Source organism: Macrosteles quadrilineatus, unplaced genomic scaffold (genome assembly GCF_028750875.1).
Source record: "Macrosteles quadrilineatus isolate MER2022 unplaced genomic scaffold, UCM_ALF_1.0 Scaffold_98__1_contigs__length_373956, whole genome shotgun sequence".
In the NCBI taxonomy this organism is placed as follows: Eukaryota; Metazoa; Arthropoda; class Insecta; order Hemiptera; family Cicadellidae; genus Macrosteles; species Macrosteles quadrilineatus.
Window position 1 is genome coordinate 266,229 of NW_026542691.1, and position 72,089 is coordinate 338,317.

Sequence of the window (72,089 nt, forward strand, 5' to 3'; positions counted from 1 at the left end):
GTATAATTTTTGTTTTCAGCTATCAATCGTTAGCTGACGAATTTATTCCTAATGCCATCTCGGTTATTGCAATTTTGTGAGTGTTTACATTTGTTACAATCAGTTTAACAATGTTAAATACTTTGTTTGAATTTTTATTGGTTTTAAAATTAAATGCCTCATAAAATGCAAAAATCTGTATTGCTGAGGAGGCGCAAGCATGATCTAGAGCCTTCATTTTGAATTATTCATCACATGGTTTATGCATCATATCGCTCATGTCAATGTTTATATTTCGTGCTCAATATTGGTGATTCCTCAACATTAATTCACACTAGGCTGAATATATTGTGGCTTCAAAAATCTGAAATAGTCTATACATTGTTCATCGTGACATTCTTTACCTTACTCTTAAGACTAGGACATCACTTAACACCAACATTGGTAAAATCGTTGCTAACGATGAACGATGACTTGCTATCTGGAACAGCTTACTAATCTGTTGAAAATTATATTCGAAAGGACGAAAAAAGGTCGACTATTTTTTACTTTACTTTATTGGCAACTGATTTTTCATTAATTTTATACATTTCAGCTATTGATTTTCATTTGCTGTTCAATAGTGTACGAAAAATATGATTTTTATGATGAGATTACAATGTAAATTTTGTGGATTCACTACTTAGTTTTATTTTACACATTCTTTAACATAGTTTCGTCATTTTCTGTGTATTGTACCTTATAATTATTACAAAATGAAAATTTTAAATTCACCCCAAGGAGATCAATTTATAATTTTGATTTACGATGTTAAACCAATGGTTTCATAATGTATTTAAAATTAAAATTTTTTGTAATCTTAATAGATTTTTTTTATTTATCAGTTAATATTTAACATTTCAATAAAAAACCACTTTCCCTCTAGTATTGCAAATCAGGCAAAAAACAATATTGTTTCAATATAATCGGAGTAAGCGTTATATCTCGAGGGAGGTTTCATCAACGTATCAGGCTATTATAACACGGTAAAATGTTATTGGATTACATTGCTTATTAATAAATTGTTTACATTATGTGGATCAAACGTCAATATCTACTGCTCTCTCTGTATTTAGAATTGTAAAAGGTTTTATTGTCTCTCCTAAATAACATTGTGTTTTTGATTATTTTGATTTGGTATTTTTGTGTAAGAATATATTCAAGCATAATATAAATTCAGTGATAGTATACGGGAAATTTTTTTTCAACAAAAACTTATTATTCTTAGTTTGTTTAAAAATATGAGGGAGTGTGCTGGTATAATGGTAGAGCACGGGACTTTAGTCGCGGAGGTCCCGGGTTCGAATCCCGCTAATACTGTAATCTTATAGGCCTAGCCTGAAGTAAAGAGGCTAGAGCATAGTTGAAATAAGTTGAATATGTGTAAAGACATAATTTAGTCCTTAGTAGGAACACATTGCCTCTGATTAAGGCAAAACAAATCTATACCATCAAAATATACATAAATGGTCAATATTTTTGAATCTTTTTTTCATTTGTATAATACATGTATAAAGACAACTCATGATTTAAAATTTGAATTTTTGGAAACCACCACCATAGTTTTTCATGAAATATTATTGTCAGAAGTGGAAAATTATATTTTACAAGTCGTCAATTTTTGGTTGAGAATCGACTGAAGTGTGAAATTGTTGGTGTGGGTGTCAAAGAACAAGCCACAAGTTCTCAGGATTTTATTTCTTTCGGTCCTTTGTCTATTGAATGTCGCATGTTGTGCTATTCAAAATGTATTTTAAGATTTTGACTTCTTTTCAAATGATAAAATAATGACTTTTTCAGGTATGTGAAGACATAGTGGAGAAAAATAGTAAGTTAAGATTTTATACAGCCCTAGTGACTTGATATATATCATAAGACCTTTGTATATATTTTCTGTTTTCTTGATAGGCAAATAATCAAATATGATCGATAGTTTTGTAAGGTTAACAGTCTGTGTAAGTAATATTGTTAACATTCAAATAGAAAATTATATTTTCTTTCTATCGTTTGTTAATATCCAAAATATGCTATTATTCAATTTACTATCCCTAACTCTTGGGAACCGTATTAAAATGTTTCACAGATTAAAATAAATGATGATAGCATTAAATACACAAAACTTCAGTAATTAATTGTTTCCCAACAGTGTGAGGGTAACCAAACAAAAACGGTTTGAATTAAATCTCTCTCAAATATCAACCCAAGGGAATGTTTGTTAACATTCTGTTACCATATTGACGTTAAATACTGTTGGATTATTATATATAAAAAATAATATTATGAATAAAATATTTTAAAGACATATTAGTGCGAACTAATGCATTTCAGATTTGTATGTATAATTTACCTTAGATGATTGGACTAAATTCAAGTGTGATACAGTGTGCTTTAAATAGTGGAAATAAAAAGTGTTAATTACAAAGGTGTATTTCGGTTTCAATTTTTAAATTAGTTCGTTGATATTCTACTAAATCCGTTACCAACGAACTATTTATGGATATTTTACTTTCTAATGGACAAACGCTGGAGTAAAGTTCAATGTTTCACAAAAACAAACTAGATAAGTCTGAAGTAGTATTCTGGACTTTAATGCTTGCATTAAACTTGTTATGCAAAGATAGTTCATAAAAAAAACATTAAATATACCAAATTGAAAGGTTTTTGGCTTATATACTGCACTTAGCAAAATTCGTATGAGAGATCTTTACTCAATCTACATATTTTGTTTTCGACCAACATATAACCCAATGGCCTACTTTCAGTTGAAATTCTTCAAAAGTATCACAAATATATTTAATTTTTTTTTTACAAATTATTTTATAACTATGAGGAAAGATATTTTTGATATTTTCGTATATTCAATACTTACCACAACATTCAATAAATATACACAACTAATAACACAGATTATCAAGGAATCGATTTAGACCGTTGCCATTATCCTGTCATATTACCACCATTCTTATAGTCTATTATATTATAGTTATATAGTCATTGTTATAGTCTATTCGGGATTTTTCTTATAAGTTGAACCGGTTTTTAATGTTCTGGATAGGTACATTAATTTTTGTAATAAAAAAACCTTTTATTTCAATAATTAATTTTATCTGTCACAATCAAGACCTAGTATAATTTCAGAAGCCATGTTTAAGCTAATTATTTTAAAGGGAATTTAAACTACTTCACACTAGCTATAAAACTAGTAGGCCTATTGTGCACAACAAGTTTCACCCCGTATTTAAAATCGTAATGGGTTGTGCTAAAATAAAACTTTAAGTATCAATGTAATAAGTGGTGTCGGGTAACAGCTGACATGACGTCATCAACACCAGCTGTAACAACCAATCTACGTCACTCTCACTGCCACTTATCTGTTAACAAGTCTCAAGGGAAGACGACAAAAATGTGATCCTCGTTTGTCGGTTTAATCCTCAGTGAATTTACCTAACCTAACTTTTTAGTTATGACATTCACAATATTCCTTTCCCTTTGCATTACTGTACATCCAACTTGGTAAAGATGTTACACTCTTAGATCAAAATGCTCTATCGATCTAACGTATATTAGCTGTATTTCGGGTGTTAGAGCGCTCGCCTAAAAATCAGGTCAGTCAGTTTATTCCTTTGGGAAAGAAGATCCGTTTTTGATGGTTAAAAATGAAGCCTTGATTTCTTTAATTAGAAGGCTTTTAATTAGTAGTGCTGGCTATAAAAATAACTAGCATATATCCTAGACTGTGACAGATGATCCTAAAGAGATAGACTAACATTTTACCACATTCAATACTTATTCTACAATCATCTTCATCCATTCGCACCCCGTAGTGAATGATTTTTATCAATGTAACAAGAAAGCTAAAAGTATTGAAAATTTGTTCGTTGCAATGTCAATATTTTCTAAATTTTACCAAGACCTTTGGATTTCTTTTTACAGTTTGCACTGTAGAAATGCAACAGGCATGATAAAAATACAGTCAAAGTATTGTAGCAGAATTGCATTGTACGTGTTGCACAAACCATCTGTTTTGCATCAGATAGTTCCCATGAATTTTACTTAGTGACAAACTAAAACAAACTGTATCTTTCTATATATAAGTAGTCATTTAAAGTATCCATATGGAATATACGTAATTACTAGTTGGTACCTATCATAGCTCAAGAAAAATATGATTTCTTTATTCAAAATGGGTATCAGGTTTGGGCTGGTGTCACCTTAGTTCCACGTCAGCGAGTTAGTGATGGATGATGGTTAAGTCAAGAAGTTAAAAGCTCAAGCAAGCACTTAGCCTTATTGGGTTTCTGAGTTATAAAAATAAAATCTTTTACCGACAAGTTAATTCTAACTGGACAAATTAACCTATGACACTTAAAAATATGAAATGTTTCCCCTATAATTAATAAGATAAAGAGAAATAGTGTTCATAAATATATTTCAATCCCATGATTTACATAATATTGTTGGTTTTAACTTTAAAAAATCAATGTAGTGCTGTTGATTCAATTTATAATGGACGGTAATTAAATTCTTGGACATAACATGTAAGTAATTAGTTGCACGTTAAAAACTCGTAATTCATTATTGTATCATTGTATTTTTACAAAATATTTATTTAGCGTTAATTTTACTATTTTTATAAGGAGTTCTTAGTGAGCAATGTTAAAACAATTTCTGTGTGGATATACAATTAAATTGTAAAACTCCTATCGAACCGAAGAATTTAGTTCATCCTCTAACGGAAAAAAACATTTTAGAAAATGTATTCTCATAAGATTTGGCAAGGTCAACTAATAAACTGTCCTTCAAAAATCTCGTATAAATAAATCATTTTGTACGTTTATTCTAACACTTCTATGGAACTACATTAACACCACCTAAGGTTCTACTCTAACTCAAGGTGTTTCTGTGTAAAGACGTGAGGTGTTAAGGTGTTGTGTTGTTGTGGTGATAAGGTGTGTGCACATAAGGTGTTTCTTTCTCTAAATTAGTCGTAGACCATATTGTTCTTTGCATTTGTGTAGCAAGGTAATCTTTTACATCAATTACGTGGACAATTTAGATAACTATTAATTTGACTTTCCTTTGTAAAAATAAATCATCTGCGACCTAAAATTTATACAAAATATGTATTTTCTCTAGGCTTCCTGCAGAGCGTTGTCTGCATATCGTGACCGGAAGTACTATGGCGTGTGTAAACATGTCAGTGCGTCACTGACTTCCTGTTTGAATAATTGAGTGGCTACATCAGAGATTAAATTTCATGTTCACTCACAACATCCTATTTAAATTAGTGTATTTTTTTGTTTAATTCCGATAAAAATAAAAGATAAAGAATGCAAAGGCGGGGTTAGTTATGTGGTAGCTTTGTCACTTGTCAAAATCAGTAGTTTCATAAGCCAGTATTATTAACCATACAATAAATTATTAACAGTTGTATTAGGTTTGAAACCATTAAAATGATACAGATTTTTCGTAAGTGATTGTCGGATGAGCACAAAACTCACTCTGACAATACATATAATTAATTAGTTGTATTATGTATTATGGTTTCCTTTTGTTTTTGGTTCAGTATTTCTGTTGACATTCGTAAGAAGTGAATCATGCTCTTTTCCTGATTTTTATATTCTTAGTCAATATGTTATTACTATGTTTAATAAACCTGAAAGATGTATGTAATTTTAACTTCAAGCTTATCATTTTTTATTCTCAAAAAATAAATTATCAGGCAAAAGAAGAGGTTATGATAATTTAATATTTATAACGGTAAGAATGCAATGTTTAATTTTGTAAATCTTTTTCTATTGTTTGTAGTATTTAGCAGCTATTTAAGTTATTATCAACTATGGTAATTGTAATTTTATTTTAGCCTCTTGGTATGGAGGCTTATAATCCATGCTTTTTTATTGAAATTGGTTATTATTAACTATGTCAATAGTATACCCTATCAATTCTTCATGAGTTTAGAGTGAAATTGAGTTTATAAAAATTATATGAAAAAAGACGTAGTTCACTCAAACGATATATATTTCCTAAGTTTTAGAGGTTCTTAGGACTAAAACAAAACATCATGACTAGTCAAGATTGCAGTTTATTTAATATCATTTACCATTTTGTTGTATGTTAAATCATAATACAAAAATTACCGTATGATAAAATAGTTTCTTATAGTGCTCATATTTCAAATGCAATTTGAACACACATGATGTCATGTGCGCTATGTATTATGTTAGTATGCATGAGACCAACCTCGGCTTGGAGAGCCCGTGTATTGCTTTAGAATCGTGGTAATTACATATTATTCACTCTATATTTGGAACATAAAACCAACAGCTTACCTATAAACTAGAAAAAAGGTAGTTTAAACTATATGAGCTACTGAGCCTCAACACATTATAAATACATTAAAAATACGCTTTTATTTTGTTTTAGAATGTTTATAGGTGTGCCAGTATATAAAATATATTCATATAAAAAGCAAAATCACAAAATAAAAATAATACCCATGGTTAATCTCTTATTCGTAGAGAATTTAATTTATCAGCAGAGATTCCTAGAATTCGATGTAAGAGGGCTTGATATTAATTAATAATTTTCCAGTGAATAAGTAAACAAAACTATGTTTTATAACAAAAGATTCCAATTTTGAGTATTGTCCGCTCATCAAAACATTAACTGTTTTTAAGCAGTAAAACGTGTATCTCTAACCTGGTAACATGATTGGCTATCATCCAATAAAGTATTTCACTGATTTTGAGAATGGTTTTGGCATTTCAAACCAATTTGAATATTGACAACCCCTCTTAAGTTCACTTTTCAGAACTAAAGCTTTGCCAAAAACAATATTTAAAGTTGTGTATTATCACGTAATATTTTTACTATACACCCAATCTATGATCTAACTTCTGAGTTATTCAAAGAGGAAGTCTCTGACGCGTCGACATGTTTGAACACGCCATGTTTCTTCCGGTCGTTATGTCAGTTATTGGTCAAATATACGTCTTTTAATAAAAAAACCCATACAAGTAAAAATAAGTTAAAAGCAAATATTGAGATAAGTTTTTTATTAACAAGTTGAAATTTAATCTTATTATTTATTTTATGTGATTTATCAATCTTATTAAAGTTGAAAGCTAAGTACCCAATTTATACAATGGATTTTGTAAAGAGATGAAACAAGACACTGACAGCCAGCGGTGGTTCATTAGATGAAAAGAAACAACAAAATAGTCATCATTATTTGAATTTATTTAGTAAATTACAGACTTGTATCACATAATTTAGTCCGTTTTCTTAGTTCCATCTTTCAAGTAAAGCTAATAGCTTATGTTTACTAATAAACTTCGCACATATTACTTAAAATGTTTGGAAAAGATTTGTTACAAATATTTATCAAATTAATAAAACAAGGGTTATGTACTTCATTCAGTGCTTTAAATATTAATATTATCTAGTACTGAATGCTAGTACTCAATGGTAGTAATGAATGCTAGTACTCAATATTAATGCCTCATACTACGTAACCTCTATAACACCTACGTTGTGCAAAGCTGGTCTTGAACAAGTTTATGATTTATTCATCGCATGGTTTATGCATCATAGACTCATGTCAATGTTTATATTTCGTGCGTAATATTGGTGATTCTTAAACATTAAAGCATATTGCACTGAATATGTTTTGTTCTCGCAAAGTCTATACTTAAAATGGTCACAGGATACTGTTTCGTAAATATTCATTACCGAATGTTTATGTTTCGTAAACATTCATATACGTAAATTTTACAACTGAGTTTATTTTCAAATTGTAAAAGTAATTCTCTATGTTTCAAACGTCAATAATTATGTTTGAAGATTATTTTTATATACAATTATTATTATATACAATGAAGAGTACTAGCATTGAGTACTAGCATTAAGTGCTAGAATTGAGTACTTGCATTGAGTACTTACATTGAGAACATGCATTGAGTACCTGCATTGGGTACTAGCATTGAGTACTAGCATTGAGTACTTGCATTGAGTACTTGCATTGAGTACCTGCATTAAGTAAATGCATTGAGTACTTGTATTAAGTACTACCATTGAGTACTAGCATTCATTACTACCATTGAGTACTAGCATTCAGTACTAGAATTGGGTACTAGCATTGAGTACTTGCATAGAGTACTTGCATAGAGTATCTGCATTGAGTATCTGCATTAAGTACTAGCATTGAGTACTTGCATTAAGTACTTGCATTAAGTACTTGCATTGAGTACCTGCATTGAGTATCTGCATTGTGTACTTGTATTGAGTACTTGCATTGAGTTCTTGCATTGAGTATCTGAATTGAGAAACTGCATTGAGTATCTGCATTGATTACATGCATTAAGTACTTGCATTGAGTACCTGCATTGAGTACTAGCATTGAGTACTTGAATTGAGTACCTGCATTGAGTACCTGCATTGAGTATCTGCCTTGAGTATCTGCATTGATTACATGCATTGAGAACTTGCATTGAGTACCTGCATTGAGTACTTGCATTGAGTACTTACATTGAGAACATGCATTGAGTACCTGCATTGGGTACTAGCATTGAGTACTAGCATTGAGTACTTGCATTGAGTACCTGCATTGAGTATCTGCATTGAATACTCTCATTGAGTACTTTCATTGAATACTAGCATTGAGTACTAGAATTGAGTACTTGCATTGAGTACTTGCATTGAGTACTTGCATTGAGTACTAGCATTGAGTATCTGAATTGAGTATCTGCATTGAGTACATGCATTGAGTACTTGCATTGAGTATCTGCATTGAGTACTAGCATTGAGTACTAGAATTGAGTACTAGCATTGAGTACTAGAATTGAGTACTTGCATTAACTTCTTGCATTGAGTATCTGCATTGAGTACCTGCATTGAGTATCTGCATGGAGTACATTCATTATGTACTTGCATTGAGTATCTGAATTGAGTACATGCATTAAGTACTTACATTGAGTACCTGCATTGAGTATCTGCATTGAGTACTCTCATTGAGTACCAGAATTGAGTACTTGCATTGAGTATCTGCATTAAGTACTAGCATTGAGTACTAGCATTGAGTACTTGCATTGAGTACTTGCATTGAGTACCTGCATTAAGTAAATGCATTGAGTACTTGTATTAAGTACTACCATTGAGTACTAGCATTCATTACTACCATTGAGTACTAGCATTCAGTACTAGAATTGGGTACTAGCATTGAGTACTTGCATAGAGTACTTGCATAGAGTATCTGCATTGAGTATCTGCATTAAGTACTAGCATTGAGTACTTGCATTAAGTACTTGCATTAAGTACTTGCATTGAGTACCTGCATTGAGTATCTGCATTGTGTACTTGTATTGAGTACTTGCATTGAGTTCTTGCATTGAGTATCTGAATTGAGAAACTGCATTGAGTATCTGCATTGATTACATGCATTAAGTACTTGCATTGAGTACCTGCATTGAGTACTAGCATTGAGTACTTGAATTGAGTACCTGCATTGAGTACCTGCATTGAGTATCTGCCTTGAGTATCTGCATTGATTACATGCATTGAGAACTTGCATTGAGTACCTGCATTGAGTACTTGCATTGAGTACTTACATTGAGAACATGCATTGAGTACCTGCATTGGGTACTAGCATTGAGTACTAGCATTGAGTACTTGCATTGAGTACCTGCATTGAGTATCTGCATTGAATACTCTCATTGAGTACTTTCATTGAATACTAGCATTGAGTACTAGAATTGAGTACTTGCATTGAGTACTTGCATTGAGTACTTGCATTGAGTACTAGCATTGAGTATCTGAATTGAGTATCTGCATTGAGTACATGCATTGAGTACTTGCATTGAGTATCTGCATTGAGTACTAGCATTGAGTACTAGAATTGAGTACTAGCATTGAGTACTAGAATTGAGTACTTGCATTAACTTCTTGCATTGAGTATCTGCATTGAGTATCTGCATTGAGTACCTGCATTGAGTATCTGCATGGAGTACATTCATTATGTACTTGCATTGAGTATCTGAATTGAGTACATGCATTAAGTACTTACATTGAGTACCTGCATTGAGTATCTGCATTGAGTACTCTCATTGAGTACCAGAATTGAGTACTTGCATTGAGTATCTGCATTAAGTACTAGCATTGAGTACTTGCATTAAGTACTTGCATTGAGTACCAGCATTGAGTACTTGCATTGAGTACTCAATGCAATGAGTACCTGCATTGAGTATCTGCATTGAGTAATAGCATTGAGTACTTGCATTGAGTACTAGCATTGAGTATCTGAATTGGGTACCTGCATTTAGTATCTGCATTGATTACATGCATTGAGTACTAGCATTAAGTACTTGCATTGAGTACTTGCATTGAGTACATTCATTGAGTGTCTGCATTGAGTATCTGCATTGAGAACTCTCATTGAGTGTCTGCATTGAGTGTCTGCATTGAGAACTCTCATTGAGTGTCTGCATTGAGTGTCTGCATTGAGTGTCTGCATTGAGTACTCTCATTGAGTAACTGCATTGAGTATCTGCATTGATTACAATGCACTAAATACTCATTGAGTACTTGCATTGAGTACCTGCATTGAATTCTAGCATTGAGTACTGGCAATGAGTACAAGAATTGAGTACTAGCATTGAGTACTAGCATTGAGTACTAGCATTGAGTACTTGCATAGAGTATCTGCATTGAGTATCTGCATTAAGTACTAGCATTGAGTACTTGCACTGAGTACTTGCATTGAGTACTCAATGCACTGAGTACCTGCATTGAGTATCTGCATTGTGTACTTGTATTGAGTACTAGCATTGAGTACTTTCATTGAGTACTTGCATTGAGTACTTGCATTGAGTACTTGCATTGAGTACTAGCATTGAGTACTAGCATTGAGTACTTGCATTGAGTACTAGCATTGAGTACTTGCATTGAGTACTAGCATTGAGTATCTGAATTGAGTACCTGCATTGAGTATCTGCATTGAGTACCTGCATTGAGTACCTGCATTGAGTATCTGCATTGAGTACTCTCATTGAGTACTTCCATTGAATACTAGCATTGAGTACCAGAATTGAGTACTAGCATTGATTATGTATTCTAAAACTCTTTGAGTTGAAATGCACTCTACACCTTTTTTGTGAGGGACTGAGTGTACAAGATGTGAACCTAGAAAATATAGGTGCAACGAGTTGAAGTTCTGAATTTAATTTAGCGTAAGCAAGGCTTGTCTGAAAAGGGTTTTGAGTAATACTTGCATTGAGTACTAGCATTGAGTATCTGCATTGAGTATCTGTATTGAGTACATGCATCGAGTTCTTGCATTGAGTATCTGAATTGAGTAACTGCATTGAGTATCTGCATTGATTACATGCATTGAGTACTTGCATTGAGTACCTGCATTGAGTACTTGCATTGAGTACTTGCATTGATGTAGGATTATTATTATCAGCTGAGTTATAAAGTTATGAATCATCTGCTATTTGGTTTGTTTACATTATGTTTTGTTCTTGTAAATAAATAGTATTGATTTAGTTGACTTAAAATGAGTTTTAATAATTAATTATTCTATATTGGCGACGAGAAAATGCCTAGGAAAACAGACCAGTCACAGTATAAGAGTGTAATTGACTGTAGTAACATGTCCTGCATACAAGATAGAATGAGCAGATTTTCATTTAAAGAGTATAATAGTGAACAATTGTGGGAAGACTACATAGCTCGTTTTGAGTTGACCTGCAGAGTTAAGGGACTGGGCGGTGCTAACACAGAAGAACAAGCGGCTCGGCGAGATCTTCTATTGGCAAATGTCGGAGAGGAGCACCTCAGGGCACTATCGGACCAGATGTATCCAAGGGCCTGGGAGGAGTGCACCTACGACGAAGTCAAGGAGGAAGCCAACCGGTTGTTCAAGCCTACAAGGACCCTTTTTGCGACAAGGTTTGAGTTTGAAAGAGCAATAAGAAAAGTTGGTGAGACATTTATTTTGTTTTATAACAGATTGAAGTCTTTAGCTAGAAGTTGTAAATATGGAGATAGCTTAGATGAACGAGTACGAGATAGGTTTGCAGTAGGAAGCAACTGTCCAGAATTTGAAGTCGAAGTCAGACAAAGATGGCCCGAGGGAGTTAATAACCGAGGTGAGCTTGTTAAGTCAACAGTAGTACTAGAGTTAGCTCAATCTATGGAACGCGCGAGAGAAGAAGTTTCTAAACATTCGTGTAAAAATGAGATTTTTAAAGTAAGTGACAGTAAGGAAAAAAGGAAACCAGAGGTACAGAAATCTACTGGTTTCAATAGGTGCTATAGATGTGGGTTTACACATGACCCAAGTGAAGATAGGTGTCCTGCTGTTTCTGCTGTGTGCAAGAAATGTACAAAGAGAGGCCACTTCGCAAGAATGTGTAAAAGTAAAAATAACTTTTTCAAGAGAACAGATGGTAATTTGAGAAAAGTAGATGGTTCATGTGATCAAACTTACGATGATGAGTGTAATTCTGATATTGATGTTAGCGGAACACAAATTAGGTCAGTCAAGAGTAAGGTTCCGAGAGCTACAATAGATGTAGAATTGAACGGGTATAATGTTAGAATGGAGTTTGATTCCGGGGCTCGGGTAAGTGCTATAAGTTTGTCTCTTTGGGATAAGATCAATTCGAGTGGCGAATCTCTAAAAAAGACGTCTGATGTCATCACTGGCTATGGGAAAAATAAGCTAGAAGTCATGGGCAAGGCTTTTGTGGACGTTACTTTACGTAATCGTACTAAGCGATTGCCAGTTATTGTATTACTAGAAGATGATGTTCCATTATTTGGGTTGCCGTGGAGTGTAGCTTTCAATCTTAATTTGCCTAGGGAAGTAAGGGTTAGGCGTATTGATAATGGAAAGACAAATAGTAAAGAGACCGGCAAGAATGAAGAAAGTTATAGAAAAGAGTTACAAAAAGAAGTTGAGGCATTAACTCAGGAGTTTTCTGAACTCTTTCGTGATGAGCTAGGAACGATATCTGACTCTAATGAAGTTATCCATCTAAAAAGTGAAACAAAACCTGTATCTTACGGGGCAAGACGAGTTCCATTCCCCTTAAGGAAGGCAGTGGAAAGAGAATTACAGCGATTAGTACAGGAAGGAGTTTTGGAAGCAGTGGACCCTTCCGAAACACCGATAGAATGGAGTACCCCAACAGTCAACGTAGACAAGGGTGGAGGTAGAGTCAGAATCTGTGGCGATTTCCGTACAACCTTGAATCCAAACATCGTTCCGGAGAGACACCTCTTGCCAACCTTTGATGACTTGACTTCTAAATTAACTGATGGAAAGATATTTTCAGTCATAGATCTTCGAGACGCGTACTTGCAAATGAAAGTACATCCTGAGTCACAAAAGTATCTTACGATAGCAACTCATGTAGGCTACTTTCGCTACAAAAGGTTGCCTTTTGGGCTTTCCTCAAGTCCAGCAAAATTTCAAAGGTACATGGAAAGTTTACTGAAAGGACTTAATGTCGGAGTTCTACTGGATGATATAATCATTTCTAGTAAGGATAAGACCACCCATATAACAACTCTTAGAGAAGTTTTGAGACGGCTAGAATCAAGTGGAATAAGAGCAAAACTGTCAAAATGTAAGTTCTTTCAGAAATCTGTAAAGTATTTAGGCCATACAATAGATGGGAATGGTATTCATCCCTCCGAAGACAAAGTTGAAACCATAAGACACGCACCAAGGCCAAGAAACGTGAAAGAATTGCGAGCCTTTCTAGGGGCACTAAATTTTTACGAAAGGTACATACCTAATCTGCATGCGATCGCTTCGAACTTGCATAAGCTGACTGGTACGAAGACTAAATGGAAATGGACTGACACTGAACAAACTACGTTCGTGGACCGTACGACTACTGCTGCTCTTGTAAATAGATTAAGGACTTGGTTTTCGAGGTATGGTGTTCCTAAAAAAATTGTATCGGATAATGGCACCCCCTTCACATCTCATGAGTTTAAGAGTTTTTGTAAGGACAATAACATATGTCATGTTACATCTGCGCCGTATCATCCAAAAACCAATGGTTTAGTGGAGAGGATTATCAGAACCTTCAAGAGTCGATATAGTGCTTGCAAACAAGAAGGTCTCAGTTCATCACTTGCACTTTTACAAGTGTTGCTTGCTTATCGAAATACCCCACAAAAGACCACAGGACAACCACCATCAGTCCTTTTCTATGGTAGAAGATTACCAACAGCTTTGGACAGGTGGAGGTATAATAGCAGAGAGAGAATAGAAAATAAAGTGTGGCGACAGAAGTACTATCACGACTTAAAATCCAAACAAAAGGAGTTTTCTGCCAAACAAGAAGTGTGGGTTCAAAATGAAACGAAGAAGGGCTGGAGACCAGGAACAGTACAAGAAAGGACGGGAGAGCTGTCATACTCCGTTTTAGTAGGGGGAGATATAAAGAGAAAACACGCTGACCAGCTGAGAGCAAGAGAAGGTGCAACTGATCCACCTCAATGGAAAATGCAAATGGAACCTGAAACTGATGATGTACATAGTTTCGGAAACTCAGCCTAAATTGGGTGGGGAGAAATGTAGGATTATTATTATCAGCTGAGTTATAAAGTTATGAATCATCTGCTATTTGGTTTGTTTACATTATGTTTTGTTCTTGTAAATAAATAGTATTGATTTAGTTGACTTAAAATGAGTTTTAATAATTAATTATTCTATAATTGAGTACCTGCATTGAGTACTAGCATTTAGTACTAGCATTGAGTACTTGCATTGAGTACCTGCATTGAGTACCTGCATTGAGTATCTGCCTTGAGTATCTGCATTAATTACACGCATTGAGTACTTGCATTGAGTATCTTCATTGATTACATGCATTGAGTACTTGCATTGAGTACCTGCATTGAGTACTAGCATTGAGTACCTGCATTGAGTATCTGCATTGAGAACTCTCATTGAGTACTTGCATTGAGTCCCTGCATTGAGTACCTGCATTGAGTATCTGCATTGAGTACTAGCATTGAGTATCTGCATTGAGTATCTGCATTGAGTACATGCATTGAGTACTTGCATTGAGTACCTGCATTGAGTATCTGCATTGAGTACTAGAATTGAGTACTAGCATTGAGTACTAGAATTGAGTACTTGCATTGAGTACTTGCATTGAGTACTTGCATTAACTTCTTGCATTGAGTATCTGCATTGAGTACCTGCATTGAGTATCTGCATGGAGTACATTCATATAAAGTACTTGCATTGAGTACCTGCATTGAGTACCTGCATTGAGTATCTGCATTGAGTACCTGCATTGAGTACCTGCATTGAGTACCTGCATTGAGTATCTGCATTGAGTACAAGCATTGAGTACTAGCATTGAGTACTTGCATTGAGTACTAGCATTGAGTATCTGCATTGAGTATCTGCATTGAGTACATGCATTGAGTACTTGCATTGAGTACTTGCATTGAGTACTAGCATTGAGTACTTTCATTGAGTACTTTCATTGAGTACATGCATTGAGTACTTGCATTGAATACCTGCATTGAGTACCTGCATTGAGTACTAGCATTGAGTACTTGCATTGAGTTCTAGCATTGAGTATCTGCATTGAGTACTTGCATTGAGTACTTGCATTGAGTACTTGCATTGAGTACTAGCATTGAGTACTTGCATTGAGTACTAGCATTGAGTACTAGCATTGAGTACATGCATTGAGTACTTGCATTAAGTACCTGCATTGAATATCTGCATTGAGTATCTGCATTGAGTACTTGCATTGAGTTCTTGCATTGATTATCTGCATTGAGTTCTTGCATTGAGTGCCTGCATTGAGTATCTGCATTGAGTACTTGCATTGAGTTCTTGCATTGATTATCTGCATTGAGTTCTTGCATTGAGTGCCTGCATTGAATACTAGCATTGAATACTAGAATTGAGTACTCGCATTGAGTACCTGCATTGAGTACCTGCATTGAGTACTAGCATTGAGTACCTGCATTGAGTACCTGCATTGAGTACCTGCATTGAGTACTCGCATTGAGTACATGCATTGAGCACGTGCATTGAGTACTTGCATTGAGTACGTGCATTGAGTACCTTCATTGAGTACGTGCATTGAGTACTAGCATTGAGTACCTGCATTGAGTACCTGCATTGAGTACTTGCATTGAGTACATGAATTGAGTACCTGCATTGAAAACTTACATTAAGTATCTGCATTGAGTACTTGCATTGAGTACTAGCATTGAGTACATGCATTGAGTATCTGCATTGATTATATGCATTGAGTACTTGCATTGAGTACCTGCATTGAGTACTTGCATTGAGTACCTGCTTTGAGTACCTGCATTGACTATCTGAATTGAGTACCTGCATTGAAAACTAACATTGAGTATCTGCATTGAGTATCTGCATTGAGTACATGCATTGAGTACTTGCATTGAGTACCTGCATTGAGTACAAGCATTGAGTACTTGCATTGAGTACTTGCATTGAGTACTAGCATTGAGTATCTGCATTGAGTACTAGCATTGAAAACTAACATTGAGTACTTGCAATGAGTACTTGCATTGAGTACTAGCATTGAGTACTTTCATTGAGTACTTGCATTGAGTACTTGCATTGAGTACTTGCATTGAGTTCTTGCATTGAGTACTAGCATTGAGTACTAGCATTGAGTACTTTCATTGAGTACTTTCATTGAGTACTTGCATTGAGTACTTGCATTGAGTACTTGCATTGAGTACTAGCATTGAGTACTTGCATTGAGTACTTGCATTGAGTACTAGCATTGAGTACTAGCATTGAGTATCTGAATTGAGTACATGCATTGAGTATCTGCATTGAGTACATGCATTGAGTACTTGCATTAAGTACCTGCATTGAGTACTTGCATTGAGTACCTGCTTTGAGTACCTGCATTGACTATCTGAATTGAGTACCTGCATTGAAAACTTACATTAAGTATCTGCATTGAGTACCTGCATTGAAAACTAATATTGAGTACTTGCAATGAGTACTTGCATTGAGTACTAGCATTGAGTACTTTCATTGAGTACTTGCATTGAGTACTTGCATTGAGTACTAGCATTGAGTACTAGCATTGAGTACTTGCATTGAGTATCAATGTTTACAGAAAATCACTGATTTCAACAGTTAGAGTTACATTTACCAATCAATCAAATCACATCCACCACTATAACCACAATCACAACAACATCACCGCCATCATCATCACACGCACACCTAGTTTAGTGTAAGTTAAATAACCACAGATTCTTATTTTAATCCACTTTTGAAGTCACTGCCAATAAAATCCTAGTTACATAAAATTAACAATTAACACAACTGTACATGAACTAAGACTGTGGGTAACCTGTGTGGGTATGGGTGTATGAAGTGGAATCCTACTCGTAGAACTACTCGAATGTATTGAGTACTAGCATTGAGTACTTGCATTGAGTACCTGCATTGAGTATCTGCATTGAGAACTCTCATTGAGTACTTGCATTGAGTACCTGCATTGAGTACCTGCATTGATTATTTGCATTGAGTACTCTCATTGAGTACTTCCATTGAATACTAGCATTGAGTACTAGAATTGAGTACTTGCATTGAGTGCTGGCATTGAGTACTTGCAATCAGTAATAGCATTGAGTATCTGCATTGAGTATCTGCATTGAGTATCTGCATTGAGTACATGCATTGAGTACTTGCATTGAGTACCTGCATTGAGTACTAGAATTGAGTACTAGCATTGAGTACTAGAATTGAGTACTAGCATTGAGTACTAGAATTGAGTACTTGCATTGAGTACTTGCATTAACTTCTTGCATTGAGTATCCACATTGAAGTCGGGTATTTCATGACCCAGTTTTTATCGGTTCACGGGTACTCCCGGGCCTTTTTGCATAGAATGGGGCAGCCCAGACTTGCATTGATTACTTGCATTGAGTACTTGCATTGAGTACTTGCATTGAGTACCTGCATTGTGTATTAGCATTAAGTACTAGCATTGAGTACCTGCATTGAGTATCTGCATGGAGTACATTCATTAAGTACTTGCATTGAGTACTAGCATTGAGTACTTGCATTGAGTTCTAGCATTGAGTACTAGCATTGAGTACTTGCATTGAGTACTAGCATTGAGTATCTGAATTGAGTACATGCATTGAGTATCTGCATTGAGTACATGCATTGAGTACTTGCATTGAATACCTGCATTGAGTACCTGCATTGAGTACCTGCTTTGAGTACCTGCATTGACTATCTGAATTGAGTACCTGCATTGAAAACTAACATTGAGTATCTGCATCGAGCACCTGCATTGAAAACTAACATTGAGTACTTGCAATGAGTACTTGCATTGAGTACTTGCATTAAATACTTGCATTGAGTACCTGCATTGGGTATTAGCATTAAGTACTAGCATTGAATACCTGCATTGAATACATGCATTGAGTACTTGCATTGAGTGCTTGCATTGACTACTTGCATTGAGTACTAGCATTAATTACTTGCATTGAGTACTTGCATTGAGTACTAGCATTGAGTACTAGCATTGAGTACTTGTATTGAGTACTTGCATTGAGTACTAGCATTGAGTATCTGAATTGAGTACATGCATTGAGTATCTGCATTGAGTACATTAGTACATTGAGTGCATTAGGTTAAAAAGCCCAGTTTAATATACCTTAATTATAATTAAGCATTGAGTACTTGCATTGAGTACTAGCATTGAGTACATGCATTGAGTGCCTGCATTGAAAACTAACATTGAGTATCTGCATTGAGTACCTGCATTGAAAACTAACATTGAGTACTTGCAATGAGTACTTGCATTGATTACTTGCATTGAGTACTTGCATTGAGTACTTGCATTGAGTACCTGCATTGTGTATTAGCATTAAGTACTAGCATTGAGTACCTGCATTGAATACATGCATTGAGTACTTGCATTGAGTGCTTGCATTGACTACTTGCATTGAGTACTTGCATTGAAATCTTACATTGAGTACTTGCATGAGTACTAGCATTGAGTACTAGCATTGAATACTAGCATTGAGTACTTGCATTGAGTACTTGCACTGAGTACTAGCATTGAGTACTTGTATTGAGTACTAGCATTGAATACTTGCATTGTGTACTAGCATTGTGTTCTAGCATTGAGTACTAGCATTGACTACTTGCACTGAGTACTAGCATTGAGTACTTGCATTGAGTACTAGCATTGAGTAGCAAACTTAGTTCAATTACACTAGAATTTAAGTCTTAAAATACAAAATTAATAATTCTAGTGCCCTACGTTTAAATTATGATAATCTAGCTCAATAAAGTTAGTCAACATTATATAAATTCTAAAATTGTAATTTAATTTGTAAAAACAAATATTTGGAATAATGACCTTGTAAAATAATTAAGGAAAAGTTATGATTTTCGATTGTATTAAATTAAATAACGTTACCTGACTTTTCAAAAGGTTTTAATAGCTACAGCCAAAATATAATGTAAACCTAGGAGTCCAAAGATACAATATTGAATTATTCTACCACAATTCAATACAGTTGCATTTTGGTTGTATTACCTATGAAAGCTGCATATTCCATTTTTCTAGAGACCTGAGACGACGTATTTAAAGAAGTTTATGTTTTTAGCGATCGATTATTCTGTGTTGGCGTGTTGAGAGCCTCTTTAAAGACTTGTAAAGTGCAGGGTGACACGAAAACCTACACCGGATCCTAGATACTGCCTTCATTCTTAGTTCATCGATAAGGGTTGTGACATTTTACTTGCTTCAGATACATAATATAGTTGGAAGTGAAAGAGTTTTCAACGCAAAAAAACTTAAGTTTTACGTATAAATTGTAAAAAATACGTAATCCAGTTTGTGTTAAAACTATATTAATTTTCTCAGTATATAAGAAATTCTTTATACATATATTTTCCTGCACGGAGTAGGTGTTATAAAATATAATAAATTACCATACTTGTCTTCCTTAATCTCTAAAATGGTTTCACTGATTTTCCCTAGATTAGTTTTACTTAGGCATAGTAACAAAATTTAAATATTGTATTAAGTTATTTTAGCTTTCAAAACTAGAGTTGAGAACTAAGGTACGCCTTTTAATTACCTTCGTAAGCTATTGCATTTTGTATACTTACGTATTTTACCGACCACCCTTAATAATTATAGCCTAACCTAAGCTAACCTAAGGCTGGTTAGGCTAAGTTAGGTTGTTTTTGATTTTGGATATTAGTTGAGTTAGGTTAAGGATGATTTTGTTATTTAAACTAATTAAAAACTTCTTTTGCAAGTAAATTTATCAGTGTGGTAGATAATACGTAAGATCCATATTTTTAATTAAAACCTTTTTTAGGTGGAAAAAAGGAAAAAAACTGATGCAAACCTGTCGACTAAGCGAATTTCCATTTGTCTGAATTGATTTTCAATTAAATATATTTTAATAATATTAGGTTTAACGAGTACCTAGGTTTGCTGCTACAAGGAAACTAATAAAGTGTGTTTTTTAGTAAAATATTGATAGCTTAGTACAAAATAAATAAATTTGCTAAGTTTTGTTAAAATATATCCATAAACAAGCAAACTACAACATTTGACAATATCCTCCTTAAGAATAACATGGGAATTTTAAATTTACAATTTTTTAAATTTTCTCCGTTACTAATAACCGAACAAAAATACTTTTATATACTAAATTATTTGTTTTTTTAAGCTCTTTAAAAAGGTCTAAAGAGAAATTGGGAAACTTTGTGTTTTGAGGAACAAAAGTGAGAAAAACCAATTTTTACCCCATAAAACCCCCCGTAAAGCCCCGTTCCCATGGTCCGATCATGCTGGTTCGCGAACTCATTCAAGTTTATCCCGCTTTACACCTTTAAACCAAATTTCATAAAAATCGGACAAAAATTACTCAAGTTATTGCGTTCACGGACGTATATATATAAAAATTTGAACGATTGGTGTTTTTGGCCTCTGGGGACATCAAAATGAAAAAGTAAATCGGTCCCGGGTCTAGGTCTTACCGTGCCACCTACGGTAATAGCTACTTCCCTATAGGGAAATTCGCTAAAAAATGATACGATCAGTTTTTGTAAATTAAATTAGGTTTCATCTTTAGCTAAACGTCTTAATTTTTACGAATATGTTCAAACAACTTATCCAACTGAGCATCAATACAGTTTGTAGTGGTTAGGATAGGTTACACTCAGTAACATTCTCACTGTTTACACCTCAGTGACGTAACTGTGGTGGAACACTAACGACGACGATTAACACGTGTTTACATCTCAGCCTTGTAATTAATGTTGAAGCCAGTGACTGTGTAATCCCTCCACTGTTTACTTGCCTCGCAAGGTATGTGATTATTCGCATGAAACTGTGTGACTTAATGTGCTTAATATTCTACTTTCATCGACTATGCCTTCAAAACACTCCAAATTTATACTTTAAACTATTAAGACACATTTATGATACGTACGTAACACTACTATCTTCTTATAAAGAAAAAAAAGACTGCGTTAAAATAGATTTTTTAAATTTTTTACCAAACTAAGCCGTTTTCATAAAGTGGACTCAAAACATTCATCACTAGGGCGTAAAAGATACTTTTCTTCCGTGCTTTAAACTGTATTATTCGTAATTTTGCAGCTTAATTTAAGAAATTAAAGTTAAATAAACGTCTCCCAATTACTTCCAACTGGTTTTTAATTTTGATTATTAAAACAAGCGGCAAATGATTAACTCATATTGACTATTACGATTGTGTTAATGTACATTATCCTATAGATATGTCAAACTATTAATAAGAATACAACAATAAGCTACAACAGATTAAAATAATCGATACATTACTTCGATACATGCGATTCCTCATCGAAATTTACAACTGAGTTTAAAACAGGCGAATTGAACAACTTAAACCTAAAAGATAGAAAAGGAGCTACTTTGGACCAGCAACGCATGAATGTATTAAAAATAGCTGTTTTTGCAGTATGACCAAAATTACTTATAACAATAAAAAAGTGTTCACTCTAAAATATTTCATTAATTATTTTCACACTAATTATAGTGTGTGTCTAGTTATTCTTATTCAGCACTTGTATTTAGTAACAATAGTTAAATGTTTTTTGGGATAGTTTCAAAGTTTAATAATGTAAGAAGTAGCAAATCATGAGTATGTTTGTTGAATCGTTTTTAGTTCAGTTTAAACTAGAGCTCACCCCGTGGTCGAAAACTCGACCAAAAGTAAGTATTGTGCAAACTTCTCTATTTTCACCCCACACTGTAAATAAAACATGTGATTGAAATTTCTTCCATTTGTTTTGATTTTTGTTTATATTTTGTTGTTATTTCGTCACCAGCAGAGTAACCCGTATGGCCCATGTTATTTATTTTTTTCATTTAAAATTTGTTTGTGCTTATTTTTGAGCCTATTTTCATTTATGAAGGGATTTGGCACATCTACAGGAAAATATATTTCATTTGGTACCAGCCGTGTGTAGTTTGGTATATTAGTATGGTCAGGCTAGCTGTCATAAGCTTAGCAAAAGTTTTTAGTGTATAAGATAAGCCCAGACAGTACAATAGAAGCAAGCCGTACCTAACAAAGGAAACCACAAAATTGTCTCAGGAACAAAGACACATCATCCCATTACCTAAAAACAATTTCACAAATCGCAATGTTTTGAATTATTTACATTTTAAAACTAATATTTGTTAGATAACAACTATTTTATAGATAAATGTATTCAGCCTTGATATATTTGCTGGATAAGTGACTGTGGGAGTGACACTTATTGGTCGTTACCACTGGTGTTGTTGACGTCTTGTCACTTAGTATCAGATACTGCTCATCATGTTGTGAAGATATTTCGTCCAATTTACGTTCACATTTTTTTTTTATATTTTCATGTTCAAACTCTAGATTTCAAAGCTACCAAATTAAAGTAGTAGGTAAATAAAAAATGACTGAAATTCCAATAAAGATAAAGAATATAATTAAGTCAGAAGTTATTCATGCTTTTTAATATACCAAAACCTCAGAGGAGAGTTAATATTGTTGTAAGCTTAACCTATGTAATCAACCCAAGTAAGTGTTTGGCTTTAACAAAGCTGTTAGATTTGATACTTAGAAACGTAGAAGTAGGATATGTACTCGTTGTTACGAAAATATTTTCGTTCTACTAATTTGAGTGTTAATGAGGGATTTAGAAACGAATGTCTAACATTTTTGATCGAAGATCCTCAAGATAAGTTACAAAAGTAGATACAATTTATGTGTAGGATGAAATATAAACTAAAAAAAAATATTAAAACAAATATATAATTAAAAAAGAAGGTGCAATTTTCTATATCACCTAAACTTAAATTACACTTGATCCAAGACTTTCCTGAGCCAATACTATTTAAATATATTTTTAACAATCCCAACTAAAACTTATTATTATTGTAATTAGCTTAAATAAACTGTAACATATTATACATTTTCATGAATTGTATAGAATCCATGATAGACTAAAAGATAAAAATAGCTTAACTACTTTATTAGGTAAAAAAACCACTACGTACAGATAATTGTATATTTTATAGAGATTGGTATTTATTTATTAGAATGAAATATGGTGAAAGAGTAACCTTATAGTGATGTTGCAGTCCAGAAACCTTTTTACTGAAAACCTTTTTTTGTTTTTGTTCTACTCCAATTTTCTTGTTTTTTTACACGCACTAATCACAGTAGTTTGAATATAGCAATAAAAAAGTGTTCACTCTAAAATATTTCATTAATTATTTTCACACTAATTATAGTGTGTGTCTAGTTATTCTTATTCAGCACTTGTATTTAGTTTATTTCTCATTACTACTCCGATGCGATTTTAGGTAACATTATAACGACTATACCAAATATTATGACAATGACATGCTATTGATACTCTAATTAAAGGTTTATTTACTCTAAAGCTTAAATTGGATGTTATACTGTGGCAGGATTACTTACAAACAATTACACAATGAACTCGGTATAATTAGACCAATTGTAGGTGTCAACGCTAATGATAACGATTATACCAAGTATTGTAACAATGACCTTCTATTGATGCTCTGATGATGGGGTTATTAACTCTAATGCTTACCTTACAGGAGAAGTTATACTGATATAGAGTTACTAACAAATCCAACTATACAATTAACAACGTATAATCAATTGCAGGTAACTATGCAAATGCCAATGATTATATGAATTGTAATAATTGTAACAATGACATTATCTCGATGCCTTGTAACATAATAGTAGCACACTTTATAATGCTACACCAAGACAGGTAAACTAATGGATTTAATATAGTGAGTTCCATTTAGTGTAATAATTGCAAATAATTATGCAAATTTCAATGATTATGTTTAGTGTCATTGATGATGGCTTGGTAATGTACGATTGTGATAACGGATGTGAATCGCTTAGTTGGTAGCGTCACGGACTTCGGGTCTCAGTTACGGATGTAGTAGGTTCGAATCCTGTTACTTGCCACTACTTTTTATCAGTAAAGCCTTTGTTGTGTATCAGCTCACCCTTTGCATTCCATGCACACGTGGCCTATGTGCAAGGTCAAATGCAAAACGACCATCAACCTCTTTTTGTTAAAGAATAAAAAAAACTAAGTTTTTATTTTTAAGTTGTCTAAATCCCGATTCGATGTGCCTCTCACGGGAATACCGTGAATTTAGTCAAAGGAGAAGGTTAAGTTTAAAGCAAGTATGCTTCTGACAATAGAGCTATAAACACTTTGTCAGTGGATGTTTTGTCTCTGAATATCTTTCCAGACTTTTCAGTTGAGCTTTGTTTGTATATTTTTCTTTGTTTCTTTGAATAGAGAATTTAAAAGTTAGTATTTTTTACATTCTGTTTTGTTAGGCAATAGAAAATATGTCATAAAATAATTATTATTTACTATTAGTTTTTTAGGTTTAATAATGATAGTGTACTAAGTTCGGGCAGTTTTATCTATTAAAATGCAAATATTTTCCCACTAAGGCTTTCCCACTAACAGAAAAAAAACTTAGTTCATACATTTTACAAATAACATTTCCAAAGAAATCTTTTTCATCAGAGCTCACTAGGAAAAGACGAAAACTTTCAGAACGACACAAATAACAACCAATCAAAGTAACACTAACAACCACTTCAATAGAGTGATTTTATTCGACTCATCACACCATTACTGTGTTAAAACTTTGTCCACTCATGATGTTTTGATGGTACTGTGCGGTGTTCTTCAAAGTTGCCTGAGCAAAATCTTAACACTCGTTCAGTTTCGTACAAAAATGTCACTTCGTGGAACAATAATTTTATAAGGCTTCTGTGAAATGTTATTGAAGATGTGAACGTGCAAGGGAGAATAAATAATTATTTATACCTGACAACATTATTTTGTGAAAATAATTGTTTATAAACTCTTGTATTTAACTTATACTCTTACACAAGGTTTATCCTTTAATCAATTAATATCTATAGTTTATTACTCTACAAAACCATCTTCTACCTATAACACAGTTTGTAGCTTGTATCAAAGACAGCTTTGTTGATTGTAGAGTAGTGCATCAACTAAACTCAATTTTTATTCCATTACGGTTATTGTATTACCATGCACATTTAACGCATAATAGAGTTATGCGAACCTTTTTACGGTATGCACTTTTATTTCAGTTAACGTTTATTTATGCGTTGTACAATCTTTACACAATCATAAAAGTAATATAGTTTGTAGGTAGCAAATGTTTCTAATCTACAAGAAATAAGAATATGAAGCATGTACCTATACAATTTTACAGGGTTTCATTGTCATTGTAAATATATCTAAATTGATTGACTATTCATAGGTATATATAGAATTAAATAATAATTTATATCAACAGTTAAATATCAATCATTGAACCTGAACAGGTGATTTTTAATCATTGAATAAAAATTTAAACAGCGTTTAATTACGTTTCTTGCTAAAACAAATCGTCTTGGTGAATAGCCTACTAGTGGTGACAAAACACAACAAAAGGGAACAAACGAAGGTTCAATGATAAACAGCCCTACAGACAAAGCATTTACCGCTCCATTGTCAAGAACCTTCCATGAGCTTAGCCTTGGTTGTCTTTGGAAATTACACTTCAAAGTGGCGATTAAAGTTAAAGTTTGAAAAAAGAGGTTGAGGCTGTACACCTAACAAGAGGAATGTATCAGATTTTTTCGTCGCGTTTTTATTTAAATAATATTATTTAACATTCAAATTAAAGTACCAGTTGGAAAAACACCGTTCTATAACACATTTTTTTGTTCATCCTCAGTATAAGGGTTAAACATTTCTTTGGTCTATATAAATTACTATAATCAAATTAGTTATTTTTGTTTGCAACATATGAATTGTAATTTCTATCCTTATTTACTATTCCATTTAAGTATAGCTTGAATAAATAATGTAATGCTATAAATAGTATTTTATCTTTTAAAGTGCACACCGATAAATTGATGGTTTATACCTCCAAAAGAAACTTTTAATGTTAGGTATTTTAAAATAACTTTTTGTCTAATTTTAAAACTGATAAAACAGTACCTCAAATTTGGGCTGCTAAAAAAATTTGAATCATACAATGGTGTGCTGTAGCTACATTATTTATTTTTTCCAAAGGTTATATAGTTTTAAATCATTAGAGTATAGGATCCAGACATACTTAACATTTACATTTTACTACTTTTTGTATATAGGTAATGTTTGTTTTGTTATATTGAAGTATTAATTTGTTATATTGTTATATTAACGTGTAAAAAGAATAATGTGAGTATCTCGGCTTCAAGTATAGTTTATATTACAGTAAAGTTGTGTTTGTTTCTAATTGGTTTTTAAAATAAGTACTGCAATTTAAATGCAAATAATGAAGCATTGTAATAATTCGGTGTTTAAGATATGTGTGCATAGTTGAGAAGTAGTGGTTTTCATTCCATGAAATGTCTGACTTTGAGAAGTTGAAAGGCAACAAGTGGTTGTAATGTATCACACAGTTGGAAACCCAAGAGACAAATTACAAACACCAAACCAAAATAAACTGATAATTATAACTCCACTTGATCCTTTGATGTTCAATATACTCCTATACCTTATCGTTCTAATAAAGGGAGAATCTAAAACTAAAATATGTATGTTTTAAAATTTGTATTTTTTGCCTTCACTTTAAGGTTGTCGATAAAGTAATCAACTTTAAATTTATATGCCGTGTTTTGTTTATCGTTTTTTACATTTAAGACTCTTTGACCTTAAAGTACATTGGCGTTTTAACATAAAACTTAGAATAGGATGAATTCGAGCTATCGACTATGAGTATTATTGATGTAAATCACTGTTCAGTAAATGTACTCTAGAATATATTAGCGTATAATATACACACTGATTAGTTGTGATAAGTAACAATTCATTCGGACCCTGACAAGAGGTATTTAATTTTAAAACGAATTTATAACAGAAACAGCGATTTTGTCGGAATTTATAGCAGTTTACTCGTATGTACACGATATTAGAGGTACCTAACATCACAATTTTCAGGTCTTTTATAGTCAAAAGTGCATTTGTTGTATTTTCATAAAAAAATAAATATTTTTGAAAAGAAAAATAAATAAAAGATTCTTGACTAACAAAAATCATCATAGTTAAAACTTTAAAAGTAATGAGTTTGAATCACGGAGGATTTGATTAATATTTAAAAAAACTTCTTTACTCACTTAGATATTAATTTTAATTTTACTTATGTATTCCGCAAACTCAGCCTGTTGCCAAGTAACCCATACATCACCACGAGTAATGCAGTAGCGCCAGTGTATAAGCCAACTAAGTTTCATAGCCCCATTTATATGGAAATGTACCAAGTTCGCACGGTTTAAGAGCGAAAGCCAACAAAAGTTGGGCGTTTAACGTAATTTTTGTACGTATTTTAATATTTGAAATACAACTATGCGTTGTTCTAATTTATTTACTTCACTTCATTAAGCAAAGTTTTTTTAAATACATATTACGGTAAAATTTTTCATGCGTTTTTTAGTTATTGCAATCCAGAAAAAAACATATCTTATGTATAATTAGACGCCTAACGTGTAAAACTATATGAGACTGGCTGAAACTTTGAAGATATTAAATATTCAATCATCAGTTTATCACAAAAAATATATTTTTAGTAAGCTGATTGAAACAAGAATTTAAATAACACCCAATGGCATCCCTAGCACTTAATATAACCAATTAAAAGTGGTATACCATTTTAAAATTGGAATATTAAAATGAATGATTGAAATATTGATGAAGGTTATTAACCTTTACCCTTTTTTAATGATAAAAATACATTTTCTAAAATGTTTAAACAATCTTCTTGATCAGCATCGTACGTGTTATTTATTACCTGAAAGTAAAAAGAAATACGTAAAATAACACTGAAAGATGGTAAGTTGTGATCGACATTCTCCTATTGGGTCTGATGATGATTAGAGTGTCCAATCGAAATCGACTACCACTTACCATCTTTCACATGTATTTACCGTCTTGTTAATAAACAGTAGAAGTGTAAATATATTAGTTTATTAGAAGTGTTGTTTTACGTATTTTTTGTACTGTCAGGTAAAATGTTTACAAGAAGGTGAGATGAGTGAAATTCAAACAAAGGGAAATAGTCGGTGCTTCGGATTAAAAAAAATTAAAATAAATTTTTAATATGGACAAAAAATTTTTAATAAAAAAACTACATTGTTTTAACTTGTATTATTTGTGTAAAACATTTTTCGGTTCATAATCTTATTATATTTATCTTTATACAATCCTACCACAATTCCTACGATAATCGTGTATGACGTAAGGGAAGTAAACGGTGGAGGGATTACATAGTCACTGTCTTCAACATTAATTACAAGGTTGTTGTTGAATTACACGTGGTAATCGTCGTAGTTAACGATAAATCTCAGTGACGTCACTGAAGTATGTATTGAGACTGTAACAGACTAGAAATCACAAAAATGTCTGGCACTTCTTTCAGTTAATGTTTTCTAAAACAATCCGAAAACCTCCAAAATTGCATAAACGGTTGTTCTAACTTCCAAAGTGGGAAGTTATTTTTCTTAAAGTATGTTTAGTTTGTTATAGTTACAGTTTAGTAACGTACACAAAGTGTTAGAATCTTTATGAATAGAATTTTCATTTACGTATAACAATATATGCTTGATATTTTCTAATATTTAGATACATAAGAAGGCAACTAGTAGTTTTAGCGGCTACTAGATATTGTAAAGCACTCTTTAGCAAGAAATACAACCTTTAAATAGTATAAAAATCAGGGGTTTTCCTGTAAAAATTTAATACAGTTTTTACAGACCAAATAATGATGAATCAAGGTAATGAATGTGTTGTTTTCCTTTTAGTTTAATGAAGCACTGCTGGAGGCCGCTTGTCTGGGATTTTCTTACATCATTCATTATATCGCTTTATTACGGGACTTTACTTTCATTATTTAATAAACAACTGCAAATTAAACTGTAGGCCTACGCTTCTTTTACAAAGTTTATTGTAGGAGAATGTAGCTTGTGGACTTTAAATGGAATAAAATTTCATATAGAATTTTACAATAGTATTTGAAAACAATATCTAAAACATAAGGTTTTTATATACATTATATTTATCATGTGTTATCACAGTTTATCTTAGAAATACAAAGTAGGCTACTTGATTGGATACATCTAAAATACGGAATAAAACAGGGATATAAAATTTGATGACTTAAATTTTACTGAGGACAAACGAAAAAATTCAGGTGGATTTAAACATGATCATTCCTTAACAACATATCCTATGGCACGATATCACAGATACAAAAATGGTACTCCTAAAAAATGTATAAAGCGCGAAGCAGATTTTTCGACAATTGAAAACCAATTTTGGTTGTTAATAAATATTACCAATCAACGCTTGTAACAGGGTTGTAATATAATTCCAATATAATGCATCTAATAATCCTACATGAACCAAATTTATTTTTATAACGTAAAGACAATTTATTTAAAGTTTGTTCGTATAGTATTTACTATTTTCAAAACAATGTTTCATTTCAAGGGAAAAGTCGAAATACTGACTTCACGTGGCCCTCATGGGCATTCCGTGAATTTAGTCAAAGGAGAAGGTTAAGTTTAAAGCAAGTATGCTTCTGACAATAGAGATCTAAACACTTTGTCAGTGGGATGTTTTGTCTCTGAATATCTTTCCAGACTTTTTAGTTGAGCTTTGTTTGTTTATTTTTCTTTGTTTCTTTTAATAGAGAATTTTAAAAGTAAGTATTTTTTGCGTTCTGTTTTGTTAGGCAATAGAAAATATGTCATAAAATAATTATTATTTACTATTAGTTTTTTAGGTTTAATAATGATAGTGTACTAAGTTCGGGCAGTTTTACCTATTAAAATGCAAATATTTTCCCACTAAGGCTTTCCCACTAACAGAAAAAAAACTTAGTACATACATTTTACAAATATTATTTTCAAAGACATCTTTTTCTTCAGAGTTCACTGGGAAAAGATGAAAACTTTCAGAACGACACAAATAACAACCAATCAAAGTAACACTAACAACCACTTCAATAGAGTGATTTTATTCGACTCATGACACCATTACTGTGTAAAAACTTTGTCCACTTGATTGTACTGTGTGGCGTCCTTCAAAAATTTACTGAGAAAAATCTTAACACTCGTTCAATTTCGTACAGATGTTACTTCGTGGAACAATATATAAGGTTTTTGTGAAATGTTATAGATGTTAAAGTGAGAAGGGGAATAGATAATTATGTATACGTAACTACATGATTTTGTTAACATAATTGTTTATGAACATTTGTATTTTACGTATGCTCTTACACAATGTTTATCCCTTAGTCACTGAATATCTATAGTCATAGACTTGTCTAGTACACAAGGCCGCGGCGAGCATTATTGTGTTATTAGAGGTGGCTATGCTATAGTTATTTACTCTACAAACCCCTCTTCTACCTATAACACAGTTTGTAGCTTGTATCAGACAGCTTTGTTGATTATAGAGTAGTGCATCAACTAAACTCAATCTCTATTCCATTACGGTTATTGTATTACCATGCACATTTAACGTATAATAGAGTTATGCGGACCTTTACGAACGGTATGCACTTTTATTTCAGTTAACGTTTCTTTATGCGTTGTACAATCTTAACACAACCATAAAAGTAATATAGTTTGTAGGTAGCTAATGTTTCATATTAATAAGAATATGAAGCATGTGCGTGTACCTATACAATTTTACAGGGTTTCCTTGTATCTAAAACTCAGTTGCTTTTGTATCTATTATATATGTTGTACTCAAATTCTATATTATTGTACGTTTTGTTTGGCTGTTGCTTACACTACGTTGTAAAAATACTCAATTCAAAGTAAACTTGCAGACTAAGTTAATTATTTATTTATAACAATAATTATTATGTATTTATTATATTCATAGTTTTATACTTGGATTCGTCAAAACTTCACCGTTTGTGTTCATAGCAGTTTCTAATAAAACTGTACATTCAGTTATTTTAATTATGTCTATAATTGATTGAATATTCATAGGTATATACAGAGTTAAATAATAATTTATATTAACAGTTAAATATCAATCATCTAAACAGGTGATTTTTAATCATTAAATAAAAATTTAAACAGCGTTAAATTACGTTTCTTGCTAAAACAAATCGTCTTGGTGAATAGCCTACTAGTGGTGACAAAACACAACAAAAGGGAACAAACGAAGGTTCAATGATAAACAGCCCTACAGACAAAGCATTTACCGCTCCATTGTCAAGAACCTTCCATGAGCTTAGCCTTGGTTGTCTTTGGAAATTACACTTCAAAGTGGAGATTAAAATTAAAGTTTGTAAAAAAAGTTTAGGCTGTACTCCTAACAAGAGGAATGTATCATAATTTTTCGTCGCGTTTTTATTTAAATAATATTATTTAACATTCAAATTAAAGTACCAGTTGGAAAAACACCGTTCTATAACACATATTGTTGTTTATCTTCAGTATAAAGGTTAAACATTTTTTTGGTTTATATAAATTACTATAATCAAATTAGTAATTTTTGCTTGCAACATATGAATTGTAATTTCTTTCCTTATTTACTAGTCCATTTAAGTATGGCTTGAATAAATAATGTAATGCTATAAATAGTATTTTATCTTTTAAAGTGCACACCGATAAATTGATGGTTTATACCTCGAAAAGAAACTTTTGATGTTAGGTATCTTAAAATAACTTTTGGCTAATTTTAAAACTTAAATTACAGTACCTCAAATTTGGGCTGGTAAAAAAATTGAATTATACAATGGTGTGCTGTAGCTAAAACATTAAATTCAATATGTTTATTTATTCCTTAAACATTAATAAATTGTTTTTCAAGGTTCACGTTTTATATCATTAGAGAGTAGGACCCAGACATACTTTACATATACACTTTACTATTTTAAGTATTTTATGATGTTTGTTTTGGTATATTTTAGAAACAAAAAGAAAATTGTGAGTATTACGGCTTCGAGTATATTTTATATTACAGTAAAGTTGTGTTTGTTTCTAATTGATTTTTAAAGTAAGTACTGCAATTGAAATGCAAATAATGAAGCATTGTAATAATTTGGTGTTTAAGATATGAGCATAGTTGAGCATACTTGATTAGTTGTGTGGTAGTAAAGCTTTTGATTCCATGAAATGTCTGACTTTGAGAAGTTGAAAGGCAACAAGTGGATAATTTATCACACAGTTAGAAACCCAAGAGACAAATTACAAACACCAAACCGAGATAAACTGATAATTTTAACTCCACTTGCTCCTTTGACATTCAGTATACTCCTATACCTTATTGTTCTAAGTAAGGAAACATTTAAAAACTAAAATATGCAAGCTTTAAAATTTTAATTTTTTCACTGCACTTTAAGGTAAACGATAAATGTAACCAGTTTAAAACTTATACGTTGTGTTTTTAATGTATTGTTTTTTACATTGAAGACTCTTTAACCTTAGAATACATTGGTGTTTTTACATCAAACTTAGATTAGGATGAATTCAAGCTATCGACTGAGTAATATTTATGGATATCACTGTTCAGTAAATGTACTTTGGAATAAATTAGCGTATAATATACACGTGCATAGGTATACATGTTATAGGTATCTATTAATTGGGTGCCTTTAATATTTAATTTGAAAACTAATTTATAACAGGAAAACTGATTTTGTTGTAATTTATAGCAGTTAACAGACTAACAAAAATCATCATAGTTAAAACTTTAAAAGTAATGAGTTTGAATCACGGAGGATTTGATTAATATTTAAAAAAACTTCTTTACTCACTTAGATATTAATTTTAATTTTACTTATGTATTCCGCAAACTCAGCCTGTTGCCAAGTAACCCATACATCACCACAAGTAATGCAGTAGAGCCAGTGTATAAGCCAACTAAGTTTCATAGCCCCATTTATATGGAAATGTACCAAGTTCGCACGGTTTGAGAGCGAAAGCCAACAAAAGTTGGGCGTTTAACGTAATTTGTGTATACGTATTTTAATATTTGAAATACAACTATGCGTTGTTTCACTTTATTTATTTCACTTCATAAAGCAACGTTTTTTAAAATACGCATTAAGGTCATATTAAGGTAAAATCGTTTGAATTCGTTTTTTGGTTATTGCAATCCAGTCAATGAGTAAAGCTGAAAAAATAAATCTTGTGTATAATTAGATGCTTAACGTGTAAAATTGTATTAGACTGGTGAAAACTTTGAAGATATCAATCACTCAATCAGATGTTTAGCTTAGCAATGATATTTTTATTAATTTAAACAAAAATTGTAACAACGCTTAATAAAATCTCTAATACTTGAAATAACCAATTTAAAGTGGTATACCACTTTAATATTGGAATATTAAAATGAATTATTGAAATATTAATACAGGTTAATATAATAACCTTCACCTTTTTTAATGATATAAATACATCTCTTAAAATGTTTAAACACCTTCTTGATCAGCATCGTACGTGTTATTAAATTAACTAAAAGTACAAAAAATATGTCAAATAACACTTGTAATAAGATATTTACGCTTAAAATGTTTACTCACAAGACAAATACATATGAAATATGGTAAGTTGTGATCAACATTCTCCTATTGGGTCCGACGATGATTAGAGTGTCCAATCGAAATCGATCGCCACTTACCATCTTTTATATGTACCATCTTGTGAGTAAATAGTATAATTGTAAATATATGATTAGAAGTGTTGTTTTACGTATTTATTTTACTGTCAGGTAAAATGTTTACAAGAAGGTGAGACGAGTGAAATTGAAACAAGGGAAAATAGTCGGTGCTTTCCCCGATTTTAAAAATCGAAATAAACTTTCAATCCGAGCAAAACATTTGAAATAAAAAAAAACTACATTGTTCTTATTGGTATTATTTGTTGGAAAAATGTTTTGGTTCATAATTTTATTCTATTCATCTGTTTACAATCCTACCACAATTCCTACCATAATCGTGTATGACGTGAGGCAAGTAAACGGTGTATGTATTACACAGTCACTGTCTTCAACATTAACTACAAGGTTGATGTTGATTTACACGTGGTAATCGTCTTCGTTAGCGTTAAACTTCCGTGACGTCACTGAAGTATGCATTGAGACTTTCACAGACTAGAAATCACAAAAATGTCTGGCAATTGTTTCAGTTAATGTTTTCTAAAACATTCCGAAAACCTCAAGAATTGCATAAATGGTTGTTCTAACTTCCAAAGTGGGAAGTTATTTTTCTTAAAGTATGTTTAGTTTGTTATAGTTACAGTTTAGTAACGTACACAAAGTGTTAGAATCTTTATGAATAGAATTTCCATTTAAGTATAACAATATATGCTTGATATTTTCTAATATTTAGACACATAAGAAGGCAACTAGTAGTTTTAGCGGCGACTAGATATTGTAAAGCACTCTTTAGCAAGAAGTACAACCTTATAAATAATATAAAAAACGGGCTTTTTCCTGTAAAAGTTGAATAAAGTTTTTACAGAGGGAATAATGACGAATCAAGGTAATGAATGTGTTGTTTTCCTTTTAGTTTAATGAAGCACTGCTGGAGGCCACTTGTCTGGGATTTTCTTACATCGTTCATTATATCGCTTTATTACAAGACTTTACTTTCATTATTTAATCAACAACTGCAAATTAAACTGTAGGTCTACGCTTCTTTTACAAAGTTTATTGTTGGAGAATGTAGCTTGTGGACTTTAAATGGAATAAAATTTCATAAAGAATTTTACAATATTATCTGAAAACAATATCTAAAACATAAGGTTTTTATAAACATTATATTTATCATGTGTTATCACAGTTTATCTTAGGAATACAAAATAGGCTACTTGATTGGGTACATCTAAAATACGGAATAAGACAGGGATTAAATTTTTTTTACTTAAATTTTACTGAGGACAAACGAAAGAATTCAGGTGGATTAAAAACATGATTATTCCTTAACAACATATCCTATGGCATGATATCAGAGATACAAAAATGGTACTCCTAAAAAATGTATAAAGCGCGATGTGGGTTTTTCGACAATTGAAAACCAATTTTGGTTGTTAATAAATATTACCAATCAACGCTTGTAACAGGGTTGAAATATGATTCAATTATAATGCATCTAATAACCCTACACGAACCAAATTTATTTTTATAACGTAAAGAAAATTTAAAGTTTGTTCGTATATTATTTCCTACTTTCAAAACAATGTTTCATTTCAAGGGAGAAGTCGAAATACTGACTTCACGTGTCCCTCATGGGAATACCGTGAATTTAGTCAAAGGAGAAGGTTAAGTTTAAAGCAAGTGTGTTGCTGACAATAGAGCTATAAACACTTAGTCAGTGGGATGTTTTGTCTCTGAATATCTTTCCAGACTTTTTAGTCGAGCTTTGTTTATAATTTCTTCTGTTTGTAACCTTTGAGTAGGGAATTGTCCACGATCGTAGTTTGTTTAGTGATGTATTTGATTGACAATGACCCCATTTATTGGGAAATATACTACCAAATACATTTTTGTCAGGTATAATTTTATTAATTTGTCAGTTTTTTAATGAGGGTGTGTTAATAGTCCGGACTCATTTGTCTTGTACTAAAATGTTCAGTATATAGCTAATACTAAATAATTCTCAAAGAAAAGAAATCATAAGAGCTAATTGTAAAAATATGGTAACTTAAAGAACGGTAAAAGAAATAACAACCAACCAAAGTCTTTCTTACAAACACTTGAGTTTTCACAATTCCCTTGAATTATCGCACGATTAGTTGTAATTTCATTATTTTAATAGAGAGAAATATCATTTTAATTGTCTGTGGTTTTGTTTTAGGTTGGTGAAGAAACGTCCATGTAAGTAGGACTGAGTAAGTAGATAACTGAAGTTACATGAAATATAAAGTAAAATCACTAAGGGAAATGCTACGTAAGGACTTGAATGTTTTCAGCCAGAATAAAGTACAGTACCAAAATAATTTACTAAGCGTATTAGACATATTTTATGGCCAATTAAAGGGATGAAAATATGAAATCATTGTTATATGCGATGCACGAACTCTATTTAGGCTATAGGACGTATCATGCATACGAACTTCATAATACACGGCTTGGCTGATACAGTGTGTCGTGATAGAATTTTAAACACGAGAGTTTACTTAAACCCACGTTTTACCAGGAAACTGACGTCTAAATAAGCTTTAACCTATTACGACAGCATTTAAACCAATTTGTTTTAAGTTTAAGTTAACTTGTTCCATAAAAAGTTATTATTTATGAGACAGTTATTTGGTATTCCTAATGGTGCGTATATGTATCATACTTTATTTTAGTTTATTAATCAAATATTGACATTAAAATGTTACTGAATATTGACCAATTAGTACAAATAAAATTTATTTGATTTGTCTATAATATTGTTACTATTGATTGATGTATTTTTAGCTATTACTTTTGAGCAAACTAATTAACAGTAGTAAAATATGACTTGCATTATGTAAAGCTATTTTGTAAATAAGCAAATATTTCTAAATAGATACTGAAACTATAAAAAAACTCACATTAAATTCCTTCTTAATTAGGCCTACTGCAATTATTTCTTAAAAAGGGTGTGTAATTGGAATATTTACATTTTATTGTACAGTAAATAGCCAACTGTAATAAAGAAGTAATTTACTCTACTAGTAAACCTTACTAATTATTTGGGTAAAATACAATTTATGAAAACGAAGATTAATTTTTTTATAATTATCATTGCATTTAAGACTTCAATCATATACGTGCAAAAAATATTTAAACAACATTGTTAGCTTTTAACATTGTTAGCCCAGGAAGTACTACCGAGTAGTCTTCGGCAAATAAACATGCGACTTTAAATATTTAGTGAGATAAACTCTGCAGACTATCAAAGCCCACGTGATAACAGTAAATGTTCTGCAAGTATTTCCGATAAACTCAGTTTCTCTATTAGCGCCCGCAGCTGCTTCGCTTACTTTATGGTAATCGTGGTATCGACTGCTCTGATGTCTTTGTTTGCCTCCTTTAACCTGTAACATGGAAAATACGCTGCAATTAGGATTGATTATTGGTATCATTATGGCATTAAATATATTTGATGTTTAAAACTGTTAACGACTGAACCAAAAACAATTAATTCTTTAGTTAACTTTGAGTTATATACGATTCAATTTCTTATTACTTTAAATTATATGGGTAAATAACTTATTGGGGATCCGGAAATAGGGTTTCAAATACCTATATGAATGATTGTGGTCAAGTTACGTACTTACTTACTCCTGTGGCCATTGAAAACCAAGGCGGTCTTTAGCCTGGCCAACCATGTTCCTCCAGGATCCTCCGTCCTCTGCCAGCTCCAGGTCTCCTCCCATACTCCTTAGGTCCTTTGTAACCTCGTCAATCCATCTCATCCTTGGTCTTTCCAATGGCCTCCTTCCCTTCAGCGTACCTCTTATCACTTGTTTTATCACCTCTGCGTTCAATGTTGCCCAACCACCTCAACCTTCTACTCTTAACCACTCCCACAATATCTGGTTCCTTATATAATTCCCTAATTTCCCTGTTTTTTCTTTTGCTTATTCTCCACGAGTTTCCGTCTTTTATGTGGTCAAGTTAAATAATAAATTTATCTTAATAAGTAGGATATTTCTATTTTATGTATTTTAATGTATTCCAATCATTAATGACTAAGTTAAAATATTGTATTAGTGATGTTCCTTGGCCACTCACATTTGCAGGAAAAATCCGTTAAACGAATATTTTGATCCGTCTTGAATTTAAATTTAGGTATTCCTATTATCGGTAGACAAAAATGTGAAAAAATGTAAGGAAAATTTAAATATAATGATTGATAACGAATATTGATATTACTTGTAATTGGAAAATCATTGTGCCAGTATTTGAACCAAGAGTCTCTATAGAAGTCAGCCAAGTTTCTGGGGTTGATTTATATGCAGATGTATTCCTAAGTTGGTTCGGGTAAGAGCCAAAATCACTTCTAACGGAATTAAAATGTCATAATGGTTTATTAATGAGTGATTCACAAGAAATATAAAGAGTTTTTAGACATTAAATATTGTTTAAGGGTCTGAACTGCTATCTGTATCTTAAATATTTGTTCAATTTATTTTTTATAAATTAATACATTTTCACTTTTAAAAAAATATGATATTACTCAGTGAACACATTTTTAGTAAGACTATAACCTTTATAACAGCTTTGACCAAATGATGCTTCATTCAGTTGTTTCTAAAGTTTTGTATTGGTTTTACTAATTGTACAGTTAAATTACTAATATTTGGTTACCATTGGTGTCTTTGAAGTGGTTATATTATGGATGCTGGTTGAAGGAATAAGGTTTCGAGCCACAAAGTAAGTTTGACTCACGCAACATTTCACTCAACCAGCTAACGTTTAGAGTAAACTTTATTTACTGTCAACAATGGCAAAGTCATAACACTAAAGGGGCGGTTCTTTCGTACTAATTAACGAAAATCACAATATTTAGGGTAACAACTACATTTATAATCGTTAAATATTATTATCAACCAAAACACATACAGAATGGTTCTAGAATGCTACGTAAGACATCAAAACGCAAATGCTATATCAAGGGAAGATTAATTCAACATTGAGAATGTGAAAGGTTGATAAAGTCAACAAGTGGTTGTAATGTATCACACAGTTGGAAACTCTAGAGACAAATTACAAACACTAAACCAAGCTAAATTGAAACATCTTGGAGTTATGTACTGTACAAGAGTTTACCCTACTTACGTCTCATACTCCGTGGTAAAACGACGTATTTTTATATTTATATATCACAGTGGTTTTCCGTCAACCAATGCTTTTCACAGTATTTGTTTACGTTTATGTATTAATGTCGTGCAAAAATAATCATCGTTTATTACATTTCAAATAACCTAACTACATTTATAATTAACAGTATCTGGATTTTAGTGTTATACAATTAAGGGATTTGGACACTAGCATTACCACAATATTAAGTCATAGGGAATCTTGAACACTACGTTTTGATTGGGTTTTAACAAATATTTTATAAGATTAAATTAGGAAAATTGTATGTTTAGGGATTGATTCAAATAGAAAAATCTGTTTTTGAAGGCTGTTGAAAAACTATGAACTGCAATTAATTATCATACAGTAAGATAAAGTTTCAATTTGTTTTAATAAACATAGTTATTAGTCTAAAAATAAATTATTTAGATAAATAAGTTAATTGGAAAATATAAAGACCTAGTTAATATTTTATAGTATAGAATATGTTTTATACCACGCTATACAATAGGTATATCAATAAAATAAAATAGTTAACCTATAGTTTATCATGGGTGAGCCTTGAAGATGATGAAAATTGTTTCCACATTTGAATTAAAGTCTTCAATTCTGTCATTATTTGAGACAAGTCACATTACACTACTGAAGAGTTTTTACCACAAATGATACTCTAGTCACATATTATTTTTCTAATATGCCAACAGATTATGAACAATCTCACTGTCTCTTATGACACTGTGACGCGGTACCTATGTTAGCCCTTGGAGATGTTGTGTCATATGACACAGTCAGATATCAGGTGTCAAGCTGTGTCAAGTGCCACTCTCACATATTGCACAGCTGTGTCACTGTCATGTGTGATTTGCCTGAGAAATACAAGCGTCTGCATCCTAGGGGAATGTTGAAGAGCGTTCATTCAGTGTTGTCTTACAAGTTTACAGGGATATATTTACAACAGTTTAACATGTACTGTAGGAAGGGGTTTTTTGTGCTTAATTTATGTTGAGTAAGTGTAACGTGCAAATTTAATTTTGCTTTTCAAAAGTGTCTTTAAATACTAGATACTATCATTTGACTTGTTAGTTTTTTTCAAATAATTTTCGTAATTTGTTCCATTTTTAAGACGATTTGATAAAGAAATTTAAAGAGCAAAATATAACTTAATTGTGCAGACAGACGAATATTTATACACTTGAATTTCAAGTTTGCTGGTTTAATTACTTCTAGACGAATGTGTCATTTGCCCTTGTGTTATAATTTTTATTCTATTTAACACAATTTTGGCTTTAGCTGTAAAATTATCAAGGACTGATGGTTTTCTTTTAAATGATATAAAATCTCTATAAGAAAAAAAGTCAGTTTAACAAAATTTGATTTCATAAACCTCAGATTTAAGTTCATAATGGTCACAGTAACCTTACAAATCTCAATTGTTATCCTTACTAGTTATCACACAATATGAGAACACAATTAATTGCTAATGTAATCAAGAAATTAAATAAACTGAATCCATCGGTCCATCGGGGGAAAGAGCTGGTCTAGTGGTTGGAGCACGGGACTTCGGTTCCAGAGGTCCCGGGATCAGATCCCGCCAAATCACAGATGGATTTTATCCATGTAATAATCCCGCAACCCCTAGGTCTAGCCTGAAGTAATGTGGGAAACAATTCCAGGCTCGTGCCTACCGTCCGAGGAAAAAAATCGCTCCATCACCTATACCATTTTAGAGACTTACCGGGTTGTCAGTTGCTAATAAGATTTTTAAAAGGAGCTTTATAAGTATAGTTCTTATTTAAAAGTTTTTAATTTCTATGAAGCTTTTGCATATTCTTAATTAACAACCTATAGCACTTTACCTATGATAAGTGTTACTCTTAAACTTCTCTCGAACTTTTAAGGCCATGGTTATGTTTATTAAGAATACAAATTAATCATTAAATAAACTGATTATAAAATACAGCTAAACGTAAATTTTGTGGATTCACTACTTAGTTTTATTTTACACATTCTTTAACATAGTTTCGTCATTTTCTGTGTATTGTACCTTATAATTATTACAAAATGAAAATTTTAAATTCACCCCAAGGAGATCAATTTATAATTTTGATTTACGATGTTAAACCAATGGTTTCATAATGTATTTAAAATTAAAATTTTTTGTAATCTTAATAGATTTTTTTTTTATCAGTTAATATTTAACATTTCAATAAAAAACCACTTTCCCTCTAGTATTGCAAATCAGGCAAAAAACAATATTGTTTCAATATAATCGGAGTAAGCGTTATATCTCGAGGGAGGTTTCATCAACGTATCAGGCTATTATAACACGGTAAAATGTTATTGGATTACATTGCTTATTAATAAATTGTTTACATTATGTGGATCAAACGTCAATATCTACTGCTCTCTCTGTATTTAGAATTGTAAAAGGTTTTATTGTCTCTCCTAAATAACATTGTGTTTTTGATTATTTTGATTTGGTATTTTTGTGTAAGAATATATTCAAGCATAATATAAATTCAGTGATAGTATACGGGAAATTTTTTTCAACAAAAACTTATTATTCTTAGTTTGTTTAAAAATATGAGGGAGTGTGCTGGTATAATGGTAGAGCACGGGACTTTAGTCGCGGAGGTCCCGGGTTCGAATCCCGCTAATACTGTAATCTTATAGGCCTAGCCTGAAGTAAAGAGGCTAGAGCATAGTTGAAATAAGTTGAATATGTGTAAAGACATAATTTAGTCCTTAGTAGGAACACATTGCCTCTGATTAAGGCAAAACAAATCTATACCATCAAAATATACATAAATGGTCAATATTTTTGAATCTTTTTTTCATTTGTATAATACATGTATAAAGACAACTCATGATTTAAAATTTGAATTTTTGGAAACCACCACCATAGTTTTTCATGAAATATTATTGTCAGAAGTGGAAAATTATATTTTACAAGTCGTCAATTTTTGGTTGAGAATCGACTGAAGTGTGAAATTGTTGGTGTGGGTGTCAAAGAACAAGCCACAAGTTCTCAGGATTTTATTTCTTTCGGTCCTTTGTCTATTGAATGTCGCATGTTGTGCTATTCAAAATGTATTTTAAGATTTTGACTTCTTTTCAAATGATAAAATAATGACTTTTTCAGGTATGTGAAGATATAGTGGAGAAAAATAGTAAGTTAAGATTTTATACAGCCCTAGTGACTTGATATATATCATAAGACCTTTGTATATATTTTCTGTTTTCTTGATAGGCAAATAATCAAATATGATCGATAGTTTTGTAAGGTTAACAGTCTGTGTAAGTAATATTGTTAACATTCAAATAGAAAATTATATTTTCTTTCTATCGTTTGTTAATATCCAAAATATGCTATTATTCAATTTACTATCCCTAACTCTTGGGAACCGTATTAAAATGTTTCACAGATTAAAATAAATGATGATAGCATTAAATACACAAAACTTCAGTAATTAATTGTTTCCCAACAGTGTGAGGGTAACCAAACAAAAACGGTTTGAATTAAATCTCTCTCAAATATCAACCCAAGGGAATGTTTGTTAACATTCTGTTACCATATTGACGTTAAATACTGTTGGATTATTATATATAAAAAATAATATTATGAATAAAATATTTTAAAGACATATTAGTGCGAACTAATGCATTTCAGATTTGTATGTATAATTTACCTTAGATGATTGGACTAAATTCAAGTGTGATACAGTGTGCTTTAAATAGTGGAAATAAAAAGTGTTAATTACAAAGGTGTATTTCGGTTTCAATTTTTAAATTAGTTCGTTGATATTCTACTAAATCCGTTACCAACGAACTATTTATGGATATTTTACTTTCTAATGGACAAACGCTGGAGTAAAGTTCAATGTTTCACAAAAACAAACTAGATAAGTCTGAAGTAGTATTCTGGACTTTAATGCTTGCATTAAACTTGTTATGCAAAGATAGTTCATAAAAAAAACATTAAATATACCAAATTGAAAGGTTTTTGGCTTATATACTGCACTTAGCAAAATTCGTATGAGAGATCTTTACTCAATCTACATATTTTGTTTTCGACCAACATATAACCCAATGGCCTACTTTCAGTTGAAATTCTTCAAAAGTATCACAAATATATTTAATTTTTTTTTTACAAATTATTTTATAACTATGAGGAAAGATATTTTTGATATTTTCGTATATTCAATACTTACCACAACATTCAATAAATATACACAACTAATAACACAGATTATCAAGGAATCGATTTAGACCGTTGCCATTATCCTGTCATATTACCACCATTCTTATAGTCTATTATATTATAGTTATATAGTCATTGTTATAGTCTATTCGGGATTTTTCTTATAAGTTGAACCGGTTTTTAATGTTCTGGATAGGTACATTAATTTTTGTAATAAAAAAACCTTTTATTTCAATAATTAATTTTATCTGTCACAATCAAGACCTAGTATAATTTCAGAAGCCATGTTTAAGCTAATTATTTTAAAGGGAATTTAAACTACTTCACACTAGCTATAAAACTAGTAGGCCTATTGTGCACAACAAGTTTCACCCCGTATTTAAAATCGTAATGGGTTGTGCTAAAATAAAACTTTAAGTATCAATGTAATAAGTGGTGTCTGGTAACAGCTGACATGACGTCATCAACACCAGCTGTAACAACCAATCTACGTCACTCTCACTGCCACTTATCTGTTAACAAGTCTCAAGGGAAGACGACAAAAATGTGATCCTCGTTTGTCGGTTTAATCCTCAGTGAATTTACCTAACCTAACTTTTTAGTTATGACATTCACAATATTCCTTTCCCTTTGCATTACTGTACATCCAACTTGGTAAAGATGTTACACTCTTAGATCAAAATGCTCTATCGATCTAACGTATATTAGCTGTATTTCGGGTGTTAGAGCGCTCGCCTAAAAATCAGGTCAGTCAGTTTATTCCTTTGGGAAAGAAGATCCGTTTTTGATGGTTAAAAATGAAGCCTTGATTTCTTTAATTAGAAGGCTTTTAATTAGTAGTGCTGGCTATAAAAATAACTAGCATATATCCTAGACTGTGACAGATGATCCTAAAGAGATAGACTAACATTTTACCACATTCAATACTTATTCTACAATCATCTTCATCCATTCGCACCCCGTAGTGAATGATTTTTATCAATGTAACAAGAAAGCTAAAAGTATTGAAAATTTGTTCGTTGCAATGTCAATATTTTCTAAATTTTACCAAGACCTTTGGATTTCTTTTTACAGTTTGCACTGTAGAAATGCAACAGGCATGATAAAAATACAGTCAAAGTATTGTAGCAGAATTGCATTGTACGTGTTGCACAAACCATCTGTTTTGCATCAGATAGTTCCCATGAATTTTACTTAGTGACAAACTAAAACAAACTGTATCTTTCTATATATAAGTAGTCATTTAAAGTATCCATATGGAATATACGTAATTACTAGTTGGTACCTATCATAGCTCAAGAAAAATATGATTTCTTTATTCAAAATGGGTATCAGGTTTGGGCTGGTGTCACCTTAGTTCCACGTCAGCGAGTTAGTGATGGATGATGGTTAAGTCAAGAAGTTAAAAGCTCAAGCAAGCACTTAGCCTTATTGGGTTTCTGAGTTATAAAAATAAAATCTTTTACCGACAAGTTAATTCTAACTGGACAAATTAACCTATGACACTTAAAAATATGAAATGTTTCCCCTATAATTAATAAGATAAAGAGAAATAGTGTTCATAAATATATTTCAATCCCATGATTTACATAATATTGTTGGTTTTAACTTTAAAAAATCAATGTAGTGCTGTTGATTCAATTTATAATGGACGGTAATTAAATTCTTGGACATAACATGTAAGTAATTAGTTGCACGTTAAAAACTCGTAATTCATTATTGTATCATTGTATTTTTACAAAATATTTATTTAGCGTTAATTTTACTATTTTTATAAGGAGTTCTTAGTGAGCAATGTTAAAACAATTTCTGTGTGGATATACAATTAAATTGTAAAACTCCTATCGAACCGAAGAATTTAGTTCATCCTCTAACGGAAAAAAACATTTTAGAAAATGTATTCTCATAAGATTTGGCAAGGTCAACTAATAAACTGTCCTTCAAAAATCTCGTATAAATAAATCATTTTGTACGTTTATTCTAACACTTCTATGGAACTACATTAACACCACCTAAGGTTCTACTCTAACTCAAGGTGTTTCTGTGTAAAGACGTGAGGTGTTAAGGTGTTGTGTTGTTGTGGTGATAAGGTGTGTGCACATAAGGTGTTTCTTTCTCTAAATTAGTCGTAGACCATATTGTTCTTTGCATTTGTGTAGCAAGGTAATCTTTTACATCAATTACGTGGACAATTTAGATAACTATTAATTTGACTTTCCTTTGTAAAAATAAATCATCTGCGACCTAAAATTTATACAAAATATGTATTTTCTCTAGGCTTCCTGCAGAGCGTTGTCTGCATATCGTGACCGGAAGTACTATGGCGTGTGTAAACATGTCAGTGCGTCACTGACTTCCTGTTTGAATAATTGAGTGGCTACATCAGAGATTAAATTTCATGTTCACTCACAACATCCTATTTAAATTAGTGTATTTTTTTGTTTAATTCCGATAAAAATAAAAGATAAAGAATGCAAAGGCGGGGTTAGTTATGTGGTAGCTTTGTCACTTGTCAAAATCAGTAGTTTCATAAGCCAGTATTATTAACCATACAATAAATTATTAACAGTTGTATTAGGTTTGAAACCATTAAAATGATACAGATTTTTCGTAAGTGATTGTCGGATGAGCACAAAACTCACTCTGACAATACATATAATTAATTAGTTGTATTATGTATTATGGTTTCCTTTTGTTTTTGGTTCAGTATTTCTGTTGACATTCGTAAGAAGTGAATCATGCTCTTTTCCTGATTTTTATATTCTTAGTCAATATGTTATTACTATGTTTAATAAACCTGAAAGATGTATGTAATTTTAACTTCAAGCTTATCATTTTTTATTCTCAAAAAATAAATTATCAGGCAAAAGAAGAGGTTATGATAATTTAATATTTATAACGGTAAGAATGCAATGTTTAATTTTGTAAATCTTTTTCTATTGTTTGTAGTATTTAGCAGCTATTTAAGTTATTATCAACTATGGTAATTGTAATTTTATTTTAGCCTCTTGGTATGGAGGCTTATAATCCATGCTTTTTTATTGAAATTGGTTATTATTAACTATGTCAATAGTATACCCTATCAATTCTTCATGAGTTTAGAGTGAAATTGAGTTTATAAAAATTATATGAAAAAAGACGTAGTTCACTCAAACGATATATATTTCCTAAGTTTTAGAGGTTCTTAGGACTAAAACAAAACATCATGACTAGTCAAGATTGCAGTTTATTTAATATCATTTACCATTTTGTTGTATGTTAAATCATAATACAAAAATTACCGTATGATAAAATAGTTTCTTATAGTGCTCATATTTCAAATGCAATTTGAACACACATGATGTCATGTGCGCTATGTATTATGTTAGTATGCATGAGACCAACCTCGGCTTGGAGAGCCCGTGTATTGCTTTAGAATCGTGGTAATTACATATTATTCACTCTATATTTGGAACATAAAACCAACAGCTTACCTATAAACTAGAAAAAAGGTAGTTTAAACTATATGAGCTACTGAGCCTCAACACATTATAAATACATTAAAAATACGCTTTTATTTTGTTTTAGAATGTTTATAGGTGTGCCAGTATATAAAATATATTCATATAAAAAGCAAAATCACAAAATAAAAATAATACCCATGGTTAATCTCTTATTCGTAGAGAATTTAATTTATCAGCAGAGATTCCTAGAATTCGATGTAAGAGGGCTTGATATTAATTAATAATTTTCCAGTGAATAAGTAAACAAAACTATGTTTTATAACAAAAGATTCCAATTTTGAGTATTGTCCGCTCATCAAAACATTAACTGTTTTTAAGCAGTAAAACGTGTATCTCTAACCTGGTAACATGATTGGCTATCATCCAATAAAGTATTTCACTGATTTTGAGAATGGTTTTGGCATTTCAAACCAATTTGAATATTGACAACCCCTCTTAAGTTCACTTTTCAGAACTAAAGCTTTGCCAAAAACAATATTTAAAGTTGTGTATTATCACGTAATATTTTTACTATACACCCAATCTATGATCTAACTTCTGAGTTATTCAAAGAGGAAGTCTCTGACGCGTCGACATGTTTGAACACGCCATGTTTCTTCCGGTCGTTATGTCAGTTATTGGTCAAATATACGTCTTTTAATAAAAAAACCCATACAAGTAAAAATAAGTTAAAAGCAAATATTGAGATAAGTTTTTTATTAACAAGTTGAAATTTAATCTTATTATTTATTTTATGTGATTTATCAATCTTATTAAAGTTGAAAGCTAAGTACCCAATTTATACAATGGATTTTGTAAAGAGATGAAACAAGACACTGACAGCCAGCGGTGGTTCATTAGATGAAAAGAAACAACAAAATAGTCATCATTATTTGAATTTATTTAGTAAATTACAGACTTGTATCACATAATTTAGTCCGTTTTCTTAGTTCCATCTTTCAAGTAAAGCTAATAGCTTATGTTTACTAATAAACTTCGCACATATTACTTAAAATGTTTGGAAAAGATTTGTTACAAATATTTATCAAATTAATAAAACAAGGGTTATGTACTTCATTCAGTGCTTTAATATGGTTAATGCCTCATACTACGTAACCTCTATAACACCTACGTTGTGCAAAGCTGGTCTTGAACAAGTTTATGATTTATTCATCGCATGGTTTATGCATCATAGACTCATGTCAATGTTTATATTTCGTGCGTAATATTGGTGATTCTTAAACATTAAAGCATATTGCACTGAATATGTTTTGTTCTCGCAAAGTCTATACTTAAAATGGTCACAGGATACTGTTTCGTAAATATTCATTACCGAATGTTTATGTTTCGTAAACATTCATATACGTAAATTTTACAACTGAGTTTATTTTCAAATTGTAAAAGTAATTCTCTATGTTTCAAACGTCAATAATTATGTTTGAAGATTATTTTTGAGCTTCTTTCAATTTCCATTAAAATGTACTGGATATATTTTCTTAAAAAATCCATACAATATGGGCTGTTAAAGTTGTAAATATTTAATTCCTTACACGATGAAGTTAATTTAATAGTAATAAACAGTGCGTGAAATTTAAACAATAGTCTACCGTAAAAAAATTACAAGTTCAATACCTGCCTAATTTAATATCATTTTAAAAAAGCAATTGTCGTAAAAAATTAAATTTGAACAACGGAAATTATATTTTCATGTATTTGTAGATTTTGCTAAGGATCATATTACTGTAAAGGTAGATATTATTATTTTTCTTTCATTCAAATTAAAAGTATATACCTAAAGCTATTCTTGCACAAACAAATTTAACGATTGATGAAAAAATTAGACAACTAAGTTATAAAGGGCTAAAATATATTTTTTATTTTAATAAATGATAGTTTCGTATACTGTGGAATTTAAACTGAAGGATGGAGCTAATGTTTTTATTTGTTTCGATGCAATTCGACAAACATTTCAAATTTAAGCTAGCGAAACACTACACTCACCTTTTACATGTATCGCGTAATATGTAGACCCAAGATAACACACAAAGAAAAAATTTTCTTTGTGTGTTCCTTGCTACATACATGTTTCCTTAAATAAGTTAGTAAAAGTGATGTCTTGCATTTTTTTCTAAAACGTCAACAACAAGCAGTATTAACTAGGTCTACCAATTTGTGTTACTCACACGGTTACTTGTCCAAAAGATTTAGAAGTTTGTAGAAGCAGCACAACTAATTGAATGTTGAACGTTTTAAATAATATTATTCAAAAATATATTGTCTATTATAAAAAAATATTTAGGAAAAATTTATTTTTGCAAGATTACTTTATATATGATCAAGTGCAAGACTAAATAACAAAATCAAAATAGATTTAGGAATTAATTTATTATTTACAAAAACATTTCATGTTAAAATTTTTATTTATTTTTTTCATTTTATATTTCATGAATACATATTTCCATGTGCTGTCAAATATCAGGCACAAAAAAATTGTTTCGCTTTAAGCTTCTACAGAATAATACTCTGAGTTCATATTTTTGTTATGTGAATATAAATATGTTTAAAGTGATCATATAAGCCCCTTGTGTTAAAAACATAAAAAACAATTTGTTTTTAACAATCATTTAAATGGTAAAGGAGTAATTTACTGTAATTGGATTTTATTCCCATAAGCTTCCCTCTGAAAACACAATATCACGTATCACCATGTTGTTCATTGTTGTTGTTTATCTCGGAATTTGATATTGTTATTTTAAACAATAAAAATATAATTTCTCTAGAGATGACACTATTTAAACTGTGAAAGTATGAAATTTTCTATAGACCCAACATTAAATAAAACACAATTAGTAATTATTGTTTCCCATCACTGTAAGCTCAACTAAACAAATACAGTTACAATTTAATCTCTCTAAAATGTTATCCGGGGGGGGGGAAATGTTTGTTAACATTCCGTTACCAAATATTGATGTTTATTATTTTTAGATCAAGTTTGCGTACTACAATTATGTTATTCATGGTTAACTTGTTTAGTTAAAATTTTGTAAAATACTTAATGTATTAAAGATTTACCGTAACACTTTTAATTACTTCATATATGAGAAAATTATTTACAACTAATTATAAAATTACTTAAAAAAATAACTTGCACATTATTTTCAATTTACATAGCGTCTATATCATTTTGGGTACTAGTCTATTTGGATGCTTACATATGTTTCACATATCTTTATCGTTCCCCTAAATTATATTTTTATATTATAACGATTTTAAATACATATTTTTGGCCTTTATAATTTAATATTTAATTTTTTGTGCCTCAAAACTAATATTATGGTATGCCTTATAATACTAAACAAGATTAAGTAGTTTTAATTACCCTCCATTAAAATATTAGAAGTTTAACTATTTGGGAATCAGCAGGTTAATATTAACTATTAATAACTTCTTGATCAGCATCGTACGTGTTATTAAATTACCTGAAAGTTCAAAAAATGTGTCAAATAACACTTATATATTTATACTTACTGTTCCGTCATAGGCCGGTAAATGCATATAAAAGATGCTAAATGGTGATAGATTTTTTTTGTGGGCCTATTTGTGGGGTCTGAAGATGATTGGAGTGTCTAATCGAAACCGATCACCACTTACCATCTTTTATATGTATTTACCATCTTGTGAGTAAACAGTACAAGTGTAAATATATTATTATAAGGGTTTTTTGAAGTTGTTTTGTGCTTTCAGGTGTTAACTATTGCAATAGATAAAAGAACATGCCACCTAGGAAATAAAAATGTAAGTATCAATGTAATAAGCGGTGTCTGGTAACAGCTGACATGACGTCATCAACACCAGCTGTAACAACCAATCTACGTCACTCTCACTGCCACTTATCTGTTAACAAGTCTCAAGGGAAGACGACAACAATTTGATCCTCGTTTGTACTGATTGACAGTCGACTTCCTTAAAGCTTTAATTGAGTACATTTAATTTCTTCTTGGAATTATAAATCTTAGTTTCAATCTTGGAGAAGATATTGATAATCTATGATATTACCTTCTTCAGTTCCAATTCTTGTAGCTCCAGATGGTAATATTATCACTAATTTATATATTTTTTGACGTTCCAGTAGAAAAAATGAATTCTAATTATATAAGCTGTAGGTTCTTTCGTACGACTTCTTGTACAACTATTGCTATGTTTTTCGTATAAAATGCTATAATTACCTACAAATCATGTCAAGGATCAGGTTAAGCTAGGTTAGGTTAGTCAAAAACCATGACGTAACTCAAAACTTAATTGTGTATTCCTTTTTGCAAGTTTTGTGGAAGTCGTATAATAGTTTACTTGTTAAACTGGCAATGCTCTTAATTAGCTTATCTTTACTCTATAAGATAGGGTAGATGAGTAGATCTAGTGTTAGTCTAGTAATAAGAAAAGAACTAAATGATAACCCTAACTGCGGTTCGTAGCTGGATTTAAGTGTCCTTGATTGTTAGGCATTTTATCATTATTATCTTCTTACAGAACCAGCTAATCTAAGTTAAGTAGCAAAGTTAGCGTTTCAATTTTTAACCACTTATCCACTAGCAATGTCTCCTACGCAACGTGATGGGATAGTATCATATGCACATGTTTTTTGGGATAAAGACCAGGACTAAAAGTTTTTGCTTCATGTATTTTATCTATTTTTGCCAGTAGTTTTGCTAAATATACTTTGTTTAGTCTAAGTTGTACACGCCTGTAATTCTGAGATGTTGAAAGCTTGGCAGGAGACTCAACCGGGCTACCGGGTCAACCGGGGCTAATATGAACACACCAAAATATTGGGGCTAATATGAACAATGACTTTAAAAGTCATTTATCTGGGATTTTTAATCATGAAAAAAATATAATTAGAAAGGAAATTTATTGTATTTTTTGTGTCCATAATGAGAAAACTTCAAATTTGACTTTTAGGTACTTTAAAAAAATACTTTGTTAAAACACTTTTTTTCCGCCCAAAAAACTTTTCCGCGCAAAGTGAAAACTTTTGTTATAACAATTTTTACATTGGTTGTAGGAATAATCTTAAGCCTGAATTTTGTTAAATAAGAATTGGGGATTATTTTTCTTTTCCCAAAGTTAAAATATATTAATAACAGCCAAAGTTATAAGCTTTCAAAGTTGGGGGGCTAATGTGAACAGTGAATGGGGGCTATTATGAACAACAATATATACAGTATATATTGTACTATATATACAAGCTCAGGCTGACGGGGAGATCGAAGTGATGGGATTTAAATCCTGCGATGAGGAAAAAAAATCATTCCTGAAAAAAGAAGATGATATATTTATTGTTTCTACCACTGACATTTTGGGGAAACTTCCAGCCCCTAATGTATGTGGAACCAGTGATAGACATAAGTATGTCTTCGACAAAATTGTCGAAGTTTTTGAGGCGTAAGTTCCTCAATAAACTTCTTTGAAGGCCTTACAGTGATAAAACAGTTTTAATTTTACAAAGACAACAGTTAAGGTGTTGAATAGGCCTAGCCCACATTTTTATATTTACCTAATAGGCCTAAAAGTGCAATAAACTGTCATTTGCCTAAACGAACAATTTCCATTGTCTTAAATTATTGTTTTTTTAAGTGCTTTAAACAATTTGTATGTGGAAGAAATTTTTAATAAATAGGTACTCAGGTATGTTGACAGATAATTTTTTTCTTGTTTATATCTTATTATTAGCCTTGTATAATATTTATAAATGGTTTAAAAAAAAAGGGTTACCGTAGGGCGACCCGCGGCTCTCCAAAGATACCTTCATATCTCAAAAACTATTTGAGATAAAATATTGAGACTTATTGCAACTGGTAGACTAGACCCTAGGCTTGTTCACAACAGCCCCCACATATGCCTAGTGTTGTAAATAACAGAGTTATTAAGAGTGTTCACATTAGCCCCATGGGCTGTTCACATTAGCCCCTTTTAGCGGGGCTAATGTGAACAGTGGTTTTTAATTTTTTTTTAAATAATGGTTACATTTATGGTTTTTGTTAGTAAATAAATAGATTCAGCTAAAAGAGCTGTATACACTACTATTTTTTCTTTTCTTCTGTCATTTACCATTTTTGAGTTAATGTCAAAAGTTTACTTTTTTTGTTCATATTAGCCCCGGTTGACCCTAGCGTTTTCACTGGAATATCCTTAAAACTGAAATATACTAAGCGAAATGACAATAAATTGCATTTGCGCTTTATTTTCAGTTGCATGTATTTAATAAAATAGCTACATAAATAAATGTTTTAATATTTACATGCACAATAATTGTCTTACTTGTTTCATCATTCCATTTATAACAAAGTTTCAAATTAAATAGCACGGTTAATATTGATATCCAAAAGCCTTGCTTCGATCAGAAAGCATTTTGGTATACTTCTAGCTGTTGTGAAATACACAAATCGGCAAAAGAACATTTAGAGTTACACATGTTAAACTAAATTTTTCGCTATGTAGTATTCACAATCAATGAGTGTTTCACCACCATAAATGTGCTTAATTATAACTTTTTTCATAACTTTATGTTTGAGTGATACAATAGTTACTTGTACGTTCTTTCTAAGTGCCCATATTTTTTTTGATCCAACTTTCACATCCTAGGACGCTAGGCTATATCCCAGGACAGTCTGCACATTACTTCAGGCTAAGTCTAGAATCTATAGGGTCGAGCTATTTCACCAAGATATCCATTTCTGTCTGGGAAGATTTGATCCTAAGGTCTCCAGGACTAAACCCCCACACTCTAACTTCAGGTCAGCACGTTTCTTATGTCTACCCTTATATAGTTTACCAGATAACTATAGATGTATCAAAACTTTTTGAAGAATCTTTAAATAATATTCATAAAAAATACACATTACTACGTCATACGGCTCTCATTTAAAGATTAAACGTGGTATTTTCTATGCAATTTTACTTGAGTTTATATTGCAGTTTGTAAACGGGATTATGTTTTTGGTATGATCTCATTGGGAAATGTATTTCAATCATTTTCATCTCAAAGTACTTGATGATAATATTTACACTAAACTACACGTATTATTAGGTGAGAGATATATCTGTATTATGCAATCCAATCTCTACAGTAATCTCAACTCGGTTATTCAAACAGGAAGTCAGTGACGCGCCGACATGTTTACACACGCCATGCTACTTCCGGTCACGATATTCGGGCAAGGATTGGCGGCAGAGCAACCAGAGGTGGAGTCGGTGGTTTTAATACAAAAATTTAACATCAACTGTAGTAAATAACATATTGTTTGAAAAACAACATATATTGAACTAATTTTAACATATATTGAAAAATTACTTCGGATGTTATTGAAGTGATAGGTTTTAATGTAAACTTATAATTATATTGAGTACAAGAATTGAGTACTTGCATAGAGTACTAGCATTGAGTACTAGCATTGAGTACTTACATTGAGAACATGCATTGAGTACCTGCATTGGGTACTAGCATTGAGTACTAGCATCTACAATACTTATTTTGTATGAAAAAGACAATCAACAGACAGCCTGCAGTGGTTCGTTAAATTAGACATTCTTTATCATGACAATTTTTTTTTATTTAGAACGTTCAAAATTAGAAATTCTTCATTCGACTCTTCATGAATTTTATAAAGACATCGAAACTATTAAGATTACTCGTAAGACAATTCTTGAGTACTAACTAATTGAGTACTTGCATTGAGTACTAGCATTGGGTACTAGCATTGAGAACTAGCAATAAGTACTAGCTTTGAGTACTAGCATTAAGTACTTGCATTGAGTACTAGCATTGAGTACTTGCATTGAGTACTTGCATTGAGTACTAGTATTGAGTACTAGCATTGAGTACTAGCATTGAGTACTTGCATTCAGTACTAGCATTCATTGAGTACTTGCATTAAGTACTAGCATTGAGTACTAGCATTGAGTACTTGCATTGAGTACTTGCATTCAGTACTAGCATTGAGTACTTGCATTGAGTACTTGCATTGAGTACCTGCATTGAGTAAATGCATTGAGTAATTGCATTGAGTACTTGCATTGAGTACTTGCATTGAGTACTACCATTGAGTACTAGCATTCAGTACTACCATTGAGTACTAGCATTCAGTAATAGCATTCAGTACTAGGATAGGTAATTTTTTATTATGTGTAAGTACTTGCATTGAGTACTTGCATTGAGTACTTCCATTGAGTACCTGCATTGAGTATCTGCATGGAGTACATTCATTATGTACTTGCATTGAGTATCTGAATTGAGTATCTGCATTGAGTACATGCATTAAGTACTTACATTGAGTACCTGCATTGAGTATCTGCATTGGGTACTAGCATTGAGTACTTGCATTGAGTACTACTTGCATTGAGTACTTCCATTGAGTACTTGTATTGAGTATCTGCATTAAGTACTAGCATTGAGTACTTGCATTAAGTACTTGCATTGAGTACAAGCATTGAGTACTTGCATTGAGTACTAGTATTGAGTACTAGCATTGAGTACTTGCATTGAACACTTGCATTGAGTACTTGCATTTAGTACTTGCATTCAGTACTAGCATTCATTGAGTACTTGCATTAAGTACTAGCATTAAGTACTAAAATTGAGTACTAGCATTGAGTACTTGCATTGAGTACTTGCATTCAGTACTAGCATTGAGTACAAGCATTGAGTACTTGCATTGAGTACTTGCATTGAGTACCTGCATTGAGTAAATGCATTGAGTAATTGCATTGAGTACTTGCATTGAGTACTACCATTGAGTACTAGCATTCAGTACTACCATTGAGTACTAGCATTCAGTACTAGCATTCAGTACTAGCATTGGGTACTAGCATTGAGTATCTGCATTAAGTACTAGCATTGAGTACTTGCATTATGAACTTGCATTGAATACTAGCATTGAGTACTTGCATTGAGTACTTGCATTGAGTACTTGCATTGAGTACTCAATGCATTGAGTACTCAATGCACTGAGTACCTGCATTGAGTATCTGCATTAAGTACTTGTATTGAGTACTTGCATTTAGTACTTGCATTGAGTACTTGCATTCAGTACTAGCATTCATTGAGTACTTGCATTAATACTAGCATTGAGTACTAACATTGAGTTTTGCATTGAGTACTTGCATTCAGTACCTGCATTGAGTAAATACATTGAGTACTTGCATTGAGTACTACCATTGAGTACTAGCATTCAGTACTAGCATTCAGTACTAGCATTGGGTACTAGCATTGAGTACTTGCATTGAGTACTACTTGCATTGAGTACTTGCATTGAGTACTTGCATTGAGTATCTGCATTAAGTACTAGCATTGAGTACTTGCATTTAGTACTTGCATTGAGTACCAGCATTGAGTACTTGCATTGAGTACTCAATGCAATGAGTACCTGCATTGAGTATCTGCATTGAGTACTAGCATTGAGTACTTGCATTGAGTACTAGCATTGAGTACATGCATTGAGTACTTGCATTGAGTATTCAATGCACTAAATACCTGCATTGAGTATCTGCATTGAGTACTTGTATTGAGTACTTGCATTGAGTTCTTCCATTGAGTATCTGAATTGGGTACCTGCATTTAGTATCTGAATTAAGTATCTTAATTGAGTACTTGCATTGAGTACTTGCATTAAGTGCTTGCATTGAGTACTTGCATTTGAGTTCTTGCATTTAGTACCTGCATTGAGTACCTGCATTGAGTATCTGCATTGATTACATGCATTGAGTACTAGCATTAAGTACTTGCATTGAGTACTTGCATTGAGTACATGCATTGAGAGTCTGCATTGAATATCTGCATTGACAACTGTCATTGAGTACTTGCATTGAGTACCTGCATTGAATTCTAGCATTAAGTACTGGCATTGAGTACAAGAATTGAGTACTTGCATTGAGTACTTGCATAGAGTACTAGCATTGAGTACTAGCATTAAGTGCTAGAATTGAGTACTTGCATTGAGTACTTACATTGAGAACATGCATTGAGTACCTGCATTGGGTACTAGCATTGAGTACTAGCATTGAGTACTTGCATTGAGTACTTGCATTGAGTACCTGCATTAAGTAAATGCATTGAGTACTTGCATTCAGTACTAGCATTGAGTACTTGCATTGAGTACTTGCATTGAGTACCTGAATTGAGTAAATGCATTGAGTACTAGCATTGAGTACTTGCATTGAGTACTAGTATTGAGTACTAGCATTGAGTAATTGCATTGAACACTTGCATTGAGTACTTGCATTTAGTACTTGCATTCAGTACTAGCATTCATTGAGTACTTGCATTAAGTACTAGCATTAAGTACTAAAATTGAGTACTAGCATTGAGTACTTGCATTGAGTACTTGCATTCAGTACTAGCATTAAGTACAAGCATTGAGTACTTGCATTGAGTACTTGCATTGAGTACCTGCATTGAGTAAATGCATTGAGTACCTGCATTGAGTACTACCATTGAGTACTAGCATTCAGTACTACCATTGAGTACTAGCATTCAGTACTAGCATTCAGTACTAGCATTGGGTACTAGCATTGAGTACTAGCATTGAGTACTTGCATTGAGTACTAGTATTGAGTACTAGCATTGAGTACTTGCATTGAACACTTGCATTGAGTACTTGCATTTAGTACTTGCATTGAGTACTAGCATTAAGTATTAAAATGTATTACTTGCATAGAGTACTAGCATTGAGTACTAGCAATAAGTGCTAGAATTGAGTACTAGCATTGAGTACTTGCATTAAGTACTAGCAATGAGTACTTGCATTTAGTACTTGCATTGAGTACCAGCATTGAGTATCTGCATTGAGTACTTGTATTGAGTACTGGCATTGAGTACTTGCATAGAGTACTTGCATAGAGTATCTGCATTGAGTATCTGCATTTAGTACTTGCATTGAGTACTAGCATTGAGTACTTGCATTTAGTACTTGCATTGAGCACTAGCATTGAGTACTAGCATTGAGTACTAGCATTGATTACATGCATTGAGAACTTGCATTGAGTACTAGAATTGGGTACTAGCATTGAGTACTTGCATAGAGTACTTGCATAGAGTATCTGCATTGAGTATCTGCATTAAGTACTTGCATTGAGTACTTGCATTGAGTACTACCATTGAATTCTTGCATTAAGTACTAGCATTGAGTACTTGCATTAAGAACTTGCATTGAATAGTAGCATTGAGTACTTGCATTGAGTACTGGCATTGAGTACAAGAATTGAGTACTTGCATTGAGTACTTGCATTTAGTACTTGCATTGAGTACTAGCATTGAGTACTTGCATTTAGTACTTGCATTGAGTACTAGCATTGAGTACTTGCATTGAGTACTGGCATTGAGTACAAGAATTGAGTACTTGCATTGAGTACTTGCATAGAGTACTAGCATTGAGTACTAGCATTGATTACATGCATTGAGAACTTGCATTGAGTACCTGCATTGAGTACTTGCATTGAGTACTTACATTGAGAACATGCATTGATTACATGCATTAAGTACTTGCATTGAGTACCTGCATTGAGTACTAGCATTGAGTACTTGAATTGAGTATCTGCATTAAGTACTACCATTGAGTACTAGCATTCATTACTACCATTGAGTACTAGCATTCAGTACTAGAATTGGGTACTAGCATTGAGTACTTGCATAGAGTACTTGCATAGAGTATCTGCATTGAGTATCTGCATTAAGTACTTGCATTGAGTACTTGCATTGAGTACTACCATTGAATTCTAGCATTAAGTACTAGCATTGAGTACTTGCATTAAGAACTTGCATTGAATACTAGCATTGAGTACTTGCATTGAGTACTGGCATTGAGTACAAGAATTGAGTACTTGCATTGAGTACTTGCATAGAGTACTAGCATTGAGTACTAGCATTGAGTACTTGCATTGAGTACTTGCATTGAGTACCTGCATTGAGTATCTGCATTAAGTACTAGCATTGAGTACTTGCATTTAGTACTTGCATTGAGTACCAGCATTGAGTATCTGCATTGAGTACTTGTATTGAGTACTTGCATTGAGTTCTTCCATTGAGTATCTGAATTGGGTACCTGCATTGAGTATCTGCGTTAAGTACTTGTATTGAGTACTTGCATTTAGTACTTGCATTGAGTACTAGCATTCATTGAGTACTTGCATTAATACTAGCATTGAGTACTAACATTGAGTTTTGCATTGAGTACTTGCATTCAGTACCTGCATTGAGTAAATACATTGAGTACTTGCATTGAGTACTACCATTGAGTACTAGCATTCAGTACTAGCATTCAGTACTAGCATTGGGTACTAGCATTGAGTACTTGCATTGAGTACTACTTGCATTGAGTACTTGCATTGAGTACTTGCATTGAGTATCTGCATTAAGTACTAGCATTGAGTACTTGCATTTAGTACTTGCATTGAGTACCAGCATTGAGTACTTGCATTGAGTACTCAATGCAATGAGTACCTGCATTGAGTATCTGCATTGAGTACTAGCATTGAGTACTTGCATTGAGTACTAGCATTGAGTACATGCATTGAGTACTTGCATTGAGTATTCAATGCACTAAATACCTGCATTGAGTATCTGCATTGAGTACTTGTATTGAGTACTTGCATTGAGTTCTTCCATTGAGTATCTGAATTGGGTACCTGCATTTAGTATCTGAATTAAGTATCTTAATTGAGTACTTGCATTGAGTACTTGCATTAAGTGCTTGCATTGAGTACTTGCATTTGAGTTCTTGCATTTAGTACCTGCATTGAGTACCTGCATTGAGTATCTGCATTGATTACATGCATTGAGTACTAGCATTAAGTACTTGCATTGAGTACTTGCATTGAGTACATGCATTGAGAGTCTGCATTGAATATCTGCATTGACAACTGTCATTGAGTACTTGCATTGAGTACCTGCATTGAATTCTAGCATTAAGTACTGGCATTGAGTACAAGAATTGAGTACTTGCATTGAGTACTTGCATAGAGTACTAGCATTGAGTACTAGCATTAAGTGCTAGAATTGAGTACTTGCATTGAGTACTTACATTGAGAACATGCATTGAGTACCTGCATTGGGTACTAGCATTGAGTACTAGCATTGAGTACTTGCATTGAGTACTTGCATTGAGTACCTGCATTAAGTAAATGCATTGAGTACTTGCATTCAGTACTAGCATTGAGTACTTGCATTGAGTACTTGCATTGAGTACCTGAATTGAGTAAATGCATTGAGTACTAGCATTGAGTACTTGCATTGAGTACTAGTATTGAGTACTAGCATTGAGTAATTGCATTGAACACTTGCATTGAGTACTTGCATTTAGTACTTGCATTCAGTACTAGCATTCATTGAGTACTTGCATTAAGTACTAGCATTAAGTACTAAAATTGAGTACTAGCATTGAGTACTTGCATTGAGTACTTGCATTCAGTACTAGCATTAAGTACAAGCATTGAGTACTTGCATTGAGTACTTGCATTGAGTACCTGCATTGAGTAAATGCATTGAGTACCTGCATTGAGTACTACCATTGAGTACTAGCATTCAGTACTACCATTGAGTACTAGCATTCAGTACTAGCATTCAGTACTAGCATTGGGTACTAGCATTGAGTACTAGCATTGAGTACTTGCATTGAGTACTAGTATTGAGTACTAGCATTGAGTACTTGCATTGAACACTTGCATTGAGTACTTGCATTTAGTACTTGCATTGAGTACTAGCATTAAGTATTAAAATGTATTACTTGCATAGAGTACTAGCATTGAGTACTAGCAATAAGTGCTAGAATTGAGTACTAGCATTGAGTACTTGCATTAAGTACTAGCAATGAGTACTTGCATTTAGTACTTGCATTGAGTACCAGCATTGAGTATCTGCATTGAGTACTTGTATTGAGTACTGGCATTGAGTACTTGCATAGAGTACTTGCATAGAGTATCTGCATTGAGTATCTGCATTTAGTACTTGCATTGAGTACTAGCATTGAGTACTTGCATTTAGTACTTGCATTGAGCACTAGCATTGAGTACTAGCATTGAGTACTAGCATTGATTACATGCATTGAGAACTTGCATTGAGTACTAGAATTGGGTACTAGCATTGAGTACTTGCATAGAGTACTTGCATAGAGTATCTGCATTGAGTATCTGCATTAAGTACTTGCATTGAGTACTTGCATTGAGTACTACCATTGAATTCTTGCATTAAGTACTAGCATTGAGTACTTGCATTAAGAACTTGCATTGAATAGTAGCATTGAGTACTTGCATTGAGTACTGGCATTGAGTACAAGAATTGAGTACTTGCATTGAGTACTTGCATTTAGTACTTGCATTGAGTACTAGCATTGAGTACTTGCATTTAGTACTTGCATTGAGTACTAGCATTGAGTACTTGCATTGAGTACTGGCATTGAGTACAAGAATTGAGTACTTGCATTGAGTACTTGCATAGAGTACTAGCATTGAGTACTAGCATTGATTACATGCATTGAGAACTTGCATTGAGTACCTGCATTGAGTACTTGCATTGAGTACTTACATTGAGAACATGCATTGATTACATGCATTAAGTACTTGCATTGAGTACCTGCATTGAGTACTAGCATTGAGTACTTGAATTGAGTATCTGCATTAAGTACTACCATTGAGTACTAGCATTCATTACTACCATTGAGTACTAGCATTCAGTACTAGAATTGGGTACTAGCATTGAGTACTTGCATAGAGTACTTGCATAGAGTATCTGCATTGAGTATCTGCATTAAGTACTTGCATTGAGTACTTGCATTGAGTACTACCATTGAATTCTAGCATTAAGTACTAGCATTGAGTACTTGCATTAAGAACTTGCATTGAATACTAGCATTGAGTACTTGCATTGAGTACTGGCATTGAGTACAAGAATTGAGTACTTGCATTGAGTACTTGCATAGAGTACTAGCATTGAGTACTAGCATTGAGTACTTGCATTGAGTACTTGCATTGAGTACCTGCATTGAGTATCTGCATTAAGTACTAGCATTGAGTACTTGCATTTAGTACTTGCATTGAGTACCAGCATTGAGTATCTGCATTGAGTACTTGTATTGAGTACTTGCATTGAGTTCTTCCATTGAGTATCTGAATTGGGTACCTGCATTGAGTATCTGCGTTAAGTACTTGTATTGAGTACTTGCATTTAGTACTTGCATTGAGTACTAGCATTCATTGAGTACTTGCATTAATACTAGCATTGAGTACTAACATTGAGTTTTGCATTGAGTACTTGCATTCAGTACCTGCATTGAGTAAATACATTGAGTACTTGCATTGAGTACTACCATTGAGTACTAGCATTCAGTACTAGCATTCAGTACTAGCATTGGGTACTAGCATTGAGTACTTGCATTGAGTACTACTTGCATTGAGTACTTGCATTGAGTACTTGCATTGAGTACTTGCATTGAGTACTTGCATTGAGTATCTGCATTAAGTACTAGCATTGAGTACTTGCATTTAGTACTTGCATTGAGTACCAGCATTGAGTACTTGCATTGAGTACTCAATGCGATGAGTACCTGCATTGAGTATCTGCATTGAGTACTAGCATTGAGTACTTGCATTGAGTACTAGCATTGAGTACATGCATTGAGTACTTGCATTGAGTATTCAATGCACTAAATACCTGCATTGAGTATCTGCATTGAGTACTTGTATTGAGTACTTGCATTGAGTTCTTCCATTGAGTATCTGAATTGGGTACCTGCATTTAGTACCTGCATTGAGTATCTGCATTGATTACATGCATTGAGTACTAGCATTAAGTACTTGCATTGAGTACTTGCATTGAGTACATGCATTGAGAGTCTGCATTGAATATCTGCATTGACAACTGTCATTGAGTACTTGCATTGAGTACCTGCATTGAATTCTAGCATTGAGTACTGGCATTGAGTACAAAAATTGAGTACTTGCATTGAGTACTTGCATAGAGTACTAGTATTGAGTACTAGCATTAAGTGCTAGAATTGAGTACTTGCATTGAGTACTTACATTGAGAACATGCATTGAGTACCTGCATTGGGTACTAGCATTGAGTACTAGCATTGAGTACTTGCATTGAGTACTTGCATTGAGTACCTGCATTAAGTAAATGCATTGAGTACTTGTATTAAGTACTACCATTGAGTACTAGCATTCATTACTACCATTGAGTACTAGCATTCAGTACTAGAATTGGGTACTAGCATTGAGTACTTGCATAGAGTACTTGCATAGAGTATCTGCATTGAGTATCTGCATTAAGTACTAGCATTGAGTACTTGCATTAAGTACTTGCATTAAGTACTTGCATTGAGTACCTGCATTGAGTATCTGCATTGTGTACTTGTATTGAGTACTTGCATTGAGTTCTTGCATTGAGTATCTGAATTGAGAAACTGCATTGAGTATCTGCATTGATTAAATGCATTAAGTACTTGCATTGAGTACCTGCATTGAGTACTAGCATTGAGTACTTGAATTGAGTACCTGCATTGAGTACCTGCATTGAGTATCTGCCTTGAGTATCTGCATTGATTACATGCATTGAGAACTTGCATTGAGTACCTGCATTGAGTACTTGCATTGAGTACTTACATTGAGAACATGCATTGAGTACCTGCATTGGGTACTAGCATTGAGTACTAGCATTGAGTACTTGCATTGAGTACCTGCATTGAGTATCTGCATTGAATACTCTCATTGAGTACTTTCATTGAATACTAGCATTGAGTACTAGAATTGAGTACTTGCATTGAGTACTAGCATTGAGTACTTGAATTGAGTACCTGCATTGAGTACCTGCATTGAGTATCTGCCTTGAGTATCTGCATTGATTACATGCATTGAGAACTTGCATTGAGTACCTGCATTGAGTACTTGCATTGAGTACTTACATTGAGAACATGCATTTGAGCCGTGACATGCCCACCAAGCGTCCCACCAATGTCACGCCTCAGTTTTTTTTTATAGTGCGAGTACTGGCTTTGCGCCGGAACTCAGTCGGTTTGGGTCGGGCAGCAAACCTGCAACCCAGAGTCAATGTCCGCCTTCTGTCACATTTTCACCAGAAGGCCGGCGATTGTCAATTTGTAAAGACTTGGGTATCTTCGATGAATATCAGTGTTAATCTTTCAATGTCACTGTTAATTTTGTTCATCCGTTCTTCGTAGACTCAAGTCATGATTTAAGTGTTTTGCCAGTCGTCAGATGAGTAAGTTGTTTGATTATTTTGATTTGTTTAGGTTAGAAAGTCTCTGATTTAGTTTTGGCCTTCAGCCACATGTTGTGCAGACTTTGAGTGGGTTTTGGCTAGTGAAAAACAAGTATTAAGCACCTTCTGTGCATTGGTATTACTTTTAATTACCAATTACTTGTTTTTCAAGGCGCTAGACCCATTTCTGAGGCTGGATTTGAACAGAGTTTGTTGGGCCTTTGGCCAAGTTTTGTGTGGTCAAACCACAAGTTTTTCTGGTTAGTTTTGTAGTTTTTGTTGTTGTCAAGTTTTCAAAGCTTCCCCCGAGACTCTAGGCCAGATATTACCCAAGAAAACTCACTTTGAAACTCACTTTTGTGCGGGCTATGGTCCGTTTGTTCTGTGTCCCTGTTAATTTATAATTAGGCCTAAGGCCTAGTTTGTGCTCAATTTTGTATTGTTATTGTGGCCTACAACTTGTTTAATGTAAATTTTGTCCCTCTGTCCCATGTAATAGTGTTTTTTGTTATTTGTAATGTAGGCCATGTCACTCAGCCTAATTTTTTTTAGTTAAGTAATGGCGCCTCCTGGGGGCCAAGCTCGGTCATAATTAGTTAGTATTAGTGCTTTTACTTGTCCCCTGCAATTTTCATTAAGTTTGGATAATAAATGACCGAGTTATTTAAGTTTTAGTTTAGCGCATTTCTGTTTGCTGAGTGACCGTAGGTAAATGACCCCCTACCTAGCCTCAGGCTAGTTGGTAGGCATGGGTTTGTCTTTTAAAAGTTGCGGGCACTTGTGCCACAACTTTTAAAAGCTGTTTGAGCAAATTTGGTTGGTAATAACCGGAGTTATTGCCGGTTTTACCCGAAAATGCACCTCCAGCCAAAGAATTTTTAATATTTTGTGAGAACTGTTTTTTGAAGTATTTATTGTAGTATTTATGTAATTGTTTTGTGTTTTACTAGTGTATATTACCCTTCTGGACCCTAAATTCATATTTTTTATTGTCAACTTAAATTTTTATGAAAAAATGTCTGTAAGAATGTGTTGTTAAAGTTAGTAATATTTAAAAGTCTATTTATTGTTATGTTTTTAGAGCTCTATTGAACTGAACTAAATTATTTCTAGTCATTTTCCATTTTCTAATTTTAAAGACTGTTTTATAAAGGAAAGCCTATTAAAAGAAAAATATTTTTAATAAAATTCTCATTTGTAATAGTTTTGGTCAGTGAACGAGTGGTACGGAAATTGTTTTTTGGAATCATTTCTTGAAAAGCTTGGTAGGCCTAATGTTAAAATCAAGTTACATGAACTTTTATTAGTTAGGCCTGGAACTTGTTAAAAGGGTCCCGGATGGGAGGTTTTGTTCCGCCACTTCCGGAGAGGGTCGCCCGGGGAGACCTTACACCTTCTCCCTCTTCGGGCTGCCAGTCACCCTGCTCCTGGGACCAGTGGGACACACTACACTTTCAAGCCACCATCCGCCTTCTACCACCACCGCCACCCACCACTAGTTGAAGCGACCAGAGTGACCAGTGACCATTACCGCAAGTTATATTTGTAATTAGGCCTAATGAAAGTTTTTCGAAAAGGACTGATCATCAATGGGGCCCCCAAATTATTTACCATTGTTACTTATTTTTAGTCACTTGTTATTCATTTAATTGTTGATTTTTTAAAGGTTTAATATTAATTGTTACCGTCTTTAATCTATTCGTTGTTAGGCCTATTTTTCTGTTACTGGTACCAGTATTTGTAAGTTTAGAAGGGTAAACCTAAAATCATTTTTTTTTTAATTAAATTTTTGAGAAAGCTTATTTTTAAGAAATTCTTTGGATGGATGTTTTGTTATTTGTTGATTTTTTTTGTAAATATATAGGCTTTGTTGACAACTGTTTGTTTTTTGATATTCACCCACGGCCTTTCATTTTTTTTTAGGGATGTGGGGCGGCCACTCGCACTGTCACTATGGGGGGCATGCTTCCAATAGTTGTTCGTCTGGGGGCGGTGCGAGGGGTCGGCTCAGATGGTAGCAGAGCGTGGTTTTTTGGTTGCGTCCTGGGTGCCTTGTCGTGAAACTTCGGTTTCACGACTTGGATACTTAGAGATCCGATCACTGTCCACGTTCTGATTTGTTTTGAAGGGCCGTGGATGGATTTGATTTTGGGTGATTCTGGTCTGGCAGTCTTAGGAATTTTTTGAAGAAATGTTGTCGTGTTGGGGTGAGCACACTGTTGTAGTTTTATTAGGAGCTCGCCCTTGGCCGAGTCACCGGGTGGAATCTGGTTAATGACTTGCATCCTTTGGGAGCAAGAGTGTCAAAAGCATGGCCAAACCCAAAATTGAAACTGTGTGTGTGTGTTTACCTCATCACACAAATGTTAGGTGTTGTTGTTTAGTGTATGTATGTATGTGTGTATGTCGTGAGTGTAAGTCCGTGTTTTTGTTTTGGTGGCTAAGGCGGTGTGTATGGGCAGGTTCTTCTGTTTGGGACCTCATCTGACTGTAGGCATTTCAGTCCAGAGCCTTTAGTTAGTTAAGTTTGTGAATTGTTCGTTGTAAAAAAATTTTTTGTGTGTTTTGAAGGTAGGCCGACTGACTGAAAGCAAAATGGGTTTGTTTGCTCCACTGCCCAATCCCATTGCTGGGGTTTTGAGCGACATTCGCCCGGTTGATGGTTTAGAGGTGGAACCTTTGTTAGAGTTTTTGGGAAAGGTGTTGCACCTGAAGGAGTTCCCAGGCATGGAGGACTCAGTAGTGTTGGAACTGCTGGTTCCACTCTGCCTGAGACCTCTTGGTGACAAATTGTTAGACTGTTTGAAACGGGGAGTAAATTTTGACAATTTTCACAGTGAAGTGCTTGAGCTCTTTGTCCCCTTCAGGGTCATGGAGAGATTGAAGGTTGAGAGAGTGTTTCGACCTCAAAAATTGGATGAAACTCTCAGTCAGTATGTGGGTGACATTTGTGGCGTGTGGCGTGTCCTACGGCTGGGCATCCCTGAAAACCAACTGGTGGACATTGTCTTGCAGGGGTTGAAGCCTGAGGAGTGGTCCAGACTGATTTTTGCTCCAAAGCCTTCTTCTTTTGCAGACCTGGATAGGTTGGTCATCCTTTCACGGAGCGTTCAAGACGCTGATTGTCAGAGGGAGCATGTTCCGGGGCTTCTTCCCCAGACTGTTCTCCATCCCGTTGTAGCTTCCGTGGGTCAAGGTCCTGAAACACCGCAGAGACAGAGGCATCCTATTGTTTGCTTTGGTTGTGGTCAACCAGGTCACATGAGACGAGAGTGTCGTCAGAGGGTTGATCTTGCGACTTTGTCCAAAAACCTGAGTAGCTCGCAAGGGGAAAGTTTGCCTAAACCGCCCTGTGAGAAAGCTGTTTTGGAGAAAGTCAGTAAGAATTTGGTTTCTGTGAGTACTGCCCCTTCTGGGAGTGCTGGGTTCGGGGAGCCTCTGTCGCGGGGTATGAGGGAGCTTGCATGCATGGGAGTGAAAGCGGCGCGCTCAACTTGCCCACGACTCAACATCTTCTTAGGTAAGACGGTGCAGAAGGCCCTTGTGGATTCTGGGTCAGCCCGTTGTCTCATTTCCCTTTCCCTGTTTGAAAATCTAAAATCTTCTGGGCTAATCAAGCAAGTTGAGCGAAGTACCCACATCTGCTGGACTGCATCGAAATCCCCACTTCCAATCATCTATGAAGCCCGTTTGAAGTTCAAAATTGAACATTTTTCTTGGGTTTGGAGTTTTGGATAGCCAAGGACCTTTGCATTCCTGTCATTTTGGGAGCGGATTTCATTAAGCATTGTGGCCTGATTTTGGATTTGGGCAGAGGCCAGTGCTTCTTTCGTTTCGCAAGACGGGTGCTCATTCCTTTCGCAGATGAAATTGTGGATGGTGCAGCTGTGGTAGAGCCTGAGACACCCAGCAAACCAAAAGTTGATCCTTTAGGGCATCTGACTCATGGTGAGGCTGAAGCTATCAGAACATTGTGTTCTCGTTTTCCTGAGGTGCTAACGCCAAAGCTTGGAGTCACCAATCTTTTGGAGTACGAAATCCGTTTGACTGACACCCGTCCAGTTCGTTCCCATCCTTACAAGCTTGCTCCACCCAAGATGGAGACACTCCGTGGAATCATCAATGAGCTTCTTGAAAATGGGGTAATTGAGCCTTCTCGCTCAAGTTACGCTAGTCCAGCTTTTCTAGTTCCAAAGCCAAATGGCAAGTCTCGAATGGTTCTAGATTATCGCAAGTTGAATGCTCAGATTGAAATTGACTCTGTCCCTCTCCCTGATTTGCACTCTGCGTTCGATTGGTTCGGTAAGGCCAAGTATTTTTCCGTCTTTGATTTGAACCAGGCTTACCATCAGATTCCCTTGAAACCTGAATCTCGACCTCTCACTGCCTTCTGCGTTCCGTGGAACTTGTACCAGTTCACACGTGTTCCCATGGGCCTAGCTGTGGGGGCCCAGACCCTCACTAGACTTCTTGACTCCATCTTCCATGACGTCAAGTTCAAATTTGTGTTCAACTATCTTGACGATCTTTTGGTGTACAGTGAGAGCTTTGAAGACCATCTGGTTCATCTTGAGGAAGTCATGTATAGGTTGCTTAGGGCTGGCCTTACCGTAAATCCCGAGAAAGTTAGTTTTGCTCAGGCAGAGATTTCTTTCCTAGGTCATCTAGTATCATCTCGAGGTGTCTGTATCGATCCGGCTAGAACCCAGGCTATCAGGGAGTTTCCTCCTCCCAGAGATGTCAAAGGCATTGCCCGTTTCATTGGCATGGTGGGTTTCTACCGACGTTTCATCCCCAATGTGGCTGAGTTGGCGGCTCCTCTCAATGAGCTTCGGAAGAAGGGCGCCAAGTTTGTTTGGGGTGAAGCACAACAGATGTCTTTTGATCTTCTGAAAGAAGCTATCATGCAACCTCCAGTTTTGGCGATGCCAGATTTCAGTCGAAAGTTTGTTTTGCAAACCGATGCTTCCTCCGTCGCAATTGCGGCTGTGTTGTCTCAAGAGGTAGATGGTGTTAGGCAGCCGGTTGCGTATGCCTCACGCACTTTGAACCCATGCGAAAAGAAAAGCTCTTCTGTGTATGAGTTAGAGTGTTTGGCTGTCGTGTTTGGAGTGAACAAGTTCAGACGTTTTTTGGAACATAAAGAGTTTTTGCTGGAAACCGACAACCAAGCGCTCTCGTGGCTCCTTGCACATCCTCGCCAGCTTGGGAAAATTGGTCGTTGGGTTGTCCAGATATCTTCCCTCAAATTCCAAGTGCAACATGTTCGAGGCACGCAGAATGTGATTGCTGACACTTTATCCAGGATGTATCACTCACCTGACGACCAACCTTCTGATCAGGAGGAGCACACAGGGTGTGCCGTGCTCCTGGAGTTTCCCCTTGCCTTTTCTGAGTTCATCCCACATCAGTTAAAAGATCCCGAGCTGGCTAAGATCATTGGTGAGCTTCAAAATGGGGGAGCCCACCCCCCGTATTTTCTGTCCCAGGGTGCCCTTTGTTGTCGAGACCGACAGCGAGGTAAACCCAAGGTTGTGCTGCCTAGTCTTCTTGTACCCATGGTCTTTGCGTACTTTCACTCTTCCCCTGTGGGTGGGCACTTAGGGATTCACAAGACCATTGCGAAGGTTAGGGACATGTTCATCTGGAAGGGTATGGACAGGGACATTGCGGCACGAGTACGTTCTTGTCAAACATGCTCGCTAAGCAAGCCTGCTCAGAATACCAAGTATGGGTTGTTGTCATCTGAGGTGGCGGAGAGACCTTTGGAGAAGGTTTTCATAGACTATGTAGGGCCTCTCCCACGTAGCAAGTCAGGAAACAAATTCTTGCTTGTTTGTGTGGATGCCTTCTCCAAGTTTTGTTGGCTTTTTCCTTTGAGGAACGCCACTGCACAGCTCACCGTGCAGGCACTTCGTACCCATTTGTTCCAACACTTTGGGATACCCGCCACCATTGTTTCCGACAACGGAACTCAGTTTGTTTCTCACCTTTTCAAAAGAATGTGCTTTGGGCACGGTATCCGTCATGTGACCACTTCTCCTTACTATCCACAGCCTTCCCATGCTGAGAGGTTCAACAGAAATCTTCGATCCGCTCTCATAGCTTTTCATGCTGACAAGCAGACCATCTGGGATCAGGAACTTCCTTGGATTCAATTTGCTTTCAATACTGCACACCATGAGAGTCACAAGGCGGTCCCTTTCGAGCTGTTGTTGGGCTATCCACCCAATAATCCCTTGGCAAATGTGTGGAAAATTGGCGACCTTCTGCCACCCCCTGGTGCTGCCAATGTCAAGGCTACTTGGCAGGCGGCTAGGAGGAACTTGATCCGAGCTAGGGAATTGGTCCGGAGGAAGCACAATCGAGGTCGGTTGGACAATCCTTTCCAGGTGGGGGATTTGGTTTTCTGTAAGGCTCATCCGGTCAGTTCGGCCGTGGACAAGAGAGCCGCTAAGTTGTCTCATCGGTGGTCAGGTCCCCACCGCATCTTGAAGTTCTTGACTCCTGTCTCCGTGCGGCTGGGAGATCCGCAGACTGGAGAAGTTTTCCGGAGGGCTCACATTTCTCATCTGAAGCCTTTCCGGGGAACAATTCCGTAGGTCATCTTTCATTACTCTTGTGTCTGAGTGGGAAGTGCACTGGGCCAGAGAGCTTGATCACCTCTTCTGTCCCTTGTGCGCTGCTGAAGATTTTTCCCTAGTAAATTTTCCAGCACTGGCCAGTGCAAACCCTGGGGGTGAGTAGTCCCTCCAGTTGAAAGACTTTTGGCGTTCCCCACTTCAGACACTTGAGTTGATCTGTGGTGTTGAGATCTTCTAGAATTGGGAGAGGTTGTTTTTCTTTTTTTTTTGGAGAGGAAGTCCTCCTTTGGGGGGGGAGGTTGAGCCGTGACATGCCCACCAAGCGTCCCACCAATGTCACGCCTCAGTTTTTTTTTATAGTGCGAGTACTGGCTTTGCGCCGGAACTCAGTCGGTTTGGGTCGGGCAGCAAACCTGCAACCCAGAGTCAATGTCCGCCTTCTGTCACATTTTCACCAGAAGGCCGGCGATTGTCAATTTGTAAAGACTTGGGTATCTTCGATGAATATCAGTGTTAATCTTTCAATGTCACTGTTAATTTTGTTCATCCGTTCTTCGTAGACTCAAGTCATGATTTAAGTGTTTTGCCAGTCGTCAGATGAGTAAGTTGTTTGATTATTTTGATTTGTTTAGGTTAGAAAGTCTCTGATTTAGTTTTGGCCTTCAGCCACATGTTGTGCAGACTTTGAGTGGGTTTTGGCTAGTGAAAAACAAGTATTAAGCACCTTCTGTGCATTGGTATTACTTTTAATTACCAATTACTTGTTTTTCAAGGCGCTAGACCCATTTCTGAGGCTGGATTTGAACAGAGTTTGTTGGGCCTTTGGCCAAGTTTTGTGTGGTCAAACCACAAGTTTTTCTGGTTAGTTTTGTAGTTTTTGTTGTTGTCAAGTTTTCAAAGCTTCCCCCGAGACTCTAGGCCAGATATTACCCAAGAAAACTCACTTTGAAACTCACTTTTGTGCGGGCTATGGTCCGTTTGTTCTGTGTCCCTGTTAATTTATAATTAGGCCTAAGGCCTAGTTTGTGCTCAATTTTGTATTGTTATTGTGGCCTACAACTTGTTT

General features: G+C 33.7%; 1 protein-coding gene across 1 annotated transcript; it reads left to right on the plus strand.

Annotated features, from left to right (window-relative positions):
* The first annotated feature begins 11,689 nt into the window (after nucleotides 1-11,689).
* On the plus strand, nucleotides 11,690-14,596 carry LOC128982068 (uncharacterized protein K02A2.6-like). The gene has a single exon (XM_054401111.1). The coding sequence runs from the start codon at nucleotides 11,690-11,692 to the stop codon at nucleotides 14,594-14,596; it is 2,907 nt and encodes a 968-aa protein (XP_054257086.1).
* Nucleotides 14,597-72,089: the final 57,493 nt, after the last annotated feature.

What these genes read in the sequence shown, in the direction of transcription:
- LOC128982068 (XM_054401111.1), top strand. Translation starts at nt 11,690, where the DNA reads ATGAGCAGATTTTCATTTAAAGAGTATAATAGTGAACAATTGTGGGAA.